Here is a 60,948-nt window from a genome sequence, read left to right as displayed (position 1 = left end):
TTTTTCCTTTCACTGTTGCACAAGCACCACTTTCAGCATCTGTATGTGAATGTAAGGACATTACACAGCTACTTTGTATACATGCTAATGGCAGACTTCATGTTCCTACTGCAAGTGGTTCTTAAATCCTGTGTGGCAGTGGCAGCTCCCTGTGGTGCAGGCAGGTCATTTGGTGTTAACCCTGCCAATCAATTTGCTGGGGAGCAGAGGAAGACATTTTGTCTATATAAACATAATAATCAGGTTTCTTTCTGTATCAGTGCCTTGCGAGGGTAGAGATAATCATGGGATACCTCCCTGTGAGTGTACGGTGGCCCAAGCTTTGTGAGGGAAACCAAACACGGTAGTTAATTCAGCAGCTTGACAGGGGCAGGACTTTTAAACCCAATCTCCCCTTCAGAACAAGGTTTAACCAAAAGAAATAGGACAAGAAACAAATGCAAGTGTAGGTGTTTATGTGGAACTGCAATTTCCCTAAGCTGTACATTCAATATGAACTAATTTGTGGTGTTCAGATTTATTTTTTTTTAATATATGGCTTCCCTTAGTCATGCAGCAGCAATTTCCAATGTGTGATGCAGTTTAGGGATGTAAGAGGCAAACAATAAATAAGACTTTTAAAAAAAAAATGCATTTGTTCTCTGTTTTATTCAAACACTCTGAAATTCATTAATTTCGAAAATTATGAACAGGAAAGCATCCAGCATTTATAAAAGAAAATACTGGCATCTAAAGCCTATATTATTTTTAAAGGCATTGGAAATAACATTTGCACCCTTTGAAGGGAGAAAGGGAAAAACTAGTCATTTGTGAGGAAATTGTGCATTTAAAATCTAGCTATTAAATGCTAGATTTTATTTCATTTCTCACAACTGTTACATTGTTTTGAAGACTTTAGATGCTATTTGTGTGAATTAAGTACATGCTAAAATTGTAGAGGATCACAGTGTTGCAGAGGTCTATTTACAGTGGCAGTACTGAGCTCATGAAATGGCTGACTGACAGACCAGTATTAATAGTTAACAACAAGTATGATTTTATTTTTCACTTTTGTCTTGCATAAGGTTAATTGCATTTATTGAGATAGTTTGGTGTACTGGTTGGAAGAGCAAAGAGCAAATTTAAATACTAAGAAGCTGGTTTGTGCTCTAGAAAATAACTGGGCATATAAAAATTACAGTAAAATTGCTGTGGCATTATGCAGCAAGCCTGTCAGCCTACAGGAAATCACTATTAACGAGAGGAAAGAAGCTTCATAGCAATGATGACCAGAGGTAACAGCTTTATTCTGGATAAGAGAGTTTGTTTCACACTGTGAAGAACCTCTTAGCAAGGTTTAAGCACTTCTTCAGAGCAGGTCTTTGCAGAAAAGCTTTGTTGCCAGGCATTGGAGGTTTGAACAAAGGGAAAAGAGCAAATTTCACTGATTTTTATCCTTTTTTTTCAGCTCCATTTTAAGTGGATTTTAAGTGGACAGTTTTATTGGTGATTATATTTTATAGGTTGGTTTGAAGTACTTGTCAGCAGGATCCATAGTTTGCTTTCATGTTGGGGAGTCAGGTGTGTTTTTGGAAAGCTGGATCATCCTTCCATTGTAGTTATTTCCTCAATATGACTTTTTGTTGGTAAATTTACGTATTCTGTCTAAAGAGAAAGAAAATTTGGTACCATGCAGTATGCTACAAGTCAGTATCATTCTGAACATTAGTTTCAGCAGTATCAAAGGCTTGGTCTTTCAGTACTTAATAAATGATTGCAAGGCAGGAGAAAACAGTTTTAAGGATAGTTAAAGAATGCTTCAGTGGGCCTGATCAGTACTAGCTGTCAGCAGGAGAAAGAGCAGAAGCTGATTTAGACACTGGACACCCTTAGCTGAGACAATAGAAGGAATTCATTCAGTCAGTATTGCCTGAATTTTCCAAATTGTCTAGACATGTAGATAAAATATTTTGGTTGGTATTGCACATTTTAGCATTGGCTAACCTGGAGTTCCAGGAGAGAACATGCTGCTAGGTAAGATCGTCGTACTCGGAGAGCATTTGGAGTTTAAAGTTGTGAGGGAAGATAAATAATTCAAGAAAAAAAAACCCAAATACAATAGTACAGGTAGGGGAAAAAGGTTAAAAAAGCGAGCTTGCTGTCATACTGAGGGTATGTTGCAGAGCCACATGGGTGTCCTGTGGGCTTTTTCCCTAGGAAAGCTGAAGAATGGGTAAAGCACTGCAGGGCTTTGTGGTCATGGTGTTTTTGGGCTACTTTACTGTTCTCCAAGGAAAACGCACAGAGTGTGTCTTTCATGTTCTTTGGATATATTTAACTACAGGCAAGAGGTGATGAAATTCAGTAATGGTGAGGAAAGCATATGGGGAGAGAATGCCTAACTAGAAAGTCAATTGTCTGTAGTAAGATGAGTAAAATAAAATGGATTAGAGGAATGCAAGTTGTCTGATGCACTGAATGATTTTGTTGGTCGGATCATAAAGTAAATAAAATTGGCAGTTCTTTAACATGAGTGTTTTAAGGATGCAGTGCAGAAAGTTAAGTTTTTTAAATCACGAGCTTTTTCAGCAATATAAGGAAAAGTATTGTGTAAAAGGAGGAAAAATGAGAAAATGTGAAAGGTCATTGTGTAAATAGAGGCAAAATGAGGAAATGCAAGCTTTTAAAAGACGTGATTAGCAAAGGATATTTCAGGTTTCAAAATAGCTCAAAAATCCATTAACACTAAATGTCAGGGAGAGTGTTTGGTATTCAGTGGAGGAGAGCTTTTGAAAATGTGCTTTTTGTACTTTATTATTATTTTAATAACTTGGAAGAATTCCAAGCAGTCAGTGTTAAAGGTACTGAGTTTGGAGAGAAGAGGTAAAATAAAATTTGGTTTTAAGAGTAGATCAAACTGTTTAAACATGTCAGAATCGTATGAATTATCTTCACAGCACCAGTTGGCAAGTGTGACTTAACATGAGGGCTTCACTTAACTCGGGCAACTGCTGCTGCTGCTACATTGCTCCCTGCATGGAAGTGCCACAGTTTACAGACCTCATCCACAAAGGCCTGTGGATTGCAGTGGAGTGATTTGAGTGTGTTTGGTAGTATATGCACAGGAATTTGGAAGCCACTCAAAAACTCACACTTAGGAAAAGCAAGCAATCAGTATGAATTTTTCCAAAAACTGCTTGTTACTTTCCTAGCTATTATTATTTAATATGATGGACTGTGGACTGCTGCTGCTCTGTAGCCTTAGCTCTGGCAGCCTGGTAGGAAGTGAGATACCAGGAATTCATGACTTAAGGTGTATGAGGAAACCTATCTAAGTCACATTCCTACCTGCTTTCTATGAAAGCCAAAGGTATAGGACCAAAGACAAATTAATCAAGATGACAAGCTGGTATACAGTTACCAAAACTAGAGTTTTAATAGTCAGAGATTTGGGGATTTTTTGTAAATGATCGAATGAAAATTCCACTTCTGGAATCCTTATTGGAGTGCATGGTGTTGCCTTCTGAATTTTAGGCAACTAATGACTAGCCTGATTTACTGACTTCAAGTATGTCTTTGCTTTAGCCAGCTGACAGAAAGCGTCCCCTCACTGTGCAGTCACCGTAAAAACTATTGCTCAAATGGATGGATTTGAGAAGCATGAATAGTTTGAAGCCTGTTTGTCGTGATGTGTGCAGAAAGAAGAGTTACTTGCTGTTGACAGTGTGCAGGTAAGATACTGTGAAGAGGAAAGAAGTGAGGGTAAAAAGTAATGGATTTTAAATGCGTTAAACCAAGCTATTAAAAAGGCTTTTTAAAAGTAAGTCCAAATAAACATGCAGAATAGGCTGCGCAGGGATGCTACAGTATATTGGTCAAATACAATTTGCATCAGACACTGAAATTGCAAATCCTGTGTTGAAGAAAGAGGAAGGTTAGTTTAAGTCTTTCCAGCCCTTAGTGATTTGCACTAAGTGTGATGGGATTTTTACATGGGTATAGGTCAGGCTTATGAAATATATATTCACATTATATTATGACCATTGATGTTTGAAAACGCTAATGGAAAATGCATCCTCACTTAGGTTATTTTTAAAGTATGAGCAGCAATCTTGCTAAGCTGGTACACACAGAAATTACATGTCTTAGTAAAAGTGAAAAGTCTGGTCTTAAAATACGTCTGCAAATGCCTCCAGGACGATCTTTTGTTTTAGTGTTGGCATAGAGCATTTCGTGTTTCAAAGCAGCATAGTTTGCATGACAGAAACTGGTTTTGGACCAAATGTTAACATTTTTATAAGTCAGTTCTAGTCTTTGGCCTGTTGTGGTTTGTAGTTAACAAATTTAACTGAATTGAGAAGAAATCATACCTGGATAACATCATCAGCTAGTGCATTGAATTTGTCTCTTGGTTGTGGTATGGGAGGAAATATGTTCTTGAAACTGCAGTACCTTTGGGTAGAAAATGGGATTGTGGATAAATTGAAAACACAGCTAATATAACTTACACAAACATTTTGTGTTGTAACTTAAGGACATTTTTTACTTTCAAGATTGAATATCTATTGCTTTACGAATAAATTGAGAAATAAAATATTTTCTGTGGGGTAACTGGTGGGAAACTATTACACTTAGCATTTGGGTTATTAAATTTTCTTTTGTGATTAGAATTGCAGTAAATACGTTATTAAGAAATTGCTTTGAATAAATCACGTGACATAACTTTCACCACTGAGTGAGAAGTTTCATGAAAATGTGCCAATTTGGATTCCCTCTTGTTGGATACTATATACAGCCAATGGCTTCAAAGCAACCTGGATGTTAAATGCTTAAAAGTAAGAACAAAAAAGCTTTTGTAGGATCTGGTAGAATCAATCACTTAATAACTTCAACATCCTTTCCCACTTAGGAATTTTGCATGCCAAAGGGCCATCCACAGAAATCCTGGTGGTAATAGTTCATGACACTGATGGTCAGATTATTCAAATTTGCATATAGGAAAGTAGGAGGTTGGAGGAATGTGTTTCATATGGATAATACTCTGTCAGTAGTGTCTACAGAAAAAAAGTTGATTTACCTTTTGAAAAGACAATACAGAAGAAGTGTAATTGAGATTGTTCCCAGTGCAATCAGAAATAAAATCACAAAAATAAAGTAATCTTTCCCTTGACCTGAAACAGCCAAGAGAGAGAAATATTTTAGCATGTTGAAAAGCTGCTTTTGTGACTGTATGATGTAATGAATGTGAATTTCACTACATTTTTTGAATGACCTAAAGGACTTCAACTTGACTTCCTTATAGAATTTTGTCAAAAAATGCAGATGGACTTGATACATTTTAAGCCTTTTCAAATATTTAAAATTTAGTGAATTTTTAAAAAAATTCTGGAAAAAGAGGAGAATAAACAGAATTACAGAACAATTAAGAAACAAAATTAATGGAAAGGGTGAAAAGAAAGATGCAGAAGGGGATGAAGTGTGTGGTTAAAACTTAAGAGAACTGAGAGGCAGCCTCATCACAGCAGACCAAAGACAAGAGTGGGTCTGTCTCAGTCTGTTTCTGTAGCCCTTGCATCTGAGTAACTGCTGCCTTCACAATGCCAGCTAATCAAAGGCTCTGCTCCCAGAGTATTGGAGCTACTCCTCTATGACAATAAAATCCACCCAGCTCCTTCCGTGTAATTGGGTAAAAATTAAGATTTTATTCATTTCTGTGACTGTGAGGAAGAAAGGGAAGTAAACAAGATAATACTGAAAAAAAAAAAATTCACAGTCTTACCAAACTCAATGGGTTCACTCCATTCCCCCCAGTTTGAGCTTACGAGACAGTGTTTTCCACGTGCTCTGATTTTCAGAGTGTATCTTTTTTTCTCATTGTAATTTTGGAATTCATATCTGTCATTCCTTACCTAAAAGGAAAGTCATCAGACTCTACATTTTACTTCATAGGCAGGTGTTAACAAAATTTTTGGGTAAATTTTCTGATACAGTTTCTATAAAAAAATAATTTGTATGATTTTTTTTTAGGCATGTTCGATCTTGCCAGCAAAACTCTCTGGTCTTTGAAGGTTAAAATTTTTTTGAAGTTCATTTTGTCTTTGATTTCTTTTATTATGCTTTATGGACACTTTTTTTTTTTGTGTCCTTGTTTGTGGACCCTAAAAAATCTGAAAGGCACAAAGCAGAATTTGAAGTACCCTGTAAACTCCCCTTGCAACCCTCATGGGAATTAAACAGACATGGATGGTGTCTGTCATTGCTAAAAAGATTACATGTTCTTGAGACAATACAATATTTGGCCTCATGATACTTTATACAAATCCTGGAATCTGTCAAGCCCTTCCAACGCTTAGAAGACCACTCATTTGTTGAGGGAAGACTGACAGTATTTATTATATTCCCTAGGATTCTTGTACTCCCTTTGCCTAGCTGTCCTGAGCTAACAATGCAAAAGAGTGTTGCATATTTTTAGTAAGCAAAATGTCACACCTGTCAGAAACAAAATCTATTTGTGCAATAGATGGAATGTATGAAGTTTTGTGAAATGAGTGGAAAATTTTGCCTACCCCATCCAAAAGAGATGTATTAAATTTACACTTAAAGATATCACAGGAACATATTTTCCTGAAATCTCATTGCTACATTGATACAAAACCTGTAGTTCTAGAAGTAAGTGTATTTTCTGTAATGATATTTATGTGCTTAAGTAGGCAAAAACCACAAATTTGTATGTGACAAGAATACTTACAAAAGGAAGCTTTTTCTCTTCTTTGGGTTCATCCTGCAAAACAAAGTCAAACCTTAATTTTTATTATTTTCTTATCAATCAAATATTTCTCTATTTTGTTCTCATTTTCTTGCTTTTGAAGATCATAAGTTATTTTAAACTGAAAAATCAGTCAGATATTATTCTCCAGTAATGTCCCAGAATAACAGCATTTTATGCAGAGTTTTGTCTTTCTACATTTCCTTTTAGAAAAGGAAGGAAACATTATTTATCAGTAGATGTGAGAAGCTGTATTTACCACTAGGGGTATTTTTATAGGCACTATGTGTTCTCATCCATATCCAAATTACACAAGCAATCACATCATTCTACAAACACGGCAGATCTGGAAGCTGTGATTTCACAATAGTTTGCTAACCTGGGGCAGAAAATTGATGTGAATAGCAAATTTACCCTCCTTCCAGTCAAAGTCTCTGTTAGATTTATTCATGCTTAGAGGCTTTCTGTGAAGAGCTACTTACACATCTATGCTGTCAAAATTTAATTAACTGGAATCAAATCAAAAACCTGAATCAAAGAACCTGAAAATTCTGAAGGAAAGGATAAGTTCAAAAATGAACAAACAAATTAAACAGCAGTGACTTTTAGTGATGATCTCAGGAAACATTGAAAAGCTGAGGTCCTGGAAACATCTATCACATGTAATATCAGGATAGCCAGCATTATGGAAAAGTCAGAAAGGCATAACAGAAGGAATGTCTCATTACAGAAAACACACCCACAGTGTGTCTTGGATTATAAAGCAGACTATAGTGCTTATATACACTTATAGACTGCATATAAAACAGGGTGTAAACAAGTTTCTTAAACTTTAGATACATACTGCTGCTTTAGCTGTCTTACCTCTGTTGGCCCTCCTGGAAGGTGTGAGTTCTAGCTGCCATCTCCATGTCAGTACTTCTGGTACCTTCCGCACCTCAAGGGCTGTGAGGCACCTACTGCTCCACAGCAGGGAGCCCTAATGTGCACCGACCCTTAGGAGATATTCCTGCTCCTGTGCAGACACCTGCATTAAGGTGTTTCACTCTAAGAACTGAATTTCCCACACAAATGTAGAAATCTACACTGAACCCCACACATTCTGACTGTAGCAGAGGAAACAAGAGTTAACATGTATTTCTTTCAAATGAACATTTTGACAATACTGCTATGTTGTGATTTATATCTTTCCATAAAACTTTGTAAGTACTTCACGCAAGATCTTACTGTCAAATTATACCAACCAGCTGGAAAGCTGCATGTATTGCAATTGCTCCTTGTACCAATAGGTACCAAGACAGATACTATTAATATGTGAAAGATAAAAAATCCAGATAATCCAAACAGCCTGCAAGCCATTGGTCTTTTTTTAAATAAACAAATGAGATTTAATGATGTGTTGCTTTATTATAGTTGTGTATTTATGTTTAACCCTTAGCTGATCTTTCCTGTAATGGTCTTATGGCTGAGCAATTGCTACCATTGTAAGCTTCTGAGCTGCAGAAGTTCATGAGAGGTGGGATATGAGACCAGCAAAACTGGAGTAGGAGGACACCACAGCTTATGAGAGAAAAATTGACAAATAAAGAAGTCAGAAATTTACCCATTATAGATATTCATGAGCTCAGTACCAAAGACAATCCAGGAAATTGTTTTTACCTTATTTTGTATGCTGATTTCATACTGAAAACACTTTGCTTCTTCCACATGACTTGTATGGGGTGGATGCCACGTAATTATGCAACCTGCTGAACCTTTGGTACAATGGGCAGTGACATTTAATGGAGCAGTGAGTATTTCTGGGGAGAAAATGGAATAATTAATATAGGCATGGTCAGTAAACAGCTACAACTCATGTCTTCACAGCAAAATGCATGTGAAAGTGAGGCAGCTGATGTACAGCTGCATGCTGCTGGTGCTAGCTGAAGTTATCTGGTAAACAGCAGTAAAATACTTCACCAAAACTTGAGAATGTGTCACTGCAGCTTTTGGACATCTGAAGTAAATGAAGTTTGTGTAAAGAAAAGGTGTGAAAGAGTTTGTGCAATTCAGTAGTGCATTCAGCAGAGTGCCATTTTCTTCTACATATGTTTTCCAACTGCGCATTGACAATGTGAGTTTCCATAGGAAAAAGGAAGGAAGTTTTTGTATGTGTGATATTATTCATGATGCATTCAAGGCATCTGAAGTGGAGTGCCTGTGATATAGTTTAGTCAGTGTGACCTGATTTCTCTTGGGACTTAAACACCTAACTCACAGAGATACCCACATAATTAACTAATGCAGTATTAATTTGGAAGCTGAACCCTGAGTCTGGTTTTAGGACATGTAGCTCTTGTGGCTCAGAGAGGTGTGACATTAAGGTATGGTAAAATAAGCTTTTAAGAAAGATGGCCTTGAAAATCTAACCATCGTGTTTCATTACTTGGAGTCCATGTCTAGGTCTACACCTCTTCTCTCAGCAGTTTTTTTTCAGGCTGCCTCTGCCTTTGCTTGTTTTAGTCAAGCTTTGAAGCTATATTCTGTCAGCTGTTGGAAGCAAAGTCTTCCTTGCAGTGCAGGATACTGCAACAGCTACAGACTTTGTTTTAATCTGCTTTCCAGAAAAAAAATTCCCCACTTCCTTATTTTATAAAACAGTAATAAAATAAAATGTTCAATTACTTACCAATTTTATACAGGTCAATGTACTCATCATAGAACTGGATCAAGGAGTCTTTGCTAGACCCATTCACCAGGAAATAAGCTTTTTCAGTCCCTATGCTCACGTTTTGGAAGATACATCCCACATTTCTGCAATTTTCATCTTTAATGTAAAACTCACACTCCATCTCCTCTTCATCTCTGCATACAGCAAAGTATTCTAGTTAAACATGGGCACTGTGATGTGTTGTGTGGAATGAGAATTCAGAACTCCCTGGACCAAAGAGACCTCCTTACCTTGAGTTCTGCCAGTAGAGAAAATACTGTGTGTCTGCTGGAGCTTCCCTTCCTGCCTGCCAAGTGCAGTTCATGAGGAAAATGTTATAAATCACACAGGAGAAGTTTTCAATGGCTGACCCATCCATGCCTGCAAACACAGGAATATCCATGATGAGGAAAAATCATGTGACTGCTCGAAGCTGGAGGATCATGGCACACACTTAGATATGTTAGATAACTGCTAACATAGATAACTATGTTAGATACCTGCAAGCCCAGCTAGTTATTGCTTGGGTTAGGAATGACAACTGAGAGAAAACTCTACTCTCACTTCACTCCACTTTAACTGCCTCTGAACTGTGAAACTTGTCAGTAAGTGAAGCTTTCCACATAAATAGGAAGCACATTGCTTTTTAATGCTATCCATGCTGCTACAGGGAAAGTATTTCTCCTTTTGCAATTAAGGCAGAGGAATTCACTCCTGCTGTGTTTACACAGAGGATTAAAAATCCTGAGACTTTTAAAAGTAAGGTTGGACTTTTCCCTGCTATCCAATCAAGCAGGCTCCTCCTCAGATTTTTCCACCTTCCTGTGGGTGACTTGCTCTTTTGCTTTTCTGGAGCACATTGAAATGGGAACCTTGTTTCTTTTGAAGGTCTCTCATGGCTGGGCTGTGCAGGCATCCTCAGCCTCTTCCTCTCTTCTCCTTCAACAAGTTTTCTGCTTCTTTCTGTGCTATGTCCAGAATTCAGTGAAAGTGTGGAGGCTTCCTCTGCTACTGACTCCAGCCCTCTCCAGTGCCCAATAAAGAGGGCAGCCTTATGGAAGAACAGGGGAATCATCTGGGGCAGCTGCACACTTGGAAAGGAGGGCCAGCTGGGGAGGAACACTGAAGGTTTGTGTGTCCTGGCTTCTATTTTAAGGGTCACCACGGGTGTTTCCACTGTCATTTCTACAGGAAGAGAAGAGCAACGAGCATTTTTCTCAGACATGAGAAAACTGCTAATCCATCACCTCTGTCATGTCTGAAATACCCCAGTTACATACTGCTGCTGCAGCACTGTGGGCTGAGGAATTTTAATGGAGATCTCTGAGCTGAGAAGGAAGGGTAAAATGGGTCACAAAAAACACACCAATAGCCCAGCAGAAAAGCATTCAATAAATGAGCACTAACATCTTAATCTGTAACAGCCAGAAGAGTTATTTGAAGGCATCCTTAAACCACTGTAATTTATTGGCATTTTGGAGCCTTAGTACAAAAGAGAATAATGCAATTATGGACACATTTGTAGTAATACATCTCTTGCAGAGTGATGGAGATATTTATTACAGAGCAAATAATTTTAACAGTTCTGAAACAACAAAAAAAAAGGTTTTAAGAAAATATAGCAGTTGCTCACTGTCCAAGTAACTGTTTTATAAGGCAATGTTTACCTTTAAAATATTGCAAATGGATAAAGCCTTAGCCAGACCATATACATTACCTCCAGGGAGAAAGGTGCAATGTTTTGAGATGTTTGTGTTTGGCACTTCAATGATAAAGAATACCCCTTTGTGCAGAGGCATGTGTATTTCCACTGGAAAGCTGCACAGTGGACTATCCACCTGAAAGGAGAACATGTTGATATTTTATTTATCTGCTTTTCCCATTCTGTTAGATGCGGCTGGCTATGGAAGTGGAACTCAGGAATGTAATTCCTTATGTCTGTATGTTTTTGGCTCAAGAGCTATCTCTCTCCTTTAGTATTCAAGGGTGATATAAAATGTAACTGAGGGATCAAAAATGTAGCTACATAAAAAGCTTTGCTCAGGAACTGGATACTACACCAGTGTGCAACTATTTCAGGAGACTAATAGTAGCCCAGCAGCATAACAGAGGATGGCTAACACATAGTGGAGCCAAAAAAGAATTTAATCAAAGGATTAAACAAAATAAAGGACCTCATCTGACCTGTCCAGGGGTTAAAAATGTCTATGGTGTTGCATGTACAATCTTCAATAAAGATTAAGGCGCCGTCTTTGCTAGACTAGATAAGCCATCTCTATCTCTGTTGAGCTTCCTATTTTTCTCTTTGGATAATGTCAGTTTATAACATAACCTGTGCTATAGGCATGATCTAATTTACTGGGAAACAAGTAAAAAACTTACAATAACCATAATCCATGTCAGTGTTTCTCGGATTTTTTTTTTTGTGGGAGGGTCTCTTGCTCTGTCTCTTTAAAGTCTCTAGGAATCTCAATCTCACAGCCCCTTTTTTCAGCAGCCACATTACTACTCATGATTCGACATAGCTGCAGTTCATTTTTTCTACTTTGGTGTCAGAGTTTCAATTCTTTAGTATGCATTGGGTGCTCATCTCACAGCAAATGCACCCTGGCATTGCTGATGTCTTTCCACAGCCCCTAAGAGATCAAGCTGTAGACTGCAAATAGCCACATGTCAGATGTTATCTGCAACATTCTTTTTTTCCAAACTAAGTGAAATTGACAAAAGGTACAATTATTTATCCTAACGAATAACAAGTTTACCTCTATGTCTGTGTATTCCACATCCCTGTCCATGATGGTACATGTGAACTCAGAGAAATTCCTGCTGCTCTCCCAGGACAGTTCCATTTTTCTCCAGTCCATATTCACATTTGTAATCAGTGATTCCTGTGTGTCTGCTGAAAGTGTTGCAGCATAAGTTCATTAAGGATATGTTATTGCTTTTGTTGAATAGTAGAGGATAGCATCTGTCAGGCTTAAGATAGCAATTGCCAGTTTCATTACAAGTATCTCTGACAAATGAAAAGTTAAACCTCGTCTCTCAGATTATATCTGCAAAAACATACTTACACTCCATACACTGGATGTCAGCATGCAAGGGATGAAATAGCATCATATACCACCAAATCATACAAATGAGTCCAAGAGTATCAAACATATTTCCTTCTCTGGAAAGAGATAATGAAACCTTCAGAAAGAAAAAGGAAACAATAATAATAAAAAAAAAAAAAAAAAGAAAAAAAAGAAAAAAAAAAGAGAGAGAGAGAGAGAGAAAGGAAAAACATGTTGAAGTGTATTTTGGTTTTGCAAAACTTAAATATTTTTAAATATTCTTTAGAAAAGTCAGGCAGAGGGTGTGCTTCAGGATGTCTGGCAGTCACCTCTTCTTTGAAAGAACTGAATAGCCATGATACTGTCTATAACTAAGTAGTTTGAGATAAAGAGGTCACAGACTCCCATGATGATAAGTACACGCACTGTATTCAGTGCAGAGATCACGACTTAAAGTTACTTTTTTCCACATATCTATCCTAACTGTAGCATCAGAAATCAGGTTTTCTTGCATGAAAACAATCATCCTGTGACCATCGCAATGCTGTGCTCTGCATTGGTTGCTAGAATGGTGTTGCTAACACACCAGTGTTTTGGTTGTTGCTGAGAAGTGCTGGCACAGCATCAGGGTTGTCTCTAACCCCATCCCAACGACTCTGCAGAGGCCAGTGGGACAGGGGTGAGCCAGAGGCTGGGAGGGAACATGGCCAGGACAGCTCACCACAGCTGATAGGGATATCCCATATTATATGGCATCACATTCAGCAATAAAACCTGGGAGAAAGAAGGATTGGGGGAGGGATGAGGCATTTCTTGTCCAGACATTTGACTTCCAAAGCAACTGCTATGTGTCCTGTGGTCCCCTGTCACAGGGAGTGGCTGGATAGTGTGTGCTGGGGGGAAGTAGAGAGTAAGGAAGAGGGGGAGTGAGAGAGCAGCTTGGTGGGCAGCTTGGTGGCCAGCCAAGTTCAGGACAGCACAGTATTTTTTCCTGTTTGCTATCACAAACGTGTCTCCACTTTTCAAACTACATAACTCCCACAGTTCTTAGAGATTTGCATCCATACAGAATAGTTTGCTTCAAATTTTTGCTTCAGTGTCAGAAACCAAGGCATCAGATATTCCAGATCACTGTAGGCAATTTAAATTACTAAGGAAATGTGAGTACATGCAAAGGGTGACTCCACATTCATTCATATGCTACGGAGGACTGAGAAAAGCTAGTCAAACAATGGCATCAGCTCTTGTCAAACATTTCTCATCTTATGTACATTTTCCTTTTCTCCAAGGAGGTTAAAACCCTTTAGAAAAGATTTCTCTATTCCCATCTATATTTTTTTCTACATGAAGAAGCAACTCTGGTTAAATTTTTGTTTGCTTTAGCATTAGTGCAGTGCAGCTTTGTAGCAGCAATTTTCTTGGTTACAGGTAGTACTAAGGATAATTCTAAAACTGAATTAAATTCTTACAAACTCAGGAAAAAGAGAAACATGGTAATATTTTGTTACTAGTCAACCCTTCTGTATTAATTTTTATGGTCATTTCAGAATGCTGATTTCAAACTGACTCCGCTTGTGGTGAAAGCAAAAACCCTTCCTGATGTTCCAAGCAAGTAATTCTGTAGTCTTGAATATTTTCAGAAGGCATGTCACATTTCCTGGAAATTGGCTTGATGTGACATGGCCCCTGGGATTCAAGCTGGGCCAGGACACAATTCAGGGGTTGCAACACAGACAGACTCTTCATTGTAACCTGCTTATCTCTTGCAGCATCCATATTTGTAAGTCATCATGCTACAGTAAGGATGTGGCCAAAGCTGCTGGGAAGTGATACTGAAGAATCTCAAGTACAAACAGTATGGAGGACTGGCCATGAAATGCTCTGTGAGATATTGGTCTGAACAGTTATTTCCACTTTCCCATGCTCTCAAGGACTTCCCCAGAAATGCACATGAGAACCTTGAGACCTGTTGTCCTCCCTAATCATATTTTTCTCTATTTTGTTCAATCACTCGACATTTTCCCCTTCCTTTCCTCATTGTATGTTTCTTTTCTAGGCATTTGTTTTCCTACTCTTTGGTAACTGTCTGCTCACCTTTCCTTCATTTTCTTTGTTTCATTTTTCTTGATATCTCCCTTTCTCTATTCTGATTACTCCTATGCTTTCAAAACCTCCCTCCTACACATGACTGCAGCCCCATATTGTAAATACCCTTCATGCCTTCTCATGGAAGTGCTCCTCTGGGACACTGTCATAGGAATCATCCTGTCTGCTTAGAGAAGTGTTTGCTGGCACCATTGTCTCCATCCTCTGGACATTTAATTGGACATGCAGTGGGAATAGCAGGGCCTGTAAGCATTCACTTTCCTCTTAAGAAATGGCCATTCCAGCTGAATGTCCCAACTCATAGCCAGATCCTCAGGGCTTTTTCTGCCTGCAGGCAGGATGAGCAATATAGGAGCTGTGGTGATCCCTTAGCCATTTAGTTGAGCAATCCAGAGCTTCTGTGTAGTGGCCAAACAAGTGGCTCCTGTATTTTTAGGAGTTTTCTGCCTCTAGGACCTCCACCCTCTTTCAGACTGGTCTTCTTCAGACAGATGTGGTAAAGCTCTCTCTGGTCTGAAGTCACCTCAGTGTTGAATGTGCCAGAAAGAACATTCATGTCAAAATAATTGTGAGTGTTATTTGGAGGATCAGACCAGAAGATCCACACATATTCTGTTGTAGGCAGTATTTCCTCATATTTCATCAAAATAGAATTTATTAGGATGAAAATGCCCAAACTAGATTATTTTTTTTCTGCCTTGATTCTTTCCTCTTTCTCCCCTGGCCAGCCTCAGAAGTGTGTGTCTATCCTGCTACACAGGGGAGGGTCCCAGGGTCTCCTCAGGCACTTGTTTTCCAGACTCTTCAGTTCTCTGCTCACTCCCTGGCTCTCTCCAGGACAGTTTGTTATAAACCAAATCTATCCACCTTATCAATGTATTCGAAGTAAAATACAGTCAGGTAGTCTGTAGTGGTTTCTACAGAAAGCATGCACTAAATACTGACTTAAGCACTATCAGTTCTTACCCTCTTAGTCTATTGTTTTTGCTCTTAGGCTGTGAGTGCAGACTGGTACCAGAAAATGTCACCTGTGACAGGACTTACTTGCTTCAGTGTCTCTAGGAATATTACTCCTGCCCATGATAGACTTCCAGAAATGAAACTTTGTATTTTACCCACAGGGTAATGCGAGGATAAACTGATACTTATACATTGTCAAGATAAGGAGAATATAATACACTGGCTAAGCCTTCCTGGAAGCACTGAAATAAGAATAGAAACCTTACAATGCATACCAAGCAATGAAATATTACTATCAGACTTCTGCCTAAATACCACTGTTTCAGTTTTCAGGTCAGTATTCTGATTCCTGTAGATGATACAAAACTGGGAGTAGTGGGTGCTTATGTGACTGTTTTGCTTCAGAGGGACCTAGAGGAGCCGGAAAAATGGCATGACAAGAATCTTTTGGAACTCAGCAAAGGAAGGTGCTGAGTTCTGTGCTCCAGGAGGAGCAACCCTGGCACTAGCAGAGGCTGAGATCCACCTGGAAAGCAGTTTTGCAGAGACAGCACAGGCTGACCATGGGCCAACAATGCGCCCTTGCAGAACAGAAGATCAAAGGCACCCTGGGCTGCATGAGGCAGAGTGCTGCCAGCAGGAGGTGTTCCTGGAGTGCCTGGTCTTGTTCTGGTATCCCCAGAAGAAAGATATGGAGCTACTGGAGGGAGTTCAGCAAAGATGATTAAGGGCTCTGACATATGAGAGGAGGCTGAGAAATCTGGAATTGTTCATCCCAGAGAGATGAAGGCTCAGCAGGATGTTTTCCATGTGTACAAATACCCAGCTGTGGGGAATGAGAAAGAGCCAGGCTCTGCCCAGAGCTGACAAGTGACTGGACAAGAAGCAATAGGCAAAAATTGAAATAATGGAAATTCAACTTAAACACAAGAAAACACCTTTTGCTGTGAGGTAGTCAACTACTTGAACAGGTTTTCCAGGAAAGCTTTGAAGTCTCCAGTGTTGGAGACACTGACTGGATAAAGCCCTGAGCAGCCTGCTGTAGCTGACCCTGCTCTAATCAAGGCTTGAGACAGGACAATTTCCAGAAGTGTCTTCCAGCCTCAACCATCCCATGATTTTGTGATTTACTTTTTTCCCCCCAAAGAAATAGAAATCTACATATTTCTAGTTAGAGCAATTTATAGTAAGGATACAGAAAATAACATTTCTTTCAGTTACTGAAAAATAGATGTCAGATAAAAAATGTCAAATAGTGCAGTAGATATCATAGACATTTCATAGTCTTCCTTGGGTCATGCAGAACTCTTTAGAAAATTTGTATATACACATTTCTACTTTTAATCAAATAGGCAAAAGAATCCTCAACATTTTCTCTAAAATGCCTTAAGGTCAAAGGACACTAATCCAGATTTTGTACATGTATGACTGTACCTAACTTAATCCCTGGAAAATATTTGAATCCTGCAAAAAGTCCTCTGTGGCACAAAAAATCAACACACAACATAAAAACACATACCTTCTCTTGAAAAACTCTCCTCATTTATCTTGTTTGATCTTGGTTTGCAGCAATGAGGATACTTGCAGTTGTATTCGCATGCAGAAATCTCTAAGTGTTTTCTTCTGCCAGTTAGCTTTGTTTTAAATAACAAATGCTGCAAGTTAGAAAGCTGCTCAGTTTATCATTTCCCTTACTGCTTTTTGAGCTTTCTTGAGTTTCCTGATTGGCAGATGCTAACAACTTCACATGAAGAGATCATGCAACTAACTCTTCCTTCCTGTTATGTCAGATGAACTAAGCATTAATAGTCACAACATACAAACATATTACCCAAAAATACAGAAATACTCAATAGAATCACAGTATATCAACATGCTCATAGAAACACCACTTCTGTAAATAAACAGACTTTCATAAATAATATGTTCTGGAAACAACAGCAGTGTTGTGTGACTGGTCCATGTTTAAAGTGACTGCTTGTATATGTTGGTTATGGCCCCTGCACGAGCCCAGGCGAGGAAGATCAGTCCTTAGCAGATATATATAAACATACATACATACATATATATATATATATATATATATATATATATTTAAACAGCCAAGAAAGATCTGTCTGGCATATTTGCAGGCAAAGAAATGACAAGAAAAATACCAGACCCAAATTTCTGAACTTTCTCACTGCCCAGCTGTGGGTTGTTTTTGTTCTGTTCATCATGGGCTACAATATCATGTTAGGTGAAAATGTGTTTGACTGCAGAAATTAAAAGAAAATGTCCACAGCATTTACTGAATAACATAATGTCACATTTGCAAAAATCTTTGCAGTCATGTAAATATGTGAAGAATAATATATTTTGTTTGCTTTAACTTCCAGCAGCTTCAGATGTGGCTCTGTCACTTCCCCCTTTGTTTTACATGACATCTGACATGCAGTTATGTAATCTGCATGTAATGGATTTTTTTTTTTTTTATTTCCTGCTGTTCTTGAATGCTTTTAGCAAGCAGGATTTCAGTTAACCCCTACATTCGACTCCCAGGACAGGCACAATAGAAGGAAGGTGAATGATTCCCTAGGCTTCTAAGGAGAGATGGAGGATCCTTAGTAGTTATTCTGTTATAGGAAGATCTATTTTTAACCCCACTATCATTGAACCAAAATTGTAGGGTGAGTTTGTTTGTTTGGTTTTTTTTTGGCTAGTGTATGTGCTCAGATCCACCAATTGCAAACTACTTCACAGACTTCAAATTTTAAACATCTTTGCTTTTCAGTCCACACTGCTCAGTCTTTCCCACCTTTACCCAGTGATTCCCACTGGAAAGACATGTTAATATTATTTTCCATTTCAAATCCTTGGGTGAAAAAACCTAGGTAAGTGAAATGAGCAACAGTTTGTCACAGTATGTGTGAGGCAGGGCTCAGCTGCAGAATTTTGTCTCTAGAACCACATACTGGGACTGGTTCAGTCCTTGTCAGCTTTTCCAGTACCTTGGGAACAGGACATGTGTGTTTCAAATCTACTCACAAAAGGACTTCATTCACTATTCTATGTAACCTAAAAGAAACACATCCAGTACATGTGTAGCCCCAGTTCAGTGAGATCTGAAACTGTCTGTTCATCAAATATGCTCTTCTTGTGTACCACTGCCACATTGAGTAGATTTTTTAAAGCATTATGCTTCCATGCCACGCATATTTGTGATGCAAACTGTGTGTCAGTGTGCCTGATTAATTTTGATGAGGGGATTTGCAGGCTGTTGTGATGGTATGTCTGGTGAGGTTCAAGGTGACATGAAGGTGGCACCTGACCAGCGCCTTCAGGCTGCCCAAACAGTGGCTGAATTAGTTTTAGCAGATCCATTTGTAAGCCGTATGAGGAGCGGCTCACCATCTCTGGCAGTGTTCAAGAAGTGACTGGATGTGGCACATAGTTACATGGATTAGTTGAAAAGGTGGTGGTGTTAGGTCAAGGATTTGACTCAATGATTTTTGACGTATTTTTCAGCCTTAATCATTCTGTGATTCAATAATTTTGAACTGTAACCTGGACTAATTTATCAGGTTTCTGTCTGTAACACCTTTCCTGATTCTGTTAAGTATGTTATCCTTTTTCAGGAGAAAGCAAGAAACAAGTGAGGAGCTTGTTTAAGTTCTATTTAACAAGACCCCAATGCCATCTCTTGAGTATCTTGATACTGTCTTTATTATACTTTACTAATCTCTTCCTCACATTAAGCCACTGAATGGTTGTTCATCGCTGATGGCTAGGTTTTGGGGACTGGAGCCAAACTATGCCTCACTCTGGCATTTTTTCCCAAGAGAAGAGTTACTGCACAAGGTTATATAAACCAGTGTAGTCTGTTACAAACCACCTCTCTTTTAGCAAGTTATTGTGAACATTTCCACTTTGACCACTGCTGCATACTGGGAAAAATACAAAGATGATTTACAAGTTAGAAATTTGCTTTTTTTGTTCTGACCAGCGGCAAAAATCTTCCCAGGTGAGTCTTTGACCAAAAGGTAATCATTAACTGTGTCAAAGGCACTAAGTGTGCTGAAAGCTGTTTGTGTTCAGCTACAGTATAAGCTGGAGAAAGTACAGCACTGGAACATGTCCAGGAACAACTGTTCCCAGCATTAGTTTAGCCAGGATTTACAAGTAATGTCCTGAACAGCTCCTGGACATAGTCCAGAGGTTAGCTCAGGCCAGTGCTAATTTCTAAAGGTGGTTTGCATGTGTCCACCTTATTCAGAGGTTTAAGAAAGCATGTCTGGACTCTTCCATTTGATTTGGCCCCTGTGCAAGAAAGTAGTCCCAGAAATGTTTAGTCTAATAGTAAAACATCTAGTATCATTATAAAATTAGTCTAATAATCAAATAGAAATGTTCAAATATCTAGTGTAAAATCTGAGTGAATCTCATTTTTCTCGTTGCCCACGTGTACTTGAACAGCTCCAAAGAAACTTCTAGTATGAATTGACCCATTTTTGACAGTAGAACAATGGAATTCAGGCATCAGAAATGTTAAAAATTTTATTTCATCATAAATTTTAAAATGGTATTAATTTCAATAAATTAATTATTAATCTTTTTAATATGGGACAGAAAAACAATTATTTTTCCTTAAGATTGAAATGTAACTAAAACTTTGTGAATTAAGTATTTGTCTTGGTTCTAGAAGACAGGTGTCTGCTAGGGAGAGCAGGAGCCTCCCTTGCGATGAAAGAATGTAGACCCCCTCCCTCCGAATTATTATAATTTTGAAATCAAAGGGTTTTCAGGCAGCGATCTGGGGATAGGAATAACAGTTCTTTACTAGTATAACCAGGTAAACAAACAAACAATAACTACAGCAATAACAAGAAAACAGAACCAGGGACCCCGGGACAGCTTTCTCGGCTGAGACGGGATGGAGGAGAGGCTTTGTTTTCACAAACCCCTCGGGCAGTCAGTCCCGGTGCTCCTGCAGGGCTCCGAGGAAACAGTCGGCTGGGACAGCAGGGACGAGCTGCGATCCTGGGCTGGTGGATGAGGTGTATCAGCAGCTCCACGGCGATGCCTGGCAGGACAGGGGGTGCGAGGCCACCAACCAAAGAGGGGAGAAGGAGAGGCAGCAGCTCCGCGACCCAGCGCACGAACGTCCTTCTTCTCCGAAGCCAAGGAAAAAAAAAAGCCAGCCAAAAACTGTCCCCATCCTCCTTTTCTGCCCCCTTCCCCCGCCACCCTGGGCCCGGCTACTCTTTGTCTTTTGTGAGCACCCTTAAGTACCGGTAGTTAGGCTTCCCAGCACATAATGGGTAAAAATTCCCACCTAACCCTCAACAGTATTTCAATCATATTTACAAATGAGAAGATATCCAATAAGGACAATTTATCCAAACAGTTAAAATTAGCCAAAACTAAAAGAAAATACAATGGCATTTAAAAAGATTGCATGTGAGGCATCATTCTCTCTTGACTGCATTGCTGTTTTCTACAAGAAAAAGAAGAAAGTGAAGAAAGCCTATATATTATTCCAGACTTTCCACAGGAATATACAATTGTGCAAGAAATGCATTTTCAAACTCCTCCATTTTTCTTGGTTATCTCACGATGTCAGCAACTAATACTATCTCTTCATTTTCAGATGTTATTGACTGAATTTTGTTCTCCATCAGCTGAAAGGAAAAGAAAAACTTCCATCAGTTTTATACATAATGTTAGGTCATCCTCTACTTATGCACAATTCTGAGAGTATTTCAGCTGTTTCTGCTCTGTGTGACCAACACAATCTGTCTTGTTTCCTTACAAAACCCTCTTTTGAATTGTTTTCTGTGTCACCTTCTTTTCTTTGCTGCATATGTAACTTGCTAGTGGGCAAGCAGGCAAGGTGTGCACCTGGAGGGATTCAAGGGGGCAGACTGGAATGGCAGAAACCCTGTAGTTCTGGAAAAGAACTGCATTTCACTTCCCTTAAAAAACCTGCTGATTTTCTTTTATTTTTCTTCATATGAAAATATGAATATGGCAAAGAGAAGAGTGATCCTCTGTAATAAGTTCCTTATAATTTTAAAAATTCAGCCAATAGAGTTTTGTATGTATTTCACACATCTAATATAAAAATAGACAACATACCTCTGGAACTGTATCAGCCAGTGTAAAAAAATCAGGTTTTGGTCCTGGGATTTGTGAAAATGCTGCCTCCCAACAGCCAGTCCTGGAAATCAAAATGTATTGAATCCAAAATTAAAATTGAATAACCATAATGTGGCAACACCATTGCACCCTTGAACCAGCTCTTATCTTCCTCTTCTGTCTTAGAAATGAACTGAAAAATATACATAATCTCAACACAGAATTAACATGTATCAGGAAAACATTAATAATTTGTATGGTAATAGATTAATTTTTGATTGAAGATTTACTAGTAGTAAATTTCCTTCTTAGACAGGAGAAGAAATTTTTCCTGCAATGTCACTACCAACAGTGAAAAGTGGTGGTAAAAATTTTAACAAGTTGAGAGAGCTGTGTCTTCTCTATATTATTTCTATGCAAAGTGCATCATGTATACCAGAATACACTTTTTCTTTCGTTTTCTGTTTCACTTAAGTGGTTTATTTTATCCTACAGAGACACCTCCACCTTATTTGTTTAAAAATTTTAGGTGTTACACACACACACACACAGAGAAAATAAATGCACAAATTAAGCTCACCTTTTGCAAAAAGAAAAAGTAATGATTGCCATTAAGGGTGTCGCAACTGCTACCCCAAGTAAAATCCATGCTGAAGGAGATATAATTTCATAATTTCCTGAAAGAGAAACTTACATAAATTAGTAGTAGTAGTAGTAGTAATAGTAGTAGTAGTAGTGGTGGTGGTGGTAGTAGTAGTATCATAGAATAGATCATAGAATTACAGAACACAGAATAGGCAGGGATGCCTTCCACTGGAGCAGATTGCTTAGACCTCCAGCCTGGCTTTGAACACTTTCAGGGATGGGGCACCCTCTCTGGGCAACCTGTGCCAGTGCCTCATCACCCTCATAGTGAAGAATTTCTTCCTAAAATCTTACCTAAATCTACACTCTTTCTTTTAAAGCCATTCCCCCTTGAACTACATCTACATGTCCTTGCACAAAGTCCCTCTCCAGCTCTCTTGTAGTGTGTTTAGGTACTGGATGAGTGCAACAGGGTGTCTCTCCAGCCTTCTCTTTCCCAGGTAGAACAATCTAAACTTTCTCAGACTGTGAGAGGTGCTCCAGCCCCCTGATCCTTCTTGTGGCACTCCTCTGGACTCACTTCAACAGGTCCATGCCCTTCCTGTGCTGGGAGTCCAGATCTGGATGCAGGGTTCCAGCTGGGGTCTCAACAGAGCAGAGCAGTGGGGCAGAATCCCCCTCCTGGCCCTGCTACCCACACTGCTTTGGATACAACCCAGGACACGTTTGGCTTTCTGGGCTGTGAGTGCCCATGGCTCTCAGCCTCTCACCCAGCAGCACCCCCAAGTCCTTCTCAGCAAAGCTACTGCCAATTCCTTCATCCCCCAGACTGTATTGATACCAGCAGCTGCTCTGGCGCTGGAGCAGCACCTTGAACTCGGTCTTGTTGTGTCAGACATCTGCTGTGGTGACTGACTGTGGTGAACTTTTGGTCTGAAAGGTTTCCCCTGGCATAGAAATGAATTCTGTAATTTATCACTTTAGCAGAAATGTCTGATGGGAAGAACTAGCATTGATCTTAATTGTTCCCCCCCTACAGTAAGCAGGAGCTCACTACAGCTGCAAAGGTGTAATTTTTAATGTTATTTGCAGTGTTAGAATGTTAAGAAATCTATTAAGTGTCTTCCTACTCTTCCCTGTAGTGTGGTGTGAAGCAAAACTTTTGCCAATCCCTTGTGCCTTTGTGTGTCCGTAGGTGTGAGGTAGACAGGACATCTCTGGGGGAAGGGTAGCCCAGGGCATGGATTTGTTCTTACCAAACTCAACGGGTGCACTCCATTCCCCCCAGGCTGGGTTCACAAAGCAGACACTTCCGGCTGCTCTCATTTTCAAGATGTACTTCTTTCTTGTATTGGATCTTAGAAATACGTTGCTATTTTCCCCTTCCTAAAATTAACACCCAAAAAACTGAGCTGCTTTTCATTGTTCCATGCCTGTGTTGACAATATGCATGTTCCATTTACCAGTGAAAGCTTTAAGAGGCTATGAAAGCATTGCTTATTAAAGACTGCTGTTACAGAGAATAAAAAAGGCATTATTGTTATTTATATAATATATATGCAGATATGAATCTCAAAAATAACCTGACATTCATTAAACTTTTTACATTTAGAAGCATTTCATCTTCTACACTGTAAGTGTAACCTGTGATTTCTTATGATATGTTTTTATTTATTGATACTTTCCCTAAGCACATAGAGAGGTAGAAAAACATCTTGAACCATCTCAGTACTGCTAGAACTGAGTGATTTGAGCAATAAGGTGTCTGTGCACCTGCCTTTAGTCTCTGCATTATGAGTTTTCAGCAAAAGCATAACTTTCCAGACAATCCTGTAAAATAAGTAGATGACTGTAATACTTAATGTGACTGGAATTTACTGCAGTACTCTTGCTCTTGGAGACTTTTGCATAGAGGTGAGATGTGCAAGCTACACTGATTTAAAGGAGGTGCAGCATACCTGGACGACAGCCTCCATCCCAAAAGGACTTTTGTGGTCTATGTTTTTCAGAAACAAAATAGAATTCCTAGGAGATACTTTATATTTTCTCTGTTGTCAGTGACGTGTAACTTCAAAGTATGTTCCAAATATTTGAAAAGGAAAGTGGACAATACAATGAAAAATGGGATATTTTTCAAAACATTTACAGAAAAGCAGTGAAGTTCTGCCCCAGAATGTATAATAAATTACATATGCCATGATGATTTAGCAGTTTGATGCATTTGTGAAATCCATAAATAAGGTTCCCATAAAGCATAGGACACTGAGCACATACTCATGATTTAAAGGTATTTGCATACTATTTACTTTTCACAGTTGACAATGAAATTTACATGTATTGCTGATTAATAGAACAAACAGACTCACTTGTATGGAAGTATATATGGGTTTTCCTTTAGGATTATCCTGTAAATTGAAAGAAAAAGAAAAGCAACTAACTTTATTTTTCATTGCTTATGTTTCAATAATAATTAACTTTTATCTACTGTCCCATTTTTCTGCATTCCCTTTCTTATGGACTTCATGGTTTGTTCAGAAGAACTAGCAATTTGTCTAACATTTAGTATCTAATATCTAATTCATCTACAATGCCAAGTTTACATAGTAATTAATTCTGCTATGGAAAATTATTTGTTTTCCTTGTCATCACAGTTTCAGATTGAAACACAAAACAAATCAGAGCTAAATGAAAACTATAAGTTTATTTTTTTAGACACCAGGGGGAAAAAAAAAGACAGAAGATAAAGAATCTGTGAAATAAGCTTTTCTGTTTACATCTAATGTTTTAATATTACAGTGCCACTGTATGTAATTGTAAATATTATGTAAATTTTATTTTGTTTTCTTTTAGATGAAAATATTTGGGACTGGCATGGATTCACAGATATTTTAGATAGCCCTCCACTACATTTTTGATAGAATAAAATTTGCTCATCTTATTTGAATAGCCATAATAAGTACCGCATAATGTATTGACCATACACAACTAATGACTGCAGACTGTATAATCTCCATTAGACAACCAGTTATGTATTTTTGTAATTATTTTGCAATACACCATTTTAGAATAAAATTAATCCAGATTTATTTTTTCAAATAATTGCATGCATGCCCATGCAGCATCTGAACATGAGGCTGTTCAGCCTGGAGAAGAAAAGGCTCTGGGAAAAGCTTCCAGCACCTTCCAGCACCTAATGGGTCCTACAGAAAGGCTGGAGAGGGATTTTTCACAAGGGTATGTATTGATAACACATGAGGGATGGCCTTAAGATGAAGGAGCGTAAGTTTAGATTAGATATTAGGAAGAAATTCTTTACTGTTCTGGTGGAGAGGCACTGAGACAGACTGTCCAGAGAAGCTGTGGATGTCCTTGGAATTGTTCAAGGCCAGGTTGGATGGGGCCCTGAGTAACTTGGTCTAGTGAAAGGTGTTCCTTCCATGGCAGGAATTGAATTAGATGGTCTTTGAGGTCACTTCTAACCCAAACCATTCTACGATTTTATAAAGTAATCTGCTGTCCAGGACACCTTCTAGTATCTGCAGTCAAGCTAAATTATGCACAGGGATCAATCTAGGAGAAATATCTGGCCAGTGAACCCCTTGTTCTTCTTTATAGGTGCAGGGGTAACCAGCAAGTTTTCAAGGGTGATTGCAGAGTGCTGGGGGGAATGGTGAAGGGCAAGAAGTCCAGATGGTGTCTCCTCAGGCCTTCCAGTGAGAGGGAAAGGCTTGAGCAGAATTGCAGTCGTCCAGCAGGTCAACACCTGGCTGAATAACTGCTGTCACAGACAGGGCTTTGTCTCTTGTCTTCTATGACCTTGGGATCCTTTTTGAGAAAGAGGGGCTACTGGGCAGGCATGGGATGCATCTCACCAAGTAGGGTGACTGTGTCCTTGCAAACAGGCTTGGTAACCTGGTCCTTCTACTGCTTATTAAGGAGTCTTGTCTGCACAGAGCTCTGTCTGTAATGAACCAGTAAGAGAACTTGTGTGTAGGCATCAGAGGACAGACCAGCAGAGTTGTTAATGCAGTAGGTGCCTGTTCCAGAACTCATGATCAGAAAAGAAAAGAAAGCAGATGAGACTCTCTACAGGAAACCTCATGGTCACAGGCTTTGGTACTCAAGGGAAACTACCCTTAAGGACCGAGTTACTTGTTGATCTACAAGGACAACCTCCTCAGAGCACAGGAATCATAGAATCATAGAATTGCTTAGCTTGGAAAAGACCTCTAAGATCATTGAGTAAAACTATTAACTCAGCACAGACAAGTTCACAAGTAAACCATGTCTGTAAGTGCCATATTGCAGGGCTAAATGTGTAAGAACAATAAGGAGATGGTGATGGAGGTACAGCAACAACCACATATTTATTGCTTATAATGAAACTCTTTATGCTTTGTTAAGATCACTATTCTACATTGCAATATATTGTTAGCTATCTTGCCTTTGGCTGGATTTTCCCAAAACTTTTGTGTATTATGTCCTCTACCCTAATCAGCCGTGCGCTTTTTGTGTGATAGCTCACAAGGTTATTCATGTAGGCATCACACTCGGTCCTCATGAGGTGTCTCATAACCTGAAGCCAAATGTCCTTTGCCAAGGGCTGCTGCTCCACAGTGCTGGGGATCTCCTCGCTTGCCCCTTTACCTCACTCAGGAAACTACTGGGAAATCCTTTCTGGGATGCTGAGGTAATAAAAGACTTCTGACCATTGCATGCATGTATCTGACACTGCTTGAATCTGGGCAGGCACCGCAACTGGTGGAGGCCAGTCCAATTCTGACAGCTGGACTGAATACACAGCCATATGTTTTCTGAACACTTCAAGAAATGGTGATTCCATCACTTTTCTGAACGGTTTGTTCAAATTCCTGACCACCCAAATACTCAATCTAAACCACCTCTAGTGCAACTTGGGGCCATCTCTTCTTGTCCTGTGGTTTGTTTACTGGGAGGAGAGACTGACTCCCACCTGGCCACAACCTCTTTTCAGTTTCCCCTGCTAAGTTTTGCCTTTGGTTTTCTCAGATATTCTGATCTATAAACCCTAAACAAAAAACATCACTGAAGAAGAAGCACTTTTCCAAACATGAAAAAAATGTGATTGAAATTATCTTACTCATGGTGTTATCCTTTTTTCAAATTTTTTTTTGTTTACTCCCAGTTCAAGAAACTTCAGTTGTGAAAAATAAAGTTTAAAAGCTGATTGTAATGCAGCATTTGTTGGTCATAGCGTATTGGTAAAGACCCACAAGTTTACACCTGTCAGTGATAAAGCAATACATAGAATTTTTTTTATGGGTGAATCTTCCAAAGATATGATTGTAGTTGCATCTTATAAGTGTGAAAGGACCCCACACTGCTCAATTGCTGGAATAATTGCTGCCCCTTGACTCAATTAGCTAGGTGAAAACTGTTAATGATGATGAAAAAAAGCTAGAAAATTCAGACAAGCTGTGACTTGAGTATTCCTTATAAATTGAGTATTACATATATTAAAAAAATTATTAAAAAGTATGTATTGCTTTACTGCAATAGAGTTTTATTCCAGTGTCACACTGAGTTTTCAATAAGGTTTCTTCGTTACAGCAGCCAAGTGATTCAGACAAGTAATGTTGTTTCATGGCAGTTAGTTGGTCTTGCAAAAAAAGCTCATTTGTGAAATAATAAACCCAACCCAGACTAAGAAACTCCGTATTTCAGAAACCTCGGGAATGCCTTCAATCAGCCACTAAGTGGGTGGCCAAATCTCATTGTAGTTCAGGAAGATTTTTCCTTTGTAGTCTCTGTCTGCCACCCTGTGGCCTTTTGATGCAGTTCTGCCACAGTGATTTACATCTACTCTTGCAGTGGAACACAGCAATCTCCTTCCCTGTTGCTGCCAAAAGACTTGTAAAGTCAAGGTCACCCCCTCCCTAACCTGTCCTTAATCATACTGCCTCTCTGCTTTCTCTCATATTTATTTTCCATTTATTTGTCATTATAAATCTTCAACTGGTGGGATGCTTATACCTGGATAAGCTATTTGCATTTCATATATGGAGAAATTTCATTCTCTTCCATTAACTCAATGGAGTTGAGTGAATGCACATTTCTCTTTTCACTATTTAAAGCCCAGCTCTGCCCTTCCACAGAGACCCAGTCTCCATTGGAAAGAGTCCAATCCAGGGCAACTAAAAAGGTTTTAATGAAAGAAGTGCCTTTTCTGAGTGCTGTCACAGACAAAGGTATGATATGTTTGAAACTTGATTAACCATGCTTCTCCTCTGGGACTGTCCCAGAAATCCAGTGTCTCTCCAGCGGTATCTTACTCAAGGGAGCAGAGATTAAAAAAAAAAAAAAAAGCAGAATGGCATAGCAGGATTTCATATGGACCTGAAAATTGCAGTCACATAGGAATAAGGTGCTATGGATGGGGAAGGCCATATCATAGAAGAGAGACATTTTCTTTTCACTCATGTGTATTGGCAAATGCAAACATATGAATTAATGTGAGCATAAGTGAAGACATTCTTACCTTATACTTTATGCTAATTTCGTATTTAAAACACAAGTCTTTGTTAGAATGACTTATTTGGGGTCGTTGCCATTGAATTATGCAATCATTTTTAATTTCATCACAGTTGACTGTGATATTTGATGGAGGCATGAGCTTTTCTGAAATGATATAACCAAGAATTCAAATAATTAAAATCACTTGATCTCTTTTTCATTTGATGAAAGAGAGTGAAATTGCAGGTAACACCTCTATGAGGAATGATACTCATTTGTACTGCAAATGATGAACTAGCTGCTGCTATCCCTAAAGTAAGAAATCCAAAGATCTTTTCTTTTTTTCTCTAAGCCTTCTCATGATGCTCCTGTGACCTGAAGGTGTTGCTTTCTATCTGTTGCAATGATGCAGTTTATTCCTTCTTTGTAAAAGATATAGCCATATAAATTTAAGAAACACAATCCATTTTTAATAGTCTAGCCAACTTCATGTATCGCCCCTCACTTCACAGATGTAAGGAAAAGTATGAGGACCTTTATATTTTGATCATTGCCAATGACTTGATTATTGGAACAGCAAAAGACAGTCACTCATGGCAGACAGGGTGACAAAAGGCTGTTAGAGGAAAGTTAGACTACTACTTTTCAGCAGTGTTTAGGGACAGGCCTGGGCTGTTTGTGATGGGGTTCTTGGTCAAAGAACAATCTTGTTTTATCTGCCAGGAGTGACATTACACCTCAATTTCCTCTTATAGAATGAAGCCTTTTTTTGTTCAGTTTTTGAGCACAATACCAAAATGGGTATGACATTTCCAATGAGACTTTGCCACAGTAAAAGTAACTGCAGAGGATGTTTTCAAGTACAGCACCACATGGGAAGGTATGGTGTATGTGTGTTAACTCATTTACTCCAGGGTATGGTGCCCTCTATTTCATCTACACTGGCAATGAAAAGCAGAAATCAGTGCTCAGATAAACTTCTAAAAGGTCTCCTCTCTCCTCTGTTGGAAAGTATTTGGCCATCACTGAAAGGGCAGCAGGGGAAAGTACAGTTTTTTAAGTCCTGTGGACCTAGCTTGAGAAAAGCCTAAAAGCCATAAGGGTAGATCGCTAAAGAATCTGAGGCAGAATGCAGTTGTAGAGTTTTCTTATTTACTTCACCTCTTAGTCTTTTCCTTGGGGAATAGGTTTTCTTGAGGAGACCACAGTCTCTTACTCTCAAGTCTAGGTGAGACATGGTACATGGTTCCTTCTCAGAGACAAATGTTCTAATATTTTCTTAAAATAATTAAAATAAAGCTGAAATAAATAATTTACTTACCAATTCTATACAGGTCAATGTACTCATCATAGAACTGGATCAAGGAGTCTTTGCTAGACCCATTCACCAGGAAATAAGCTTTTTCAGTCCCTATGCTCACGTTTTGGAAGATACATCCCACATTTCTGCAATTTTCATCTTTAATGTAAAACTCACACTCCATCTCCTCTTCATCTCTGCATACAGCAAAGTATTCTAGTTAAACATGGGCACTGTGATGTGATGTGTGGAATGAGAAATCAGAACTCCCTGGACCAAAGAGACCCCCTTACCTTGAGTTCTGCCAGTAGAGAAAATACTGTGTGTCTGCTGGAGCTTCCCTTCCTGCCTGCCAAGTGCAGTTCATGAGGAAAATGTTATAAATCACACAGGAGAAGTTTTCAATGGCTGACCCTTCCATGCCTGCAAACACAGGAATATCCATGATGAGGAAAACTCATGTGACTCCTCCAAGCTGGAGGATCATGGCACACACTTAGATATGTTAGACTCCAGCTGGTTATTCCTTGGTTAAGGAATGACTCATTTAATTTTGTTTGCTAACACTGAAAGATCTTTGCCCTGACAGATTCAATGAAGAATTTTCTATGGATAGATCCTCCAAAGGTGTGATTATAGATGCAACAAAACAATTTATGTGGGGAAAAAAAGCTGGTAATTTCAGGAGCACTGCATAAACTTTATAGACATACATTGGATGGCTGCTATTTTAAGGTCTAAAGATTGTTTTTCTATCTGTTATATACAAAAGTTAAGGGTGAATGGATGTCAGGCAAATGGGTAAATAGCAGCAAGCAGAAAATGTCAAAATAGGTCACAGTAACATCAACTCAAGTTACCCAATGTTGAACGGTAAGTTTGCTGAGGTTGTTAGTTCATGCGCTTTCAAGGATGTAGATCAGATCCAAGGAAGAAAACCTTTACTGTGAGGGCACTGAGGCAATGGAACAGGTTGCCTAGAGAAGCCTGGGTGCACTATCCTTGGAAGTATTCAAGGCTGGGTTTGCTGGGGCAGAGAGCAACCAGCTGTACTGGAACATGTTCCTGGAGGGGTTGGAACTAAATGATCTTCAAGGTCCTCTCCAACCCAAATCATTCTGTGAGTATGATTCCATGACTGAGGAACAGTTTCTCCCTTCTAAAATTTCAGTATCAAACCTGGTAAAGAATCAAAATTGTGTCTAGGATCTTTCTTAGCATGCAGCAGGTACTTTATTTGTAAAAAACTTAATTTGACTTAGCTCCATATATTCCTCTTACAGCTTTTTAGATTTTGTCTGGGACATCCAGATACCCCCTCCAGTCTTAGACTTCCTTAGAGACTCAGTAAATTCCTCAGCAAACAAAACAGCTGGAAAGAAAAAGATGGACCTACCTTTTATTTCAAAATGTCTTTACCTCGTTTATCTTTCTATTATAGTCTTCAGATTCAGAGAAGATGGAAAGACTATATTTTAAAAGGCTGTATAACTATAAATAGGGCTGTCTCCCTTGCTGCTTGTGTTTTGGGGAACCATCTTAGCATCGGAAGTGTTGCAAAATTAATGTTCATCACTTCCTCCCTGATTCATAGCAAATGTTGTAATTGCCCAACTTGGGACTTCTTATAACATGAACAAGAAGTTAGCTGGTTAAATTTCCCCTTTTGTAGCACAAGAGTGTGCTGGTGTTTGGGAATCCAGAAAGTGCATAAAAAGATTTACTTTTACAGGTATTTCTCTCTATCCCTAAACAGTACTGAGGAGTACAAAGCATCTCTCCATACAATCCATCTCTGGGGGGTTCTCCATGGAGGGCATCAGGGTGAGGTCTGGCAGTCCCAGCCCACCCCATCTCCAGCCCAGATCAGGGCAGCTGTGGACCCAGGGCAGCCCCATCCCTGACCACCAGGCACCTCCCTGGGGCCTGGGATGGCTCATGGGCCTGGGGGTGGGCCCTTGGCAGGGCTGGGCTGTGGGAACCCGGAGACTGTCCCTGCTGTGTTATCACTGGGCAGGGGCTGATGGATCCAGGGGGTTGATGTGGGGTCCTGGGCACTGGGCAGGGTGGGGGAAGCTCTGGGGACTGGGCAGGGATAGCCAGGTTTGTGGGGTTCCCAGGGAAATGACAATGTAAACTGTTAAGTGTTTGAGCAGAAGGAAAAAGGGGATTTCAAATCTTGGATATGATGTCTACAAATAAGATATATCATTACTAAAAATTGTGGTGTGGGTTTGTCTTCAATCCATTTCTCCCAATGTGAAAATAGCCAAACTACAAACCACCACTAAAACATAAAAAAAAAAAATTACAGGTAGTAAACATCCAACTACAAATAGTCACTCCAAACCCTGCTGTTGAACAATTGTTACCTTCGTGGGTCACAGCTGTGCATAACCTAAAGAGGAGGGTTATTATAAACTGTATAAAACATCAAGAGCTCCTCTACACCCTGAAACGCTTTGTTTCACAGAGGACAATGTAACTTGCTTAATACAAAGATTTAAAATCCAGGTAAAATAATTTCATTTCTTCACATTGAAATTGAAGCATCACTAGAAAATATGAAATTTTTCAAACACCAGGATATGCCAACGTTTTCTTCTTAGAAACACACAGATCCTTCCTGCTTGGAGTTAGAAACTTGTAGGAAAGGTGACAATCCATGCACTTCTCTAACACTCACATTTCTTGGCTACTATATATGGAAAAATTCACCTTTTGCCTAACAGTCTCTCAGGATGCTCCAGGAACTGCCTCTATTGAAATCTTGATGCCATTCCAATCCTGTAGCTCCTTTTTGGACATATGGAATGAATTAACAATATGAGCAGTAATTCTTATATATCAGCTATTCATACATAATTAGGATACAGTTATGTCCAAGAGAGGAAGCTGAAGGTAGCACAGTGCTGTCTTTCCTTGGAGAAAAAGAGGGCTTACCTTCTGGAGACCCAGAAATGCCTGGGCTCATGAGTATTTCTGCTTCCTGGGTCTGGCTGTAGTGGGACTGGTGACTGATGAGCTAGAAGCAGACAGTCATTTTCTGGCTTCATTATTTCATGTTGATTGTAAATATTAGTTATACTGAGTTGTTGCTGGGGCCAGCCAACACCACAAAGTGCATGTCTGACATGCTTTCTTCTCCTCAGCACGTGTAGTATAAAAAGTGAACAGGTGAAGTGAAGCAAGTCTACTCATCATATTGTAAACTGTTTCTCAAAATTATTCTCAACCACAAAATAAAAAAAAAAACAAAAACAAACCAATCTCACTTCTGCTCACATGTGGTACTAAAAGCATAGAGCAAGGCATTAAAAAAGAACCAATGAATTAAGTGGCACTCTGCGGTTGTGCTCATGCATTTAATCTCATCTGTTAATAATTTAGGGTTACAGTGTTAACTGAGGAGATGAAGAACTCACTTTAAGCATCCAGAACTTCAAAAACTCCAGTCATCCATAGAATCAAGAACCATGAGAGAATCAACAGGTCTTCTATGCCTGGTCTTTTGTGGTTTCAGAGGTAAAGATCTAAGGTAATGTTGGCTCTATAAGGACCAATTAATGGATGTTCACTCTTTTCATATGCTAGTAGAGAATAAAAGTAAAAGTATGTCAAAGTTTTTCTGAAGCACATCTGTGAGAAAAAAGGTGGGGATGGCAAGCACATATGTATAGGTGTATATTCTACCTTAAAAGCAGATTTAGTCAAATGAGCATCTCATTTTGGTAAGAATCATTATGACTACCCCTACTACATTATAGATGCCAACAGACAAAGCAAACGAAAGCTTGGACATCAGGTCTGAGCCCATGATACTTATTCAGAGGTAAAAGCAGTCCATTTTCAGAAGTTTCACTGTAATTCCAGATTAAATGAATTCCATATATAACTGTGTACATAATTTTTTGAACACTGTGCTGTAAAGACATAAGAAAGGACTTCTGATCACATAGAGTGTAAGACCCCACAGTTTATTGTGTCCTCATCTTTGGAAGAAAACACTCAATTTTGTGGTGGCAACATACTGAGTTTCATGGAGAAGGGTAGTGAAAAGTACCCAAGTGATAAAATCCGAGCCATAAGAAGTGTCATGGAGAGTCAAATGGGACTCTGGAAAATTAAGGAAGTCAGAATTTTCATTTGCCTGCTTTTCCATGCTCCCACTCTGAAGATCTCTTGAGCCTGCCAAGAAAGCAGCAGGGAAGCAGTGTGTTTCTGTGTGCTCTCTTACATTATGTATCTCTGAAACAGTGAGGAAGTTTGAGGTTTTGGGATTTGGCTGCTTTGTTTTTCAACTGAAATTAATACAGCAGAACAATCCAAACAGCCCAGAAGGACAGTAGTGTTTTTACAGGAAAGGAAGTTGTTCTACCCAAGGGATTTCTTTTCTTGTCTGTATTTAGGGCAACTTCTTACCTAAGGCTTTCAAAAATGCAAACAAATGAAACACATTTTAAAAATTCCCATGTAAAGAGGGTGCTACTGAGGATGCTACCAAAATCTGTCATTTTTCAGAGACCAGAAAACTTAAGTTGCCTTGCTATGCCCCAGGAGCTGGAAGCAAAATGAGAAAAGAGAAAGAGAAAGAGAAAAAAGAGTAAAGGGGAGAAGAGAAACCTGGGGAGAGACACTAGGGCTGTTTACAGACTTTTGGCTCTACAGGGAGTGAAGTCGTTACAGAAACAGTATCAAACCAACATTTCTTAAAAATCACAAAAACTTGAAGAATAATTTATTGCTCCAACAAAATATAGGAGTGTTCACAAGAACTGTCTGGTTCTGATATGTTGCAGGTTTTGTGTATGTCACAAAAATACAAACAAGAACCCTAATTTTTTCCTTGCAGCAAGAACTTTCTAGTCTTTAGCCGAAAACAGAAGAATATCGATAGGAGACCAGAATAAAGGACTTCTTCCTGCTGGAGCATCCAAGGCATTTAGTTAATAGATTCTAAAGCCTGACCATCCTTTCCTACTGATTTTTGGGTCTTTGCCTGGGGATGGGGAAGTGATACCTTAGTACCACACCTACTACCACCTCCATTGTTTCATGGATATGATTTATGGTTTTCTCATTAGTGTGCTGGTAGTGAACAAGTTTTCTTAATGGTTTTTCTGTCTCAGCAGCTTTCACAGTGAAAGCAGTGGGGATGTAAGGGGTGCACCAATGACCATGATCAGCTCTGTGCCAAGCAGGATGGAGAGGATCCAGTAGACTGGATCTGTTTAATTGTCCTTGGATTACAGTGAGTCTTGGCTTTAGTTTTCCTACTTAATGCAAGTTCTTTTATCTTTTGGCAATTATAACTTAAGTAGAAGGGTCCTTCTCTGGATCTGTTTCAAAAAGAAAATAAAAATAAGTTTTTATTGAAAGCTCATTTAGAAATACAGAATCATAGAAAAAATTAGTTCCAACATTGATCTCTTGACAGTAACCTGGTCTAGTGGAATTTTATCACTGAGAGGACTTTATTTTCCATAATAGGATTTTATGAGATCCCTTTAACCATCTCGAGACTTGATGGAATTATAGAATCATAGCCTGAGCTTGAAATGACCCTTAAGAGTCATAAGAGTCATTGAGTTCAACTCTTAGACCTGCTCAGGACAGCTCCAAGAGGCACATCATGTGTCTGAGAGTGTTGTCCAAATGCTGCTCAAACTCTGTCAGGCTGGTGCTGAGACCACATCCCTGGGGAGCTGTTCCAGTGCCCAACCACCCTCTTAACCACCACGTTCTCTTAATACCCAACACAATCCTCTCTTGACACAGCTTCAGGTCAGTCCCTTGGGTCCTGTCACTGGTCACCAAAGAATGACCAGTGCCTGCCTTTCTGCTTTCCCTCTCGAGGAAGTTTTCGACTGCAGTGAGGTCTCCCCTCAGTCCCGTCCAGGCTGAACAGACCAAGTGACTTCAGCTGTTTCACATACAGCTTCTCCTTAAGGCCCTCCACCATCTTTGTAGCCATCCCTTCTTTGGACTCTCTCAAATGGCTTTATATCTTATGTTGTGGCAACCAAAATTTCACACTGGACTTGAGGTGAGGCTGCTCCAGAGCAGAGCAAGACAATCCCCTCCCTTGCCCAGCTGGCCATGCTGTGTCTGATGTAGCCCAGGAGAAGGTTGGCCCTCCTGGCTGCCACGGTGGGACTGACTCATATTGAATTTCATGCAACTGGAAGGTCAGAATATGTGATTAGCTCCGAAATTGAGGGGTTTCTCTCATATCTCCTTATTAATTGAAGGATTCAGACAGTTATGCTTCTGTTTCATCCTGATGTTATAAGAGCACACAACTAGCTTGTAACATTTGCAATTAGCAAGTGGCAGACTTCTGCTGGAGAGTTCAAAAGTTCAATTTCCAACATTTTCCACTCAATACATATACACGTGTACATCTGCTACCTGTTAGCAATGATACGTTAATTAATTTTTTCATCTAACACAGAAGGAAGGGATGAAAAATGGGAGGTAACAAATAGAGTTATGGGAAAACTGTATCCTGAACTCTTTAATAGTACTCATTTTTTATGAGCAAGTGATCTTTCTTAAGAGGCTTGGCTGACCTTCATACAGTGGACATTCATACAGATGTCAAATTTTATTTGTGATCACAATTTCAGAATGGCTGTACATTTTTCAAGACACTAAACCAACGGAGATCTTGAATAAACCCCTTAAGTTTGGTTGTTCTTACTTATTCTTTTGCATGGTGTTGAAAAACAGTATAACTTCCAAAGCAATACTGATTTTTTTTTTTTTATGAAATACTGTGATATTCATCACAATAAAAAACAGAAATATTCAAAACTTAACTGTTCATAGAAAATGCAACCAAATACATGGAGGCTTTTAGAGATAAGATCTTGGGGAATTGTCTCTACAGACAGTGCTCTTCTCCCTGCTTCCAGGAGCGAGAGAATATGAAAAACTTCTTAATTTTTGCCAACAAGGTGTATGTGCTTGAAAAAACCAAGTTGCTCATTTCACTTGCATTCCATCACTTCTTCAATATCTATTATTTCTTCAGTTTCTTGTTTTGTTAATAGATTCATATATTCTGTCTAGTAAAGGAAGAATATAACATTTTGTTAGTGTTTCATACATGAGATTAGTCACAAGGTCATGCCTTATGAATCTCCTGTCATTCAAATTTGTAATTTATTGTATAAAACCTGAAGCAGGACTCTGACAATTAGAAGACCAAAGTAGACATGACTAGATCTTCCCTCCATATAGCTTCCAAAGAACAAAGACTTTTCAACTAAAAAGCTGGAAAAATCATCCTTTAAAGCATAGAAAAGTTAACATGATGAAGGAATAAAAACAAAAAGGATTTATGAAGGCTCACCAGTAATTCAGTGTGTTCCTGCAGACAAATTTTTTCTGCCAGACCTGCCTGTAGCCAACCTAAAGACTTTGCAAATTGCAGCAAACACGCTCCCTAGAAGGGCAGCTCCTTCAGTGTTTGTCTGTTTGTTCCTTCTCATGAGTCATTCCAGCATTTCACATAATTTAGCACCTCTCAACATTCTGCTCTATTTTCTTGCTTACCACACCCTAGAAACTTTTACCTCCTTCAGCATCATTACCAAATACTAACATGGCAAAACTACTGAAGATCCCTTCTCTCCCTGACTGATTCTGCATTGTTCTTGTGCTGAGAAACTTATGCTCAGCATTATTTTAGTGACAGCATATGGCTTAGAGGGAGAGCAAGGTGAAACTGTATTTTGTCCAATGCCCCAGGTAGACAGATGACAATTATTTCATAATGGAAATGGTAAAACAAGTAATTTGCAGATGGACTTTGTCCATATTTCAAGAACAAGAACAAGAAAGAAAATTGATTCTTGCTTGCATGCATCTTTCTGACAGTTAGGTCATCGATTTGAGACTAAATTTTTACATTTAGAGCATAAAATTTAGAGCATGAAGCATACCTGGAAGGCCACTGGAGAGGGCTCATGGAATGGGTCTCTTGGCCGTGGTACTGAAGCGGATGTTTTTTTCAAATAAGCCCTTTTACAGTGACAAAAAGGTTTGGTGAAAAAAAGACTTAGTTTGCAAATGCATGAACATATACTATATAATAATGCTCCTGAGGTACTATTTTAGTTCTCTGAGAGATAAGTAGTGTTCTTCTAATTCCAAAGTAGCTAAAAATTACATAGTCTGAATACAATGTTATAATTTTGTTGTCCAGAATTTGGACAACAATAATTCTTTTTATGACTTACTAAGACTTCATAGGAAGTTGCTTTTTTGAGTATGTGGAAAGGAAATGTCAAAACATGGAAAAAATTTCATGTAGCACACATCTACATTGCAGGGTCTGATGGTAGGAAAGAGGTGCTGATGTAAGGCCTTGAACCAATACTGGAAAGCATTGTGTTATATTAATCACTTGATTAATAGAATCAAGTGATTATATTAATATGATATATATCAAGGATAAGAAAGTTGGGAACCAGAAATATATAAAGCACACTTGAGGAACATCCATCAGATTATTCCTAGTATAGTTCAGTGTCAATTTTCTCCCTCCTTTTTCTCTTTTAAAAAGAAGCCAGAAATTTTCTGTTGGGGAAAAAAAGTGTTATTTCAACTATAGAATAAAAATTTTGCACAAGAAATAAGGCTTACACTGTCATGCAGATGAAAAATGCGAGACCTGCTGCCAGCCCTGGTATCAGAAATAGCATATATGATGAAGTAGGTGTAAGTTGTTGTGTTCCTGAAAATCAAGCAATCATCAAAGTGTTGGTTAGCATCACAGGACATGAATGATAGCACAGCTATATGCAACCTGTTTTGCATCAGGGTGTCAAACACTGTATGAAGGGATGACCTCTTTAGCTCAGCAGTTCACTGCCCTGTAGCATGCAAAGGAATAGAATGGCTGAACAGTTTGTGGACTGTCCACAGGAACCTGATACCTGAGGACCTGAGCCCTGCAGAGTACTTAAATATCTGAGGTGGCAGAGAGCAACAGCAGGAAAAAGGAGTTTATAAAGTCAGGATCAAGGATTGGAGAAGTAAACAGCTGGCAACAGAGCTCAAAAAGGTCTGCTTCATTCACTCTCCCCGTGCAAGAAGAACTGTCTCCTAAGAATGACTGGAGAACTCCCTAAGATTAAGAGTTGTGGCAATTCTTCAACTCTCTTTGTCCTGACAAATTAATGTCCAATTATCAATGTGTTACATCTGTAAGCATGAAGTAGAAAATGATGCACACAGGTAATAACTGAACAAAGTCAAGGAAGGGATTTTTATTCTTACCAAATTCCACGGGCGTACTCCACTCTCCCCAGTTTGGGCTTACTAAACAAAAGCCCGCGTCTGTTGCTCTGATTCTGATGCTGTACTTTTCACCTGAGCTGAAGCTTTCATAGAGGTAGGAATTATTTTCAACGATTTCTTCCTAAATGCAAAATAAGTAGAATGAGAATTTTGGTATTATTTTTATACAATTATGATAAAATTGTATATTTTGTATTTATATAATGTTTCTGTGGCCAGACTAGAGTGAAATAATAAGTAGGAAATATCCCTTAGTATTGTTTCATCTTAGTTCCTCTTTTTTGAATATTTTTATCATTGGGTAATATGAAGATGAAATTTGCTGTATGCTTCCCTGGCTCCTTAGAATTTGCTAAGCAATGGGACTTTAGGGAAAAAATTCTCTAATGATCTGTTCATTACAGTGGATGTTTTCAAAACTGAAGTAGAGTTCGATAGCCAGATTATACAGAACTAAAAAGTTGACTTCTTTTTTTCCTGCCATCTTTATATTGGCTAAGTCTTTGGGGTAATATTTTCTTGCCTCTTACATCTCAATCCTTTCCAGATAGTATTAAAAAAGAAAAAATTCTTCACATTTTTTGTGTTACACAGAATCATGATCCGTGTTTTTACATATATGTGAATCTGCTAGGAAGTAAAAAAGAATGTAAAATGGAAGATTATATGAAGTAATATCAAATTCCACATGTGCAGATGTTTTTGTACCAAGTTTTATAAACAACAGTTTTAAACTTCAGATTTAGAAAACTTATCAATTATGAGCATGTGTAGTACATTGAAACAGGTAGTCTGAAACCAAACCAATTTGGTTAATACAGAAGTAATTTCATACAGCATAAATGTAAGATTAACACAGACTTACTCTTTTAGATGCAGTTTTGATTTTTTTCTCAACATCAGCCTAGCAACAAGAGAAAAGTTTAATTTTTAGGATTATTATTTTCGTTACTATATAATAAAGGGTCTTCTCTCATGAATGTTTGATTTTCATAAAGAAAAGGTTTATGTAATATTTAAAATGCCTTCTTTTAAAGATTGTGAAATTTAAGCTCTTTTTCCACTGAGTGGTTTTTTTCTCCCCACTGATGCACTGGAATATTGTACCATTTAAATTTTATTTCAGAACTGAATATCAAAGCACTAAATAACAAAAGAAAAAGGCTCAAGTTGACAACATGTTTACATCTTAATTGTTAAAAAAAAGTATCTAAAATTTACGAATAAACTTGGAAATGTTTTTTCCTTTTTTTTTTTTTACTGTGTATATTTTGCATTCTTAAACATTAAATTTAACTAAGTTATGTCACATTTTTTTTTTTTATTTTTCATTTTTTACTGTTGGAACAAGAAGTTCACAAATATTCTGAGAAATATTTTTAACTTTACTTTTGAAGGATGTAATATTACTTTCCATATTCATCCAAGCTTTCAAAAGGAGAGGATGAGAACAGAGTACTGGTTGTATGGTGTTATGTGTGGAAATAGAGACAAAAAACCACTCTTAAATGTCATAATTATTCTTACCTTGTTTTCTATGGCAATTTCATATTTGAAACAACTGCTTTTTTTCACATGACTTGTGCGAGGTGGTTGCCACCAAATATTGCAACTATGAGAAGCTTCTGTACAGTTCACTGTGACATTTAATGGAGGGGTGAGTTTTTCTACAATAATATAATCAGAAATACTATTGATTAGTAACAGCTCTCTTCACTCTGCCACTTTAAAATATAGGTAGATGTTCAAGCAACTGATCTAAAAATATGTAATGCAGCTTTATCAGAATTTCTATATTGTCCCCATATTCTGAAGTAGGACCCCCTAATTTAACATTTCAGTTGAGGGGCCTGGAACACCAGCTGCAACAGTAAGGAAAACTAAAACACAAGCCACTTATTATATTTTACTAAATTCAGCATATGATTTATGCAGGTTTGGTTTTATTTCTTTGGTTTAAGGGTTTTTTTTAATACTGTATTCAAACTAAACAGAATTTTTTTATTAGCATTCTTCCCTTAAAAAAAATGAAGTTTTTGGTCACAGCATTAAGGAAACTGGTTCTTTTCATTATGTGGATGAACAACATTATAAGATCATAAGACCAACACCTAGATAGTCCCGCTCAGGAATCCTTAGCTAGTTAATTTTAAAAGATGGCACCTTTCTCTCAGAGAATAAATATTTGACTGAAATGTTCTAAATTTTCTGATCTATAATTCCAGATTGTCTCTGTATTCATTAGTTTTTATCAATTTTTGTACTTTAGGACTTAGAAAAAGGAAAAAAAAAAACCCAAACCTATTATGGGGAGCAGTATTTTTAAAATGTATGTTTTTTCCCAGGGATGAATTCTTAATTCTTTTAACATATAACTGGAAATTAAATCAACCAAAATTGCTTACCAATTTTGTACAGCAGTATCTTCTTCTCATATGACTGAACGTTTTGTCCGCTTCTGGACCCATTTACCAGGAAATAAGCATATTTATTTTCTATTGTCACGTTTTGAAATTGACATCCTGTGTGCCTTCCACAGTTATCTTTGATGTAATTTTGGCATTCTGTGACATCTTCATTCCTTTACATGAAATATTGTATTAAAAAAAAATGACAATGTCACATGTCCAACCACAAATCAAAATTCCCAATATTCAAGTGGACCTACTGTCCTGGGGTGACTTTATGACACTGGCATCCCCAGTCGTCTGGTTTATGTTATATATTAAGTTCTGCACCTTTAAGACTGGCTCTGAGAGCAAGAGAGGGGGAAGAAGAAGCCGCAGTTTGTGTTAAAGAAAAACATCACTCCCACACATCCCGCTCCTGGACTGTGGTGTCTGCAGCACGGACAGACAGCGGGACAGAGCTTCTCTCTGGCTTTTAGTTAGTTTTAGCTAGCTGAGGCAGAGGAGTTCCCTGGACCTTTGTTTTTTTTCTTTTTCCCTGGATCTGTGCAAGCCTGCTCTGGACTGAACACCCAGCCAAACCCCGGGAGCTCACGCCTGTGGCCCACCGGGGCCTGGGCCTCGGCACTTTCCAGCGCCGGAGGGACTGATAAGAAACTGAGCGAGCCGAGCTACACACCACATGAAAAGGACTTTTCTTCCTAGACTTGCCATCCCATCGAACAGCAAGAGGTGTTATTATTTAATATTATACAATTTCTGTTAAATAAACAGCTTTTTCCACTTCTCTCCATGGAATTTTTTTTCCCTTTCCTGGACCAGTTGGTGGGGAGGGGGCATTTCCCTGGGGAAATCCCCATTTGGAGTTTTCCTCCCTAATTTGCCCTAAACTAGGACACCTACTTACTTTGAGGCCCTCCAGTACAGGAAATATTGGGTATCTTCTGTAGCAGTCCTGCCCACATGCCAGGTACAGTTCATGAAGGAAACATTAAAAATGACACAGACAAAATTTTCAATAGCTGTCCCATTCATGCCTGCAAACAGAAAGAATATCCCATTTCCACTCTGCAGAAAGACTGAATAACTGCTCAAATAATACAGATCTTTGCAAGGTCATTTAGTCATTTTTTAACTACCTGCTTGGCAAATCCAGCTGTATATTGTGGTTTTGTCCTTACTTGAAGTTGGCAGTGATTTTACTTGTGTTGAGCCATGAGGATTATCGATCATTGTTCCAGAAGCCATAGATGTGACTGGGTTTTAACTGAGTATTTAATCAACTCAAGCATAGGGACTTAGTGGAAGTTAATTACAGAGATAGACACCATGGTGTCGTCTGTTTAGATCTCCTGTTTAGCTGAGGCCCAATCTACAGTGGAATGTAAATTCCACAGCCATGAGCAGGATAGCAAAATTCTTTCTGCTGTGCTTAAGTGCTCTGAATCGTGGTTATAAAGCCCTAATAATTTAAATGAGATGTCCACCACTTTCTTCAGTGTGACAACTGGCTGGTTATAATCTAACCCTGACACTGCTTAGCCTCCTGAAGCTAATTCCTGCAGAAGTGGTGCAATTTCAAAGAGAGAATGATATATTTTTCTATTAGGAATTGAAACTGGCTGTTAATCTCTTCCAGTACTTTGAATTCAAGGATAGGGAGAATCTTATTAGCACTGAATTTGACAGAAACAGGCCTGAATATCCATATAATTAGTGTAAAATCAGGACATAGCTTAAGCAGAAGTTTATAGCTTGCTTAAGTTAACTCACAACCTGTGCTCACAACCGGAATGAATTCCTTGTGTGTTCTTCCCCTACCAAAAGGTGATATCTCCAACAGGAAATAATAACATTCAGTACCTCAACAGCTGTCATTGTGAATTGAAGGACTGGGCCACAGCTCTCCAAGACCAATCCAACCCTTATTCATTGAGTTTAAGCACCACACACACAAGCTTTGCATGTACCTCTCTAGTTAGCCCTAAAACTCCAAATCTGATTCTTACATCTTTGGAAAAAAAAGAGGAATTTTTAAAGACAAAATTGTCAGAGTGCTCCTGGATTTCTAGAAATATTTTTCTCTTCCAGAAGGAAGGTTGAAACTTTTTCAAGTGCTTGGTTCAACAGCATTTCTTTCAATGGCCGTGTTAGCCTAAGCATGCCCTGCCCTTTCCCATCCTTCATCGATCCTGCCTGATTCCATTCTGCCCCCTTGATTAATGCCACTTCTTGTAGGGCCATATAGTGAGTAGTTTTGAACAAGTGATCATCTTTACAACTAATGCTCCTCTCAGTAGTGTTTTGTTTTGTTGGGTTTTTTTTGTGTTTTTTGTGTTTTTTTTTTTCTTTTTGGTTGTTTGGTTTTTTTCATCCTCTATCAGAAGTAGTGGGACAAGCTCATCTGAGATGACAGTGTGGGCTAGCAACTAACAGAAGAGTTGCCTAAACTATTTCTGTAGCTGTAATAAACTCTGACCCATACTTGGTCACTAGAGGTATCAAAGCTCTCAGCATAGGGTTGTTTGCACCCAATTTGTGTGTAAGTTTATATATATATAACAAACTATTTTTAAGAGTTCAGTGATTACAGTACTGTGATAAGGTGATGGTGAGTTTGGATCAGATTTCTGGTCTGCCACAGATTCACTTTATGACCCAGGGCCAACCCAGTCTGTGCACTTCACTTCCTCATTTACAAAACAAATAGAGAAATTGTCTTCCCATGAAGAAATTGCTGGGTAAATGCAGTAATCTGAAGTATGATCACAGGTGCTGTGCAAGGGTCTTAGAGAGATGAGCTTCTTCAAGCCTTTAGCAATGCTGTAAATCTAAAGAAAAAACGGGTTATTCTGATTTTAAATCAGTTCAAAACCTGGTTCCTGTGTGGGCCAACAAGCAGTTGAAGTGTTCAACAGCAAAGGAAATATTCAGGCATATGCTGTGAATATGAGTCTCTCTATACCTGCTGCTGACTGGACCATTTTCCCAAGGTTTTAGGGAATTTATTTTTAATTTTTTCTTTATTCATATTTCTGTGGTTATGCCAAAGAAAACATAGCAAAATATATAAATACCACTACCCTTCCTGTAAGGATTTTTGAGCATACTCTATTCATCCAACACTGTCAGTGTTACCTTTTTATTTTTAGCAATACCTGGAATAGATCTAAGTATTCATGACACTTTCATCTCACATTATTTCAAAGAGATACTGATATTTTTCTGCCTTCAGTTTATACTAAGGACTAGCTAAGTTTTTCTAGTGTCTTTTTGCTTAACCACTCCTATTTGAAATGCCCCATATTTGTCACATATGTGCATTTCCTTAAAAAATGGTAGGACCATATGCTTATAAGTCTTTTCTGTGAGTTCTAATGCAAAAACCAGTTTAGTTTCTTTGTACAGTACTCATCCTTCTGAACTGCTTCCTGTGTTATTTGATGATGATAGTAAAATACATATGCAAGTATGTTAATATCCTCTGAAGCATCCTTTTTTTCAGAAACAAATAACATATTTTACTATCTTTAGATATATTTGAAATCTTTGACATATTTTTCATAAAAGAGGTAAGATACTTAACTGAGATGTGACAATGATTGCACACAACTGCATAAAATCCACTATTTCAAGTACACAGAGTGCTTTAATTTTTTATTTTTTTTTTTGTTTGCTTGTTTATTTGTGTGTATTTTGTCAACTTAGATGATCTCCATCTCTTGGGCAGACATCAGAAACAATGTAGGCACCTTAGCTTCAGAAAAACATCAGAGAAAAGAAAATGTGACTCTGCAATCACTTGTGGTTAGCGACATTACTAGCAGGGAAGGACAGGATCTCACCTTTGGGTCTTGAGCCCAACAGAAGTTTTTACTTTTATTCACTGATTCTTCAATTAAAAAAATGCATAAACTGTTGACTCTTAGACATAATTGATCAGATGCTTTATAAAAGATGTTAAATAACATACTTGATATTGGAAATTCAAAAACAAACAAACAAAAAAATAATGCAATTACTTTAACCTTTCAACCTAACTCTGAAGATGCTGTTAGGTGTGAGGTGGAGTTTGTCTCACCCATACTGAAAAGCTGTATAGATGCTCATAGGGGAACTAGTAATTCTATACTGCCTTAACACTATTTGGAAAAAAACCAGCTACTTTAGACAAAGTTTATTCAATCTAGTCTAGTACAAGATGAATGAAAGCTTCATTATATTTATTTTTTTATCATTCACCAAAAAAATAACCCAGAGGAATCTCTCTAATTCTGAGCTATTCACCTTTGTCAGCTAAATCCAAGAGGATTTGTTCCTTTCTTTTCTTGCATCATCTGGAATTCATACGTAATTACTAAACAAAAATACTGCCACTATTATTTTCTTCATTGAAAAGTTATAATTGAAAATGTCTTTTTCTCTTCATTCTTATACCTGTGCAAGTATCACGTGCTGCTTCTCCTTAGAAAAACAGTTGCAGTGGAAGAACAGTTTATTTTTCCCAGAGATGTTTCAAACTTCCTTCTCATCTCAAATAGTTCTTGTGCAGATTATTGATAAAAATCTTTAGGAAAATGAAAGTATTTCTGTGTGAAGTTGTTTCCTTCTTGTCAGGTAGTTTATAAAGTTTCTATGAAAATTGGCTGCTGCTAGAATCTGTGCACAGCACAAGTTATTTCTCAGAGATGCCTGAACCCTAATACCCTTCCAGAGGGGTCGTTATGAGTTCAGAAACTGAAATGCTACTGTGTCTAATCTCATCTAGGCTGATTGAAGAGGTGTTTAGATGAGAATAAAAATTGCCCAAAAAAAACCCCAAAATGTTTTTAATAGGACTATTTTCTGTTAAGGGGAAGTCTGTGTTGAGTACAGTACATTACACTAGACCTCTGAGATTCATTTCCCAGCTTTGACTCTGAAAAAGTTTAAAAGATATTTTTGTCAGTTGGAAAATATGAAATGAAAATATGAAAATATGCTTCCATGTTGGATGTGCTATGAAGGTAAAATTATGCCTGCATTCCTGCAGCATTTTCAGGGAATTGTGTATACAAAACCTTCTAAAGTATTAAAATCATGAAAGAGAAAGGACACTGACATACTTCCATTCTACTGATGTCTAAATGCAGTAGTCCTAAAAGAGTTCACTCCATTTAGTGATTTTAATCTATGGATGGAAAGACCTAAAATCCAAACGTTTCCAATTTGATTGTTTTCAAGAGAAAGTGACACAGGCTTTCCAATTCAGTAATTCAGGTTTAGCTTAACAAAATACTGCTATGTGGATGAGGCCAGTAACACTGGAAACACTGCAAACTTCAAAATATAAACACAATTATTTTAATATTTTATAAAAATTATGCCATCAAAATACTGGTTAAGACATTCATCAGAGTGAAGCAGGCACTTGCTATCAGGTAGTGTCTATCCATCCATCCCAGTTATTTTAACATTAAAACTAGCAGAAATGACAAAACTCAGAATTTCTTTGCCTAGCTCCTTTGGAGTTAAGTAAAAGAGAAACAGGAAAGAAAATAGAAAAGAAAAATTGACAAAATTAAACCTACCTCCTTCTTGAAGACCTGTTTCCCTTTGGTTCTTCGAGTAATGGAGAACAAAAAGGATAGAAACTATTACTTTGCCTTGGTATGTTTTTGCATGCTTTGACAATGTGATTTCATTGCCTCATTTCCCTTATCCTTACTTCCGTTAAACCATGGAGAGAAGCAGGGTCACTCCCTGCCTTGGGAGACAAATAGGTCACAACAGAGGGGCACCCTCTTCATTTCTTGATTCACATAATTTTCAGTCATTTCTGTCACACATTTTTCATACAGAAGTTTGTACAGGGCACCACCTGAAAGGTAGATGAACTCAGGTTTTCCTTCTGGCTCAGGTGTAGGTCAGGTATCATTGCCTCAAGCCACGCCACTGTTTTCTGCCTGTTGCTTAGGGATGCTGCCCTGTACAGGAGCATTAGCCCCCTGCTCTGGCCTGCAGAAGAGCTGCTCCCAGCTTTGCACTAGCCAGCCTCATTCCCCATAGGTGGGTAACAAACCATGTCACCAGTCTCAACAACCTTTCTGCTTTGTGTACACATTTTTCTGGGGTGGATGAATTCAATGCGCAGATCAGGGAAAGTTTCTGTATGTATGAAATGTCCCGAGTGTATCACATTAGCAGTATGTCACTTGTCTGTGCTGGTGTCCTGGAACTGTGAAGCACAGAATCTGCTTTTTCATGTAGTCCATAGCACAGTCTGAGTACAGAGCCCCCATTCTTCCTCATCTTTAAATATTTTTTATCAGGAAAATGGAGTCATTAAAGTAGACAACAGCATTTAAATTAGATTATTTATAATGTTCATTGAGTGTACTTCTCTTTGGTAGTTATATCTCACTGGTAGAGTGGTAAATAATATAAAATCTGTTCTTCTGTTTGTCTGTATTTTGTACATCTTCATTCCCAAAAGTCTTTGTTCTTGTTGCTCTTCTGGGCAGAGGAGGACTAGGTATGGGATGGTTCTTGAGATATTTCCTCTTCTTTAGGTCTCAATTCCTCAATTTTATTCATAGAGTAAACAGCAGGACATTATCATGTACCCTGCTATGACATTTCATTTCAGGACCTGCAGAAGTAAGGACTTCTGATTGCTCTCTGTAGAGGAATTGAAAGAGGTCTGCTGGAAGACTGTGATAATACCAAGACTTTTGTAACTACTCATTTCCTGTAATTCTTGAAACTGGACTCTGTTCCATTCTCAGAACAGAATTATTCTTGGAACCCTGAGTCCCAGCACTAGAGAAGTTGGATGATGGTGGAACTGCTACAGTGAATTATGTTACCTGAAACTGAGCTAGAATAAAAGTCTTAATTAATTTTCAAGTAATTTTACTTAATAAATTTTTTCATAAAGATTAGAAAAGTTGGAATCTTCAATACATATATACAGAGTAAACAACATTCTATCAGTTTCAGTGTAGGCAATTTAATTAATTGTATGGAATGTAAGACTTACGATTATACCCAAGATCACCTCTGTAGAGGATTTGGAATGCTACACAAGCATCCCAGACTTTTCAATTAGAGTTTCATAATCAGTCCTTGACCTAGACGTGGATGGTTTCACCAAACCAGACAACCTGATGGTGACTTTCTCCTTAGCTGCTGTGCAGTCTGAAGGATGATTTAATTTGATTTGCTTAATGAAAGGAAGTTGCATGCCAGAGTGGTCAAAAGGCATCCTTTTCAAGACCAGCACATTTTACCACAGACTTTTTGAGTCAGTCAGTATTCTTCTTAAAACCAGAATAATTTTACAACTCTTATATGAATAGCTTCGTAGCCTTTAATTTAAAACATAAGAATTCCAGTTTGCATTTAGTCTTCCTCATAGTTAATGCCAAGAGTGAACATTGCAGTTAAAATAATGAAGAGGTTAATAATCAAAAGAGAACCTTTAATTCATTTCTCATATTCTTCCTCTTGTCTAATCTATTTTAAACCAGTCACCTTTATGTGAGGTATCAAGAAACAGGAAGGAAAGTGTAAGCAGAAGTTTTCTAGATATGAATTTGACTTTAAGAGGGCAGAGCTCAAACACAGCGTATCTCAGTATAGGGCTATCCACTTGTCCACAGGACACTTGGCAGTCCTGTTCTGGATATCACAATACCTAAAAGATGAATTAAAGCTCAGGTCCTCACTGTGTGGCGATGACTCATGCAGACATTTATTTCAGTTTACAAGTATTAATTTTCCTCCTCATTTCCTTGATTTTCATGGTTTAGCTTGTTTGTGCCTGATCATAGGCTACCACCATGTGGCCACTTTGAGAATCTTACCGAGTAACAAAGGCTGATTACTCACTGGGCCTGGAAAGTAGCAAGGCATTGCCTACACACGAGATGAAGGCCATTTGGAGATTTTTGAGGGCATAATTTTGCTTCTTGATGGCACTCAGTCATCCCTTATTTAGACATTCTATTATTTGGTTTGTCTGTGTTTTATTCTGCTTTAATTCCATGCCCCCCTTGCAAATACTTAAAAAACACACCTTAATTTCAGAAGGAAAATTTTCTGTAAGTAGCAGTCTTGGGTCATTCCATGCATTAAACTCTGAACCACATTTCTACTCACACATTTCAAACTCAATTTCAAATCATCCCCATGTAAATCCCTCCTATTAAGTCCTCTGATATGGTGCCCGTCATTGGCCTTGCCACTAGGTTGGAGAGACATCAGTTTGACAGATGGATGGTTAGATGGCTGGATGGGCTCATCCAAAGACAGTCAGTGCCTCAGCGCCCAAGTGGAAATCAGTAAGGAGTGGTGTCCCACAAAGGTCCATGCTTGGTTGAACACTATTTTACCTCTTCAGCAGTGCCATGGCCAGAGGGATCAAGGGTACCCTTCAGTGAGCTTGTGGATGACACCAGGCTGAGTGGTGCAGTTGTTGCATTAGAGGGAGGGGATGTCATCCAGAGCGAGGCTTGAGGAATGGGCACATGTAAAATTCATGGAATTAACAAGGTCTTGCTCCCAGGTTGGGGCAATAAAGCTACAGAAAACTACAAATAAACTACATGGTTAATATATTCATTACAGAAAAAAAAAAAAATTAGTTTATCTCTCAGAGAATTGTATCAGGTAATAATCCACATGGGAGATGGAGTCTATTACAATTTGAAACCTAAATCCAGTCTCCTACCAAAGTGGATATTTATTATGGTGTTAACATTTCACCTCAGCCTTTTTCTCTCTGTACAACAAATTGTTTAAAAAGTGGAAAATTTGAAGTAGTTTTGATAGGACAGTAAGGCAGAACAGCATTTTCCTAACTTTATAAAGACAGTAGAACAGAACAGTATCTTACTCTTATGAAGGACGGTAGAACAGAACAACACAGCCTTGGAGAAATAGATAAAGGCAGACAGAAATCATGCAAAATGCAAGCAGGATGCCGGCCCAGCTCTGCAAGATTGACAAAGCAGAAGTTATGCAGAACAATAGTGTGCTTACTCAAATGCAGAGATTGAGAAACAGCCCCCTAAAAAAGACACTGGGCATTGAAAACAGAACCCAAAGAACCATGTAAGGATGTAAGGACATAAGGGGTGTGATTATGCAAAATAAAATCAAGGGGGTGGGGATATCTAATGAATATGTAATCAGTGTGTATGATACAATCTCTGCTCACCTGATACTCATCACACTTGATAAGAGGAAATAGCCTCGGGATGACCACCATGCTGCAATAAAGAATGCCTACTTTTTAATACTCAAAACTGTGCTAGATGGTTTCTATCCAGCCAATTTCTATATCAGATTTAGATAAAAGTTTTTAGCTACATTGTTAGCTCCTAGATTTTATTTTATTTTAATAGTTTATCCTAGGTCCTAGATTTTATTTTATTTTAATAGTTTATTTTATTTTAATATTTACTATTTTTTCCAGAATTAAAGCTCCATACAGTGGACGTTAAACAAGACTTCAAAGATGTGATCTATTTTGAAAGTGTAGATTAAAACTGCATATTGTATTCACCTATAATTTAGTAACATGATCCTGTGCTCATTATAGACTCTGTGAAAAGAAATTGATTTTTCTGGGTGCAAATGAACAGCGTAAGGGAGACGTTTTATCAGAGTGTATTTCTTTTCACTGAAAATAATGATAGCTAAACTTGATTTGTGTAGATAAAAAACATCTCAGCAGAAAAGACTGAAAATTCTTCATTACAGAATTCCTTTGCCTTTTAAATTACAATGACATATACCTGATTATTCCTAGAAAGATGATAAGCATCCATCTGAAATTGTGGTTCTGCTTTAATAAGTACTTTAATTCCTCTCCCATTCGCTCAATATTGTACTCTTACTCGTGGAGAATTGTGCTAAAGTTGCTTCCAGACTAAGGTACTCTGAATTTTGTGTGAGTAAATATTGAGGAAGTAAATAAATTATGTACTTCCTCTACCTTTCTGTGTTTCATAGAAGACTTGGGCTTATCATTTTCTAATAGTGAAGTTTTGCATTTGAGATACTTTATTCTTAGATGTTGATTCATTGTTCAAGTTTGTGAGGTACAGTATCCAAGGAAATTTTTCTTTCCTTTTTTTTTTGCTTTCTTTCAGGTCTTTTCAACAACTACTTGTCCTATATTTTTCAAGTTGCTGTAGTTTTTCCTATGAGATGTGTTGGAAATGATACAGTGCTTTTAAACCAGTAATACTGAATAGATCTTAGTTTGCTTTCCACACATTTTGAGGGCAGTCACTCTATTAAAGCAAGTCTGATTTTAGCTGTAAATGAAGCAGAAAAGATCTCAAGTCTGACTGCAGTCCATCTTCACCACACTGACATGTCCTTTTCAGGTTTAGCAGCCTTCTTTACTGACCTGTTGACAACAATTTTTCCTGATTTGGCTAATCTTTATGTTCAAAGGACATGTCCAAAACTCAGCCATGTAATTACAGGTCTGATCTAATAGGAGATGATCAATGTTAGCATTTCACCCAGCAGAAGGGATGGCTTTGAGAGAAAAACACCTCTTTAGCAAGTTCTCCTGAAGGTATTGGTACATCTGTGTGAGATAAGGCAATGGCTTTAAGTTGAAAGGTGGTAGATTTAGATTGGATATAGTTGAAGAAATTCTTTCCTGAGAGGGTGGTAAATCACAGGAGCAGGTTGTCCATAGAGGTTGTGGACTCACCACTCCTGGAAGTGTTCAAGGCCAGTTGGGTTGGAGCTTGAAGTACTGTGGTCTAGGGGAAGGTGTCCATACCCATGGCAGGGCAGTTGGAATGAGATAACCTTTGAGGTCCATTCCAACCCAAACCATTCTATGATTCTATGGTTCCTCAGAAACAAAACCTAAGGAACAGCGTTTTAAAAGGAAGATAAACATTTAGCCACACACACTTGTCAGATAAAAATTAAGTGGAAGTGGCTAAATTAGTGTGACTCAGCCTAATGTAGGGAACAGTTTAAAAGAGTGATGACAACCCTGAACCAGCTGGGCAAGCATGCGAGCTCTCACGTCAATAGAGCTGGTGGTACAACTTGCATGACTAAGTGCACTGGTAAGGATAGGGGAGAAAAAGTTACATCTGCAACTGAAAGGTCAGAGATCTGACTGATTTACTAGTTAGCTGATCTGACTGCACACAGGGAGTTGAGTAAGCTGATCTATGGGAAAAGGGAAGTACCATTGGACAGAATGCGGGAAAGGATTTGAAAATGCTAAGGCAAGCTTGGTCCATAGTGGAAGCTGGAGTTTTGAGAAATCATCTCAGAATGAAGAGTATGTCTCATTGGGACTCCCCAGAAGACTAAATGGGGAATTATATAACCTTCACAGTAGAAATAGCATCATAGAGGGCTGCATCCTCTCATCTTCTCCATCAGAAAAGCATGTGTCCTTCTTGGGGCACTGAAAACCATGGATGGGCTGAAACCTCTGTGAACCTCTGCCAAAGGTAAGTCCTAACAACATTCCTTTCTAAAATGTCAGGAAAATTCACTCCCTTCTCTCAAGCTTCCAGAGGGAGGAACCCTCCCTCTCTCCTCTGTGCTGGAGCAGCCTTTCTTTGTCTGACAGATTTAAACCTGGCAGATTTATTTCCTGGCTATGTTTTTTTTTTACTGATGACAAACAACAGTGTCTATAGATAGGTCAGTCTTTTGGGTGAAAATATAGTTGTTTCAAAGCTCATTGCTGTTATAACACACCCCAGAAAGTGAGGGTACACCAGGGTCTTGTTAATATATCTCTTTGGGGTAGGTTAGAGTGAAATTACACCGACTGACAGATGTTTATAAAGAAATATAAATATAAATATAAATATAAATATAAATATAAATATAAATATAAATATAAATATAAATATAAATATAAATATAAATATAAATATAAATATAAATATAAATATAAATATAAATATAAATATAAATATAAATATAAATATAAATATGTAGGGTTTATTTTAGAACAAGTTGGCTGCAATGGAAAGCAGGTATGTATATATTTTGGTTATTATCCATAGTAATATGAAGCATTAAAATAACACTTGAGAAAATGTATAAGGGAAAAGAAAGAAAGGATAAGAGTAGAAAGATATCACACCCGTGGATCCCAAAACAAGACTTGACTGTTGCAATTTCAATACCCTTTGTGCCCATTGGTCAAAGTGATGATCACAGTCTTGGTCCATTGGGGATGGGGGAAACCCAGAAACCACAAAGCTCAATGGATTAATATATGCTCAGGCTCGGTGGGGATGCTGGGACACCACCCATGAAGCAGGGAGCCTCACACTGTCTGATGTGGATCGCAGGGCAGTAAGGAGTGTTGGGTGGTTTATAACATCTTCTAAGACATTTCAGCTGCCTCTCTCTTCACTGTAGTTGAGCCAATTATGGCCCATCAGAAGAGATGAATATCTTCAGGTCACATCTGAATGCCCTAGTACGTCCCTGGAAGGGGGTTTTCACTCCAGTCACTTGTGTAAGGGAGGACACATGACATGGCAAAAGCACTATTCCACCTCACTCGATCTGCTTCTTATAGGCCTCTTCCCTTACCTGGCTCAAACCCCAGCTTGTAGCTCCTGGTGGTGGCTGTGCACCCTCTCTGCACCTGGATGATCACTTTGAGCATGGTCAGTAAAGCACCTGAAGCTTTTGCAAATGACCAGTTGTTTTGAGTAATTTGTTATTTTCATTCCAGTCTCTCACAACTGCCTTCAGTGGGCTTTCTTTCTCAGTGTATCCACCCTGAGCAGAGGCTGAGACAACACAAGATGTTAGTGGAAGAATTTGTATTAATGAATTCCAGGTTAGAAGTAAGGAGTTCGAACAGGCACAATTATCAATGTTGACCAATAATTAAGACTGATGATCAGAGTGCCTAGAAATGTATCTTTCTCTAATACAGAATGAATATTTGAATATCTCTCTGGGTGAAGTAACCAAGAACAATTCTTTTCTTAGATGGTTCAGTTGTGAAGAAGATGACATGTTTTGAAACTGTGAGCAGAAAAGCTGTTCCAGAAACAAGTAGTTTATTTACTTTCACTTGGCAGATGGATGGACATTTTCCCTCTGCCTGTCTCTGATGAATTTTATACCACCAGTCTGTTTGGCTGAGAGTCATTTTCTTTCAACTGAGTGTTAAATGCTGCTCTTCACTGTTGTGCTCTTGGACAGACAGTTTGGTAGGGAGGAGTGTTACAAGGTAAGAAAATTTTCCTAGAATGATGGCTATAGCAGATGGATAGACTTTTTTCTTCTCCATATTTGGTTTCATAACAAGCACTGACATACTTGTCTTTGCTGGGAATGTCATCTGCACATATATGCTGCCATATTTGATTAGTCCATGAGCACCCTACATGAGCACTAGAAGACTCCTTATTTAATGTCAGAAATCTAGTCAGGAAGCAGATTTTTAATAACTGCTTGTAAATCAATAGATGCTTTTGCCAGTGCCAGTCCTAGTGGCATTATGAAAATTAGGACCTGAAGTTTGAAAATGTTGGAGGGAGTGTTTTTGAATACCTGAAATGTTTTCTGCATACCAACAGGGGAGGAAAATAGAATGAATCATTCTGAAGGACATTCTTATATTAATTGCATAGAAGCAGCATGGAGATAATTAAAAAATGCTCCATGAAGGGAGTAGAATGGAGAAAATTTTTCCTGTTTAAAGTCTCTTGTTTTTAAAATCTGTTATGTTTTAAAGGTTTTATGTAGACATTAACTATTCTGCTGTCAGCACTTGAATATCTGATCAGGAATAAGTGCACAAATTAATAATCAGGTGACGATATATACGCTCTGAAGTGCCTAGGAATTTTCTCTATATTAGGCTATGTTTCACCAGTTCCCTTGAAATCATACAGAAGGATCTCTTCCTGAAAATATTCAGAATGCATAGCTATTGTTTTAATGATAAAAGATAAATCATTCTTTCAAGCCTTACTCTCTTAGGCTGCTTGTAGTCACAACTATTGTGATGCATCAGTAGTCTGACCATCACCCCAGAGAAATTCGTGTGCATAATGAGACATCAGCTTCTGACCAGCATTAGGAGGTTTTTTTTAATGTAGTCCATTAAATTTAAAATGGAAACGACAGAATAGAAGCAATTAGCTATTTCAGATATATCTGGTGTGATTTGGAAAACTTTTATAATTTCTCTGTGCCTCAGTTCTTCACTCAGGAAAGATTAGGGTTCTGTTTTTATCTATTCACTCCTTCCCCCATCTCTCCCATTATATGCAGTGCACATCCTAAGGCAGGTGTTAAATGGGTCTGACTTAGTCTAATGGTTTGTAATCACAACACTAACAGCACTATGCTTATAATTTAAATCTTTCATTGTTTCCTCTTGATTAGCTAAGGCCAATATATAGCCAATATGGCTATATAGTATTGGACATCTTTATAGGACTCTTTCTCACTCCTGATGCAAAGCCACCATACCCTACAGTGTACCCCAAACTTGCACATTGCAATCTCATAAATCTCTGCCTGTAGGATTTGAGAGAAACTGGAACAGAGGCATTGTGTCTAAGGTTGAGTTTCACTGTCAACAGCTGGGTATTTGTTGCAGACGATAATTTTCAGAAAGCAAAGAGGTACCTCCTCCAGGAAATTACTTTCTCAAGCCTTTCACTGGTGTATGTACATTCACATAGTTTGAAAAGTATTACAAAATGATCCATGACAAAAGAAATGTTACATTTTGAGACTGCAGACACAGTGTAGAAGGCTGCATGGACAACTGCCATCCCTATTATATGAAACAGAAACATGAGATCAGCTTTAAAATAATAGAACTAAGAGACCCAAATAGTAGAAATTAAGTCACTGCAGTAGAAAGCTGTGATTTCAAAATTCCCTTCTGTTAACAAGCACATATCACTTCCAGGACACTCCCTTTACCTTACTGCTATCGTTAAGGGCTGCCTCACTACTCCTTTGCAGTGAAACATCTCACTAACAGCCCAGATTTCTGAAACTTCATTTTCACTTCAGTACAAAGCAAAAGATGAGTTTCCCTCCTCTTCCTTTCTTGGTGTAAACAGAGGTGGAACTCAAGGCATCTCAAATATCCCCAGCACGTGGTTGCAAACACTATCTGTGTTGACACAACAAACTAGACTGCAGGGACTGTCAGAAGGAAAAGACCTTGTCCTTTAGCCGCATGCATGGGACTTCACTGGCTCCACACAGGGTTCAGAGGAGTGGGACAGAAATGGTTGTCAAGTACTAAACACTCCTTAAAGCACAGGTTTAAGGAGTGTGAGCAGTCATTCCTTTCCACAGCCACCTAAACCCTGGTGAAGTAGCTGCAGACTGAACTATTTTATTTTTAGTTGCATGACTTGCTGTTTTGATCAGCCCAAACCCATACGTGGTTCCACTGCATCACTGATGGACTGAAACTGTTAAGCAACTCAGTGTGAGTCTATTAAGGATGGAAAAAGTGTTGAATTCCTACCACTCCTGCTTTCCTGAATAAATTAAAAACATATAAAAATTTAAAAAATAAAATAAAAATCTTTAATTATTTAAAATTTTAATGGAATTAAATGTGTGTAAAGGAATTAACTCCTTTTGTCTGAAGTCAGTGAGTTATGGTGTAAGAAAAGAGGAAGAAACATACTGCAGTTGTTGAGGTGCTACCATTAATTCAAAGTACAAAGCACACATTAACCAGACAAAATTTACATTTTTTTCCTGATAAACAGAAGACACAAGGGGAAATGAAGTTTTCTATATTTTAAAAATTCAGTATTGGGCTTGTAGTCAGGTTTTCCACCATTACTGTTGGATTTGAGATTCCAAGTCACACACTTCTCATTTAAATAAAACATACTTCTAAATATAGTAAAGTTCTTCAGAAGCATTTACCTTCCTTTATCTTAGTTCATCATTAGAAAAATGTGGGTTTTGTACAACCCCACCGTAAGATCATGTCTGATTAACATCAGAACAAGGAAGCAATTGGATTCAAGCACTCAAGGTTGGTTTAGCCTTCCCTTGAATAATTGTATTATCTAGCCTTAACAAAACAAAAACAAACAAACAAACAAAAAAAAAACAAAAAAAAAAAAGAAGCAAGCAAAAAAAAATGGGCCTAAATATATCCTTTTTTAATCTAAGATCAAGATTAGCTTATTGAATCTACATATAAGGAAAATCCAGATATAAGTCAGAGTAATCACTGTGAAACTATTTTACTGAAAGAAAGAGGCACCCAAAAGACAAAGCAGCAGTTTTTAATATTTTACTGTTAACAAGCTAAAACATTCTATTGATCTTCTCTATGACATTTCTATTGCTGGATTATTTTGTTCGTATATTCTTTGAAACATGCATATTCTGAAAGAATAAAACTATTACCATACATAAGTTTAACAGCCTCAGCCTGGGATCAGAGTGCAGATCTTTAGGTTTCTAGCACTTCACTGAATAAGAATGGAAGGTGTTTCATGGGATTCTTCCTTTTTCCAGCATTTCTCTGCTGAGTGTCCAGCATTTAAAGATGGGGAAAAGCAAAGAAAAAGAGCCAGTTTCTATGCTCTGGAAAGGATCACATCAGCTAGAAAATTATAAAAAACTATGCTACTTTATCTTTTCAGCCCTTTATATCAGGGATTGTGAAATATTTTGTCCAAATTTGGCAATTTTTGAAAAAGGAATAAAGAATGCAGTCTTGACACCTTAGGTTCATTTTTGCACTGAAACCTGGGGTCAGATCCTTAGTGAATAAACTTTTTAATGTGAACAATGAGTCATATCTGTTTCAAGCCAAAATACCAAATAAAAAATAAAAATAAAATAAAAAAACAAAAAAAACCAGCCACTTTTTATCCGTTATTGCCCCTCCAAATAGAGCTTAAATAGAAACCTGGAATGCAAAATATCAGTGTGTATGAATAAAGTGGTTGTTTTCAAACCCTCTTATTATCAAGTCAATCAACTCCCCCCAAGAATGACATTCATTAATTGTCAGTGTGTCTTGGAATTGGTGATGACTGCAAATTAACTTACTTTATAAAGCAAACCATTTAAAAGGACAATTTCAGAGACTAGGCTGGGCAAACCTTCAGATCTGAACAGTTAAACAGATAGTCCTACCTGTTCAGAATGCAAGATTTATTTGTTCTTTTTCCTTATTAGTTCTGTGACCTTTTTTTTTGATTTGGTGCACACTGAAAGATGTATATTAGCCACTAAAAACCAAGAGAACAATGGCAAGTAAGGTAGGATCTTCCTGGGATTTTAATTTCACAAGTGTGATTTAATTTCTTCTTTAATATTACTTATTTTTAAAAGATCATTACAATATATAAAAAATTTGGAAACCTTTCTCTTCCATATACCAAAAGGACAAAATAGTAACGGCTGTGACTTTTGAGTTAGTCATGCAGAGATGTGTCTCCTTAGAGGTCCAAGGACTTTGAGTGAGGTTCCAGTCAATGTTTGTTTCTTCAGAGGTGTGCTTCAGCCCCTCAGTGGGAAGTGGCCCTGGCAGTGGGCTTTTTTGAGGGAGTGCCTTATGAAAAGGGAAGTCTCCTGAATCAATTTCTCATTGTAGTCCTAAATCAAGACATTCTCCAGTGCTGATCTGACCTCCTTCTCAGGCAAAACTATGCATAGGTACCCAGGGTTTAACAAGCACTAAAACTAAGGTAAGTTTTGAAAAAAAGAGTATAAATGGTCCTCCTCTTTTGACTCTACATCTACCAAGAGATTTAAACTTTATTTGACCTATATTGCTTATTTCATCATTCATTGATCAATTTCTACATTTTCTACAATTAAATACGAGATGGGGGGGAGCGTTGAAAAGTATGACCTGACAATCTCAAATGAAGTCTAAGTTTTAGGGAGTCTTAATCAGACAAACAGTCCCAGTTATTCCATTAATCTAAGACTGTGCATTAGAACAGTGAATAAAACATTTCATTGTTTAATGGTTGAATTTACGTTCCAAATTTGGCATAATATAGTTTTCAAGACCACCTGAAATTGTCTTTTTTGACAATTTTATTATCTATTTTTCAAAGAAAATATATGTATATAAAAACTATTTCTTAAAAATATAGGATGATATATTAATCAGCCCCAGAAACTTTTTTAAAAATAGCTTTATTTAAACACATGTATAGTGTGAATTTAAAATCAAATAGTTTAATTTCCTGCCTCTTGAACTAACAGCTCTTAAGTTTTGTGAAACTTGCTTTAGCTATTTTCTTTTTCTTTCTCTGTCTACTTCCCAAATTCACCAGGTGGGCATTGCACAAACAACCTCTGCAGCTGCAGTGGTGGATGGGTTGGCAGCTCCAGTCAGTTCTCTTCTCTTTCTCTTACTCCAACAACCCACTACTGTAAAACAGACATTGCTGGGCACCAACCAACAGGTATTAGCTGTACTTCAAGCTCAGAAGTGAAAGAAAGGGGATAAATAAATGAAAAAGAAGTGGTAAAATATGTATAGTATTTTTTAAAATTATTTGTTTTAAATGCCCATTTTTGACAGGACATTGCTTGGAAATAATTTGTGGTTTTTTTGTTTCTGCTTTTGTTTTTTGTTTTTTGTTTTTTTGCATTATGGCTGTTTTTTAGATTATTTGGATTATTGAGATAATTTTTATCCCACTAGATTAACTGGACTGTTTGCAAGTATATTTGGCTAGTATGCATTTTTTCAGAGACAAAAGAGCTAGAGAGTCTTATTAGAAAAAAAATTGTCAGGCAAAGAATTTTATTTTGCACATCATTGACTGAATTTCAGCACCATATGCTAACTCAAACCTCTTTGTAGCACAGGACGAAGAATGCAGTCTTGTCTGAATATGTCTGAGAAGAAATGTTCTGTCTTTCAGGTCATCTATGTTGGCATAAATGAAAATACATGTTCTTTGACAAGTTGTGAATCAAAAGCTTTTTATGTATGGACAGGTTTTGTTCCCTCCTGGTCACTTTGGATGTAATTATGCTGCAGTGCTTTCACTTTGCTGTGGGTTTGTGGACTAATTAATTGTATATAAACATAAGAAATACCCTGTGAGGTCAGCCCAGCTGTCCTTCTGCTGTTCTACCTGCAGCAGCGAGAACAGGAGATGTTACTCAGAAGTAATCCACAACTCTGGTCACCTCCTGCA

General features: G+C 38.1%; 2 protein-coding genes across 8 annotated transcripts; both read right to left on the bottom strand.

Moving 5' to 3' along the window:
* Positions 1-456: 456 nt before the first annotated feature.
* Positions 457-17,361, bottom strand: LOC131578708 (granulocyte-macrophage colony-stimulating factor receptor subunit alpha-like). Of its 7 annotated transcripts, XM_058839033.1 has the most exons (13): positions 17,073-17,358; positions 12,506-12,623; positions 12,197-12,333; positions 11,152-11,272; positions 9,686-9,815; positions 9,414-9,589; positions 8,405-8,544; positions 6,728-6,760; positions 5,759-5,888; positions 5,057-5,150; positions 4,350-4,431; positions 3,611-3,718; positions 457-1,644 (listed from the first exon to the last, which is right to left on the bottom strand). In XM_058839033.1, the coding sequence occupies exons 1-12, from the start codon at positions 17,094-17,096 to the stop codon at positions 3,617-3,619; spliced, it is 1,287 nt and encodes a 428-aa protein (XP_058695016.1). In that variant the 5' UTR covers positions 17,097-17,358; the 3' UTR covers positions 457-1,644; positions 3,611-3,616. The 7 variants fall into 7 exon arrangements, with proteins under 7 accessions (XP_058695016.1, XP_058695893.1, XP_058694175.1 ...); XM_058839910.1 differs by having other exon boundaries at positions 457-3,718; positions 12,197-12,330; positions 17,073-17,359; XM_058838192.1 differs by having other exon boundaries at positions 457-3,718.
* Positions 17,362-20,885: 3,524 nt separating this feature from the next.
* On the bottom strand, positions 20,886-47,418 carry LOC131591469 (granulocyte-macrophage colony-stimulating factor receptor subunit alpha-like). Its single transcript, XM_058862213.1, has 14 exons — positions 47,335-47,418; positions 42,672-42,801; positions 41,762-41,937; positions 40,884-41,023; positions 40,222-40,260; positions 39,336-39,477; positions 30,341-30,470; positions 30,069-30,244; positions 28,773-28,912; positions 24,622-24,660; positions 23,512-23,641; positions 22,251-22,347; positions 21,671-21,752; positions 20,886-21,213 (listed from the first exon to the last, which is right to left on the bottom strand). The coding sequence occupies exons 2-14, from the start codon at positions 42,797-42,799 to the stop codon at positions 21,139-21,141; spliced, it is 1,494 nt and encodes a 497-aa protein (XP_058718196.1). The 5' UTR covers positions 42,800-42,801; positions 47,335-47,418; the 3' UTR covers positions 20,886-21,138.
* Positions 47,419-60,948: the final 13,530 nt, after the last annotated feature.

Source organism: Poecile atricapillus, chromosome 1, assembly GCF_030490865.1.
Source record: "Poecile atricapillus isolate bPoeAtr1 chromosome 1, bPoeAtr1.hap1, whole genome shotgun sequence".
Classification (NCBI taxonomy): domain Eukaryota; kingdom Metazoa; phylum Chordata; class Aves; order Passeriformes; family Paridae; genus Poecile; species Poecile atricapillus.
Note: the sequence above shows the minus strand (reverse complement) of the source record. Positions and strands in the feature narration are given on the sequence as shown.

Bases quoted from the DNA above. Each gene is read 5' to 3' on its own strand.
- LOC131578708 (XM_058838192.1), bottom strand. From the start codon at position 17,096: ATGAGGAGAGTTTTTCAAGAGAAG. The intron at 12,624-17,072 runs GTATGTGTTTTT...TTCTTTCTGAAG, and splicing joins GGAGAGTTTTTCAAGAGAAG to GTTTCATTATCTCTTTCCAG. The intron at 12,334-12,505 runs GTAAGTATGTTT...CAACACTTTCAG, and splicing joins TGACATCCAGTGTATGGAGT to CAGACACACAGGAATCACTG.
- LOC131591469 (XM_058862213.1), bottom strand. From the start codon at position 42,799: ATGAATGGGACAGCTATTGAAAATTTTGTCTGTGTCATTTTTAATGTT. The intron at 39,478-40,221 runs GTAAGTCTGTGT...TTTTGCATTTAG, and splicing joins TCAAAACTGCATCTAAAAGA to GAAGAAATCGTTGAAAATAA. The intron at 24,661-28,772 runs GTAAGAATGTCT...TTCAATTTACAG, and splicing joins AAATTAGCATAAAGTATAAG to GATAATCCTAAAGGAAAACC.